The following is a 72,089-nucleotide window of genomic DNA, read 5'->3' as shown; positions in this document are numbered from 1 at the left end:
GAGAAAGATTATATATATATGTTGTTTTCTATTAATTAATTTGATTCAAATATAATTTAACTAACTTACCGGCCTAACATCATGACAGTGGCTTGAGGATTGGTTCCGGGAGAGACACGAAAAGTAGAACCATCCACAACACGAAGCGAGTTAACCCCCATAACTCGAAAATCACCATCAACAACTTTCCCAACTGTGCATCCGCCATGGTAATGCCATATGGTTGTCACACTGCTTCGACAAAATTCTTCCATTGCCGACTCATTTGACTGATTCGTCGGCAAAGAAGGCCCAAAATACATAAAATTTCTCTCTTCATTAGAATCAACCATCTTAAATCGTTCCATGGCATTGGTTTTTAACATCTCGCCAATCTTCCTCACCCCACTAACACACTGGGAAAGGTCTTTAGGGTGAGAGAAGTAGTTGAACCGCACATGTGGAGTGACTCTCACATCATTGGGCGAAGCCAACCATAGAGAGCCACTCGACAAGGGTTGCCTTAGCTTCTCACAAATGACGGTCATACCCAAATGCGCGGTGGAGGACTTAGGGTACACACTGAAAGGTAACGGAGTTAGGGAAGCTGGAAGATTAGCTGAGATGGTTTCGATGAAATAATGGTTTGTAATGCCTACAACTTGAACTGGGGAAGGATCAGTTGGTGATGGGATTATGAGATTGATGTTGTTACGAGGGTTATCAGCAATGAAATCTCCTACATTGGGTTGAGAATGAACTATTGGGATATTAAGTGATGAGAGGTAAGAATGTGGGCCAATTCCACTTAGTAGCAAAAGTTGAGGACTTCCAATTGCACCAGCACTTAATATAACTTCTCCTTTGTGTCTAACTAACACTGTGTGAGATTTTCCTTTTGAATCACTATATATCACTCCAATGGCATAAGGTTCTGTGAAAATATATGTATAAAAACAATCATTTATCTCAAACATTTATGCAAGAATCACATACAAAATAGATACACCTCAAAAACTTTTATAATTTAATTAGCACTCTAATCTTAAAGTTTACTCTGAATATTTTTTTTTCTCCTTTCAATGTACTTTCTTGACTTTTTTTTTTTTTTTAACTCTAAAAATATTTTATATTTTTTCTAGTTTTAATTGTTTATCTTATATTTAAAGTATATATATAAATATTTAGAATGTGATCAAAAGGAAAGAAAATTGTATAAATTAAAAATTGGGATTTTTTATTTTTAAAGTATTTTTTTTTTTGAATTTTGTGGAAATTTTTACACAGCATGCAACTCACATAACAATTAACGGAGCAATTAAATCGCAACTAAAATTGATATTGTAACTCATATAGAAACTATCGGAGCAACCCAAACTATTAATTAAAAAAAATAATATATAAAGTACTTCTCTTTAAAAATATGTATTTTATACAAAATAAAAATAATAAAATTGAATGCCTTTATAATTTTTTTTTTGTTACAAATTACAAATAAAATTCTCCATATTCAATCTATTCATATATTTTCTATCCTATCTTTCTTTCCTTCTATAGGTATAGTAGGGTCACTCAATAATTTTTGTTTTTCTCGAAAAGGTAAAAAAGGTCATCATGACTCATGAGACTTTGTATATTAGAATAATACAAATTGGGATAGAGAATTTAGATATTCCACAATTTCTAGACCACAAATTTATAATTAAATTATATTCGAGGATATACAATAAAAAATTTGAAAAATGTTATTCACCACTGGTCAGAACTCAGAAGAGATATTACATTTCTTTGTAGTTTTTGTCAAAATTTAAATAAATTAATATAAAAAATTTCTTACATACTTGGAGGGTTGTTATCATGATCATTGTCATCGCCAGAATGATAATTTCCTGTGTTTCATAATAAGTCTTGTGTTAGTTTATAATTTATATAGTAAAACAAAAATAATTGTAAAAATAAAATAAAACTACATAATTAAGCAAGATATATAAAAATCATTAAATAAATCAAACCAATTCAATTAAATATCTAGCTATATTATTACTTGATACTTTTGTAGAGAAGATGATTTTTTCCACAGTGGCATGAACAACAACTTTTAAGTTGTTCAAATTTCCTTTATTAAGAAGCTCCACAGCACCATGTCTTCTCCCAACTTCATCAAAAGTTGATCCAGAAATTTTTGTACCAAGTTTGTGATTCAAATCGAATTCATTATCAGGACCCACACCAATTTCTAACAAAGCATCTCTAAAGGAAGATTGCCAAAGGGGCAACTTAGGCCGAAACACTATACTCTCTTCAACCCACTCATACGCCTTCTCTACTCTATCCATCTCCCATTTTACTCCTGATTTCGAGTAGAAACCCTCGTCTCCTCGCGAAAAGAAGCCAGCATTAATCATGCTAGACCCTCCCAAAACCCTACCTCTCACATTCTCAACCCCGTCGTCAGAAGTAAACCTCTGGGCCGGGGTAACCTTATTTTCTTCTTCTTCTTGCATGAGATTGGCGAAAAATCCGTGTAGGTGCAAGACGTTCGGGTTAGCTGTGGGGACACTGCCTCTTTCGAGGACAAGAACTGAGTAGTTTTCGGATAGGGTGGCAGCCAAGGGACACCCGGCTGTGCCACCACCAATTATGATGTAGTCAAAATATTCTTCCTCTAATGACATCTCTGTGGCATCATATACAGATTTCATGTACCTAAAATCTGTAACATTATTTTTTCAAAAGAAGAATAATTGTTAACGACAGCCTTCTAATTATAATTAATTTATTTGATATGTCACATACTTTTTTCTTATTACCAAAATATTTCTTTTCTAGTCATAACATAAATTTTTTTATGCTAAATGTAATTTTTAGACACAACAAAAAATTACTTATAATTAAAACATAGTATTTAGATACAAGTTGACACTAATTTAGTTTTTGTCACAACAAGTATTGTGACTAAAAATATATTTTGTCACAATAAATTGTAATTTTTGTGACTAATAAACGGACTATTTACATAAGAATAATAATTTATAATTAGTCACAACTTTTTTATTTTTAGTTATAAATTTTATTGGGACTAAAAGTAAAAAATTTTGTACTGTGTATACATACCATAATCGGATCCAGAGGTAGCTAACGCCAGAACCTGTTGCTGAGGATGAAAATTAGCACATAAAATTATTAAGTACAGAGATAAAATATAAGCAATGAATGATTCCATTTCTGTATTATTCTAGTTTTTAATTTCTTATAATATATGTGTTATATATATGCTACGATATTGTGTACAGATATGTGAAGTGAAAGCTCTATATTTATATACAGGAAACGAAATGGATGGCATGCATGCAAATTCAATTATTTAATATATTATATAATTTAATAAAAGATTGCTAATCACGTGTGAAAAAACAGCTAGATATATAGATACAAGCACTACTAAAAAATAATTTTTTTTTAAATAGTCGGGTAAGGTATTATCGTCGGCTTATCTTACAACTGTCCCCTATCCTATCAATACAAAATTGAGTAGAATAGGCGTCGATGAAAAAAAATTATTAAGAATATTACCGACCATAAAAATTGACGGCAATAATAGATAAAATTGCCATCAGCTTTAAGCCAATGCCTAACACTATAAACGTCGATTTTGGACAATAAGCTATCAGTAGCCGACTGTTCAAAACCGACACTTACCTATAGTGTTTGAAATTGAATACGGTTGGCCTTTTTTTGGACGATAAGGCCTATACCATAAAATGAGTTAACCAAGGTATAGTGACATTTGAGGACAGGATTATGTTTAGTCCAGACTCAATGGTACCCATTAATTGCTTTTATGGTCAAATGACATTTTGTTGATCCCCACGTTTCTTTTTTAATATCACTTGTTTAAAATGAGTACCTTTAATCATATTTGATCACGACCACACACAGCATATCTACAAAAAGAAAAATGATAGCTTAATGATTCTATATAAATATAGTAGGGGCCTCTCAAAAAGACCCCTTCAGTTGAAGTCTCTAACAGCCTATAAGAAGTTGACACCTCATTTGATAAAGTTGTGTTTTATTTGATAACGAGAAACATCGAATTATTAACCATTTTTATTTTAATATTATTTTTTTAAAAAATACTATTATGAACACAATAAATTTCTCATTAACATCATCTAAATATTTTAACTAGGGTTGGACATCCGATCCAATCTAATATTTTTTTCCTCATCCGATCCAATCTAATTAGTAATTAGATTTAAAAAATCATCATCCGGTCCAATCTAATTAGACCTCAAAATCCAACCCAATCCAATCCAATCCAAATACTAATTGGATTGGATTGGTTTTTTAATTGGATATCCAATTATACACCTAAATTTCAATATTAACTTAAAATTATGAAGAAAAAAAAGTAGTAAAAACTAAGTATCACCTTCTATTTAAATTTAATACTTCATATACATACTATTCTTAGAAGTGTAATGTAACTAAAAATTTTAAATAATTAAAACAATAACATTTCTAAAAAATAAAATAGAACAAAATATCATGAAAATAAATACAGAAAACAATCAAATATTACAAATTTAACATACAAAAAAATCTAATAAATATATATTATATTTTTTAATATTTTTATTGTATAAATAATTTTTTAATATGTATAAATGTAATTGAATTTGATCAGTTTTTAATTGGATTTTGAGATTGACATCCAATAACCGATCCAATCCAATTAGAATCCAACTTTTAGCATCCAATCCAATCCAATTGTAATTGGATTGGATTGGATTGGTTCGATTCAATTGGATTGGATTGGATGATGCCCACCCCTAATTTCAACATCCAAAACTAAATTACACAAATAAATATAAAATATTGAATTAAATCACATAACTATTTTAAGGCTAATTAGGATTTTTGCCCCCTGAACTTTGACGTATACCAAATCATGCCCCCTGAACTTTTAAGATCGTTAAAAATGTCCCCTGAACTATTGAGATTGTTGGATTTAAGGACTTTTTTCCAATTTTAGTAAAAAAGTCTAACATGGATGAAAGTTTAGAGGGAAAAATTTAGTACATGTCAAAGTTCGAGGGGCATGATTTGGTAGATATCAAAGTTTTTGGGAGCATAATTTAATACATAAACAATATTTGAAATAGGAAAATTGAATGAAATTTGACAAAAGTCCTTAAATCCAACAATTTCAATCATTCAGGGGGCATTTTTAACGATCTTAAAAGTTCAAGGGGCATGATTTGGTACATGTCAAAGTTCAGGGGGCAAAAATCCTAACTGAATTGTAGTTGGATTGTTTTTGTTGAGGAAGCATAGAAGAAAAGGCCCTGTCCTGGAGAGTTCTTTAGGTAGTGTAGGATTCTAGTTGCAGCTTGCATGTGTGGGAGTCGTGGGGATTGGAGATACTGACTAAGTTTCTTCACGACAAAACTGATGTCAGGCCGTGTGATTGTCAAGTAAAAGTTTCCCTATGAGACTTCTATATTGAGTTGGGTTGGGAAGTAATTCCCCTGAGTCACTACTGAGTTTGTTGTTGGGCTCCATGGGAGTGGAAACCGGTTTTGAGCCAAGACAACATGAATCCTGCAAGAGTTGTATGGTGAAGGGTCTCTATGAGACAGATATTCCTTTTGAACAACGAGCTATCTCGAGACCTAGGAAAAAATGAAAGAGTCCAAGGTTTTTTAATTTGAACCTGGTATCGAGTGTGGTGATGAATTTTTGTAATTCAGTTGTGTTGTTGGTGGCAACAACGATGTCATCAACGTATATGAGTAAAGCCATAAACATACTTGATTGGTTTCTGATGAACAGAGAATGGTCATTTAGGGATTGAGTGAAATTTTGTTGTCTTAGTATGGAACTCAATTTCGCATACCATTGGTGTGAGGATTGTTTGAGACCATATATGCTTTTCTGCAGTTTGCAGATAGCATTGTGTGGAATGGGGTTTTCGGGTTTGTAACCTTGAGGAAGTTTCATGTAAACTTCTTCATTCAAGTCCCCATGCAGGAACGCATTGTTTATATCCATGTGATGTAAGTGCCATTCATGGATGGCAACTAAGGCGAAGATGAGTTTTAAAGTATTGAATTTAGCCACTGGGGCATAGGTGTCGAAGTAGTCGATACCAGGTAATTGAGTGTAACCTTTGGCGACTAAACGTGCTTTACAACGTTGGACAGAGCCATCGGGGTTGAGTTTCTTTTTATATACCCATTTATTGCCAATCACATGTTGGTTTGGTGGTAATGGAACAACAATCCAAGTATGATTTTTTTTTTATGGTATCTATTTTGGCATCCATAGCATTGTTCCAAACTTTATATTTGGAAGCTTGTTTGTAGGATGTGGGTTCAGGTATTAAGCTTAGTGATAGAATGGCTGCTTGAAATTCTGGTGAAAATTTGTGGTAAAATAAGTAGTTGATGAGAGGATGGTCTGTACTAGTGGTTGTTGTCACTAAGTCACACTAATAGTCATTTAGATAAGTTGGGGTTTGTTGTGCACGGCCTGATCTGGTAGTGCATGATTTTTCATTTTTATTAATTGAATCTGTGTTCTAAGGTTGATGGAGTTCAGTATATTGGGATGGTGAACTTGCCTCAGAGACATTTGTCTGAGAGACTTGTTTGTCTCGATTGTTTATCTGAGATGGACTGGCCTCAGTGTTGATGGGTGGATTTTGATATGCCTAAGATGGATGAGTCTCAGTTATATATGTTGAAGAAAAAATTGTCTATGTGATGTGTTTGAGAGACATTGCCAAAGGGATAAATGTTTTCATAGAAGAGAATATCTTTTGAATGAAATATTTTCTTGGTTTGAAGGTCTAATAGAGTGTAGGCCTTCATGTTGGGAGGGTAACCAATGAAGGCACATGCTCTGGCTCGGCGGGAGAATTTTTGGGCTTTAACCCTTTGTCTCGAGCAAACCAACCAGACCAATTTTCTGGCAAAGAATCAAATTTTTCACTACATTTTGCCTCTGTTGGTTGATTCCTTGAACATTGCAACTTAGGATTCTATCCATTTTGAAGAGGAGGATCTCCTCCCTCCTTTAGTATGTTCTTTTGTGAGTATTTCGTGGCCTCCAACTGTGATTACTTGTGGTTGAATCTCTGTCTTCTCCCCATCACAGTAAGAAGTCCCTGCTTGCTTCAAAAGAGATTGAAAAGGGTTGCTGATAGCAACTTCAGTGACCACCTCTTTCCTTCTCTCCTTTCTACCTTTTATAACTTGTTGAAAGCCATCTGCATCCACTATAGGAGCTACTGCTTCCCTTTGTTCCTGATTATCTTACTCTTTTCTTTCACAACCCATTGCTGAGTTTTTCCTTCCTTCTTCCTGCATTCATCAGTTGCGTGTCCCAGCCCCTTGCAATGTGCACATATATCAATGGTTTCCACTCATAAGTAATCGACAGATTAACATTTACACCATATTCATCTTCAAAGGGTATGTTGGCTAGGAATTCTTGATGGATTGAGACCTCAATGAGAACTCTAGGAAAATTGATTTTATTCCGTTCCTTTGTGGCAGTATCCACTTGGAGAGGATTTCCCAACTGTCCAACAATCTTGAAAAGGGATTTTTTACCCCAGTATTTTAGCTCCAAATCCTTGACCTGGATCCAAATTGGAATCGAGGTAATGTCTTCTTTCTGGAAATTTGGTATATGGATTCCACACCTTCATTATCACATGCCTTTTGTTAAAGAACACATAACCCCCATTGAGAATTTTGTCCCTAGTCTGAATTGAATCAAACCTGACTAGAAACACACCATATGTGAGCATACTAACTCTGTTTACCTCTCCTTTCCATACTCTTCTAACAAATCCATCCAACACAGACAAAGGTGGATTAGCACCCAACACATAGCATACTAATGAGGATTTCTGAAATTCAACTTCATCCTCTATATCCTCCAATGTTAACTTAACCTTTGGTCGATTTTCATGCTCTTCATTTTTAAAAGAGTTTTTTAGATTTCTCACAATGGTACCAGATCTCAATACAGGGGGAGTTGTGATATTACCTTGCGCAATGGAGGCAGAGCACCTGCGATTTGCCCTAAGGAAATATTCAAAATCCACCTACACTTCTTCCTGCAATTTGATTTGCCTCAGAGACGACCTAGGGGTTAATGGCGACTGAAACAAATCCCCTTGCCCCACCTCCGCAGATCTGGGAACAGGGGCATCATCTTCTTCCTCCGAGAACTCCAACGCTTCAACTCCAAGCACTTCCTCCATTGTTTTTGTTTTCCTCACATCAACAGTGGATGTAGGACCTTTCTTCTTAGTTTTCTTAGGTTTTTTGCTTTAGAATTCACCTTCCCCTACAATTTCGCCCTAGTCTTAGCCATGGCCCCAACTTGAGTTCAGGTCGGGAGAAGAGAGAGAGAGAGAGAGAGAGAGAGAGAGAGAGGAGAGAATCCCTGTAATTTTTATCTTAGTTACCCTTTTTGAGTCTTAATTTTATATTTTTATTTCTACACATTGTGAGCCTAAACAAGATAAACCCATTATTATCCAAAATTTGACCATACTTATGTGGATCTTTAGTTTGGGAGAATCTTAATGGGAAGTTTTATATATGTGTGTGGAAATAAGAGTGAATTGACAGAATGTGAAAAAAAATTAATTGATAACAACTTGAAAAAGAAAAAACTGGCAATAAGTGTCAAATTCGAAGGAAAAAGGGAAAAAAAAATAAATAAATAAAAACAAAGTTGTTGTAATATTGTTAAAAAAAAATCTTTCATGTAATTGGAAAAAAATGAGATATCGGTATCATTTTTGAAAGTTATGGGGTGAACTGCTTGGAGAAGCTTATAGGTGAGCCTAAATGATCATTCCATCTACCTGTACATAAGCCTAACATTACAAGCCTAGAAAGACCTTGTGATTCTTGGTTGTGCATTAATTTATATTAGTGGAGAATAGTAAGTATTGCAAAATTATGGAATATTTTGGGTTAGTGGATTGATAGTTGTAATTAGCATGCATAAATTGTTTCAACTATTAGTTATGTGCTAATTATGGTTTCATGAAGTGAATAAAAGATTGAGGTGAATCAAGAGTGTGATTGACTGAAGTTCTAGATTATTATAGGTGAAATTTTTATTCTTAACCATGTTATTTATCTTACTTGAAAGTTGCTCATGTTTTTCTGGATTGACTTGTTTTATTTAGGTTGTGTTGTTTTTAGTTGTTAGTCTTACTCGAGGGTGAGTAAGGATTTAGTTTGAGGAATTTATTAATTAGGATATTTTTAGCCTATTATTTATGTCATTTTTAGAGTTAATTTTCTTCTTCACTGTCACTTTTTTTTTTTTTTGAATAGAATTATGTTTGTTTTCTTTAATTCAAGTTTCAACACTTGAATGTATAAATTGGTCAATTTTTTTTAAAAAAAAATATGACCTATTAAATAGAGAAAATTACCTTTAGGCCAATTCATCAAAAAGTGACTTACTTTGGATGAAATAGGGTCAATAATATTTACCTGAAGAATAATTCCATTTGGTCCTATGATCTCAAGAATGATTCGAGTTGGTACTAGAGGAAATTTTGTCACTTGAGAGACAAATTTGCTAGCACAGAAATCATGAGAGCAAGGGCCAAAGGAAGATTCAGGACAAACTTACTGTATAATAGCAGGCTGCCCCAGGAACAATTTGAGTTCATCAAGAGTATTTGGTGCTCATTAAATATGCCAAAGTATCGGTTTGTTTTTTGGCAAGAAATCAATGCTGAACCGTTAATTCGAGACAAATTCGTGCATCTTCACATTCATTTGGACTGCACCTTAGGCCCGGTTTGTGGTGCAGCAACTGAGTCAAACCAACACCTTTTTTTTTCAAGTGCTGCTTCTCTCAAAGGATCAATGATCTGATCTGTAAGTGGCTGGGATCAAGGGTTTGGCCAAATGATTTCCAGGGGTGGAAGACTTGGTTAGTGCTGAATAAAAAGAGCAGGAAGCAAAGAGTGCATACTGCAATCATGGCAGTCCTGGTGTACAACTTGTGGATCAACAGGAACAATTACATATTCAACAGTTACTCGAGTACAACCTCTAAAATTGTACAGGTTATACAAAAAGTTGTTTATTATAGACTATTAATTGTTAAAAAGAGAAGCCTAAATAGTCATGAGAGGATTTTATATAGAGAAAATATATTGTAAGTAATGTGGTGTCTCGGCTAAGCTTTTTGCTTTACTTTTGGTGTAATTGATTGTGATTAATGAAGCTATTCCTTCTTGATAAAAAAAATATAAAAATAGAGAACGTTGTACAAAAAAATAAAGCTAAAACTTCAAACTTGAATTTGACAATGTTCTTATAAGATTTTGAAAAAAGTTAAAACATAAATATTTTTACCTCTCTTTCCGCTTTTCGAAACATCTTGAATCGTTCAATTTCGAGCAAGATCGAGAGAGTTATGGCCAAAATATTATCAGTTGTTGCAACAGAAAATTTCTTAAAAAAAAGATAAAAAGATAACGAAAAAAATAGATAGCTTTTCAAGTAGAGTTGCGATTTTTATCTTTTTTAATTTAAATTTTAAATCTTTTTAGTATTTTTTAGGTAACTTCGTTAGCCTATAGAAATACATTATTATTAGTGTTTTTAGGAGGTTTTCAGAGCTATTTTTTTTCTTTTTTTCAAAAACTCTTAATTAGCAGACAACTTTGGGAGTATGAAAATTAGAGGCAGAAGGCAGCTCTGGAGACTTTCAACATTATTTCTTCCACGAGCTCTTTCTTCTACTTTATTTTTTATGTTCTTAATTAGTTGTTATCAATTGTTCGCAATGACTATGAGTAGCTAGATATTTAGTAGGGTATTGATGGATACTGTTTGACATCTATTTATGGTTTTAATATGATTTGATTATATTCCCCAATTTTTTATGTATTCTATTTTATTCGTACTTTTTTTTTTAATTTTCTGGCCATCAATTAATTGGTTATGATTTTGAACAAAATTTGAGAAGTGAGTGTCAATTGTGCTATAGTGAAATAGGAACAAATTTCGATATAGGACAAGAGTACCTATGTGGTTTGGCTAGCTTATAGGATTTCTGTGTTTAATGTCTTTTACATGTTTAATTTATCACGAGAGTAGAAAAATTGCATGTAATTGAGGTTTATACATCTGAGAAGACTATAAATTACTTGAGTAAACTATTTTGCAATAGGAATTGAATCATGTTAGACCATAATAGAAAGATACAATTGAAATCATATCCCTAATTTCAGATCCATTGTTAAACCTCTTATTTGTTCATTTTATTTATTTTTGCTTAGTTTATTTAGTTTTAAAATTTATCTATTCGATTACCAAATAGAAACAAAAATTTAATTGATTGGTACTTAGCAAAAGTCCTCGTGAGAATGATCTCACTTACCTGAGTATTACTTGTTAAAACGATACATATATTTGCATACCACAACAACGACAGTGGTGTGCCAAACTAAACACCACTCTCATAAAACAAAGATTCCACCATTCCCAATCTAATCATTCCCTCTTTAATCCACAAAAAATCAAGTGTCTTCTTAGCTTTATAGGTTTATGTTGATGATATAATCATTACATCTAATAATGACCATGCTCTCACCATTTTTAAACATCAATTAAATGCTGAATTTAAACTTAAGGATCTTGGTCCTTTAAGATTTTTTCTTGGGCTTGAAATAGGCAGGTCTCACAAAGGCATTTTTGTCTCTCAGCGACCATTTACTCTAAAATTGCTCAAAGAAACTGTTTGCCTTGGATCACGGGCTGCATCTTGTCCTATGGAGCCTAACTTAAAACTTAGCAAAGATATTGGCTCACCTCTTTCCGATCCCACTTCATATCGAAGTCTTATTGCTAAGCTTTTATATCTCACTATCACAAGACTTGACATCTCTTTTTTAGTCAACAGATTAAGTCAGTTCTTACAAACTCAGCCACATCTAGATGATGCCCATCAAGTTCTCCACTGCCTTAAAGGGACTCCTAGACAAGGTTTATTTTTTCATGCCATATCTCCTCAACCACTACAATTCAAAGTGTTTGCTGATGCTAATTGGGGGTCTTGCATGGACTAGACGATCAATTTTTGGTTACTGTGTCTTCTTCAGCAACTCTTTAATCTCATGGAAGTCCAAAAAGCAATCAACAGTTTCTTGCTCAACCTCGGAGGCTGAATATTGAGCTCTAGGAAATGCCACTTGAGAGGTTGTCTAGCTTACTACCATCCTAAACGATTTCAACAATCACCTACCCGTTGCCATTTTTTGTGACAACACTGTTGTGATTATGTATCCAAAAATCCAGTCTTTTATGAACACACAAAGCACGTTGAGATCGACTATCATGTAGTTCGTGAAAAGATCACCAATGGCCTCATTAAGCTAAACCATGTTTGATCAAAGAACAATCTCGCTGATATTCTGACAAAAGCTCTCTTTCCTTCTCATTTCTTTGATATTGTTACCAAGATGAGTTTACAAAATTTGTACACTAGTCCATCTTAAGGAAGAATATTAAGGTGGCGTTTGGTAACACTTTTTTAATCAGTTTTTCTGTTTTTAAAAGTGGAAAAATGAAAATATTTTTAATTGTTTTTACTTTTCAATTTTATAATTAGAAATCAAAATTTAAAAAAAAAATCACTTTCAATATTTTTTTAAACAGTTTTTTTAATCATTCTTTTGGATTACAACCAGACCCGGACCCAAATCCCCTCCTCACGGCCTTGGCGCTGAACCCGGCTTCTGACCCGCACCCGAATCCAACCTCGGATCTTGACCCGACTTAAATAAAATTAAAAAATAAAAATAAAAATGAACTTTACATAACATACTTTTGTTTTTTGTTTTTAAAATTGGAAAACAAAAGTGGTTATAGAACGCATTTTTGTTTTTTAAAAATAAAAATTTTACTTTCATTTTGTGATTAAAAAATTAAAAAAATAAAGTGTTACCAAACGGCACTTAAGTATATTACTCTAATTAACTATAACTAATTAACATAAATGCCTATATTATATAAGGTCTGAATGGGAATTCTTTTTCCATTAATAAAAAGTTTCCTTTCTGTAATAATTTGAACCCTATAAAATGATAAATACATCTTAATATTTTTAAAAAATTAAGCTTAAAATAATTTTCAAAAATCACTCTTAATATTTTTGAAGAATTTTTTTCACGTTATTTTGTGTTAATTTTAATATTTAGTTTAATTTTATTTTCATAATTTTTTTATATCATGTATAGTTTTTTTTTTTTATTTTTTTTTTCTAATACAATTTCTTAAAATAATTTTTAAAGATCACTCTTAATATTCTTTTAAGAATTTTTTTCACATTATTTCATGTTAATTTTAATTTTATTTTTATAATTTTTTTTACATCATGTATATTTTTTTTTGTTTTTTTTCTAATAAAATTTTATATATATATATATATATTTTAGTTTTTTTTGTTATAATATTTGAAATATAATTTATTTTTATTTAATAGGTATATTTTTTAAGAATATGAGTTAGAAGAAAAAAAAAATTAAAAAAATAATATAATTAAATATCAATATATATTATCTACAAATAAAAATTATTAACATATTTTTTATTTTAATTTTTTTGTTATAATATTTAAAATATACTTTTTTTATTTAATAAATATATTTTTCAAAATATAAGTTAAAAGAATTTTTTTTAAAAAAAAAATCTAATATAATTAAAGATGAATTATATATTATGTACAAATAAAAATTATTAAAATAAGGTACATAAATAGATTTTTGAGATATAAATAAAATTTCCATTATCACTACTTTTTTCTTAGGTTTGGAGTGTATATAATTAGTTGGGCGGTTGGAGTGGGGTATGCCACGTTTAGCTTTGTCTCTAAAACACAATAGACAAGTAGCATGATAAAAGCAAGTTCACAAACATCACAATGATTATTTGTCTTCTTCTTTGGAATTATTTTAGATTTTTGTTTTATCTACTTGTTTTATTTTCTTTACTAAACTATTGAAAAAGTTAACAGAATCAACAATAAATAAACTAGTAGTACTCCATTGGGGGATGATCTTGTGGTATATGTTTTAGGGTAGAGTTTTTTTAATTATTTTTATTATGATCGCATAGGTTTGTAGTTATATAAAATTATCTGTAAATTTTTAAAAAATTCTAACTAATTTACAAAGTTAAAAGTAAGATTTAAGTATTTTGTTGCACACTCGACTATTTTTTATACACGTAGTAAGTGATTGTTTAAACTTTATTTTTGACAATGTAAAGTATTTGAATTTTTTTAAAAATTTATAAATGACCTTAACCTATCTGATCATTTAAAAAATAGACTTAAAAATTAATCTAAATACGGAGATAAAAAATAAAAAAAAAAACTACCAAAATGACCCATAATTATTACAGAAATTTCCTATATTTTATATAGATGTTTTTTATGTAATAAAAAAAACAACTAAGCGCAATTATGTTTTAAGTTTTTATCCTCTATGATTAAATCAAGAAAACCAATTCTAAAATTTAGGATATTATTACATTTGATTTGTAGTACTTAATTTACTCATGTTTTTTTTTTCCAAGCAAAATTACCTTGTATCCATATTTTAGAGTAGTAATCCATTTTTAAGTATGTTTGCCACATGTAATTGTGACAATTTGGATGAAATAGTGGCACCGACTGGTTCACATTATTACCTGTATTAGAAGGCATATATGCATATCACTAACTATTTATTGAGTCTTTTTTTTCATAGATCAAATTTTTGACTGAACTCTCAACCAATACTAATTACTGATTTTTTTTTTTTTTTTTTGTGAAAAAATCATAGCGCTCCCTGGAGTTAAACTTCCTTTGGAAGAGTATGGAAGCTAAAGTCCTTATTCATTAGCTTACCATTGTTCTAGTTTTATCTTTGTGGATCTGTTGGGCAAGACTGTTTTGTTTTTTATAGTTGTTGTGAAGTTCTGTCTGCAGTGCGATAGGGTAGAATGGTTGACTCCTAATTAAATGAGTTATTTGAAGATTAAGTTTAGGTTAGGGTGAACGACATCACCTGGGATCTCCACCTAGGCGAAGTCGACTCCCCTAACGAACCATATAAGATTATTCTAGGAAAACTATACAGTCACACAAGACTAGGCAAGAAGGCAATACAAGTCCTTGAAGAATGTATGGGCCTCCATTTCTGGCAGGAGTTGGAAAGAACGGGATGATGGGTTGCTTCAGTTTTCCTTCAAAACTAGTTTTGATGCTGAAAATGTCCTTCTTTGGAGACCATGACTAGTGTGCGGATACTTATTGGTTCTTATGCCATGCCCATCATGGCTTACACCAGAAGAGGTCAAATTTGACCACACCCCAATCTGGGTTCAACTAAAAAGCATCCCCTCTTTTTATTGGAACAAAAAAAATCTACAGGAGTTGGCAGGAAAAGTCTCGAGCTTCCCCACTTCATTGAAAAGAATTTTAAAAGAGGCTCTTTTGGAATGGGTACGCTAAGGTTTAGAGCCCTGTGGATTTATCCAAACCACTCTTCTCAAGCTTCTTTCTAAGACGATCGGGTATAAAGGATCTCTATTTACAATATCAATACGAGAAGCTACCGATGACACATGAACAAAGATTCTGCTTTAAGACACCATCGGTGATTAAAGCTGATAAAGGAGGCTTCTTCCCAATGTTCGGGAATTGGATGGCCGAAGATGCTAGTGAAAAATTTCCATTTCATTCCCCTCTCCTAAAATGGATCAATGACTGGATCATTAATCAGAAGGCAGCGAAGGAGGAGAAAGTGCGGCATCTTCTAAGTAATCAGAGAATAAACTTGTAGATTGAAGCCGCAAATTTGAGAGAACTTCAGACATAATACCCAGGAAAGAGACGAAAAGTTGAGACGGTGGTGGAAACCGGAGGAAACTAGCGAGGTGGTGTTGAACCGGTATCCAGCGCACCATTTGCCAGGGATTGGTGAAGTTGCTCCATTTGAGAACACTGCAAATCTGATAGTTGAAAAGGTAATTTCAGAGTTTCCTACTTTGAAGATGATGGGAACTAGGCAGCAGAAAGAAGATGTACCAAGCAGTAGTGCTACGAAGCCCATGCATGCGAAGGCTGGGAGCAAGCTTGCTATCTCAAATTTCCCTTTTGTGACTAAAGACAACGAGCTCTTGGTGGACGACACTAGAAATGGAACAAAAATAGATGAGCCAACTAATATAGCCGTTGGAATACAGATGGCTTATGTAGACAATTCCACTCCACATGGGTAAAAGGGGGTGAAGACCCACGAGACATCTAGCCCTAGTTTGAGAGGCCCAGGTGTGAGAATTAAATCAAATAAATTGAGCCCTGGTCATCAAAGCCTTCTTGGATCCCAGGCCCACCTTATTGAATGGCCATCAAAAGAGTGTTGGGAATTAGCCTTTGATCAATTGCTGGGGGCAAGAAGAATTGATAAATGAATATCACCGTGAACCTACTCTGTTCAACCCCATACTTGACATTGAAGAGATTAGGTGCTATGAGGCTGAGCATGGTCCGAGGAAAAGGAAATCGACTGATGGTTTCTACATGCTACCCAAGAAGAGGGAACACAATGGTTTCTCTTCAAAAGAACAAACTTTCTGAAAAACCGTGTTTTTGCAAATGTCAGTTGTATATAAGAAAATATAAAAACTGTAAGCGTTTGCAGCAGCAGAGAGTAATTCTGCTATAGCAAAACTGAACAGGCAGAATATAAAATATTTTGCAGAAAAATAAATAACTTGACACAAGCACTACTACAAAAACACCCTTTAGAGGCGGTTTTTAAGCCCTTTAGGCGTCGGTTTTCGCGAAATTCGCAACCGACGCCTATCAGGGCGACGCTAAAGGGTTTATTTGAACCGACGCCATATGTACCCCTATGGCGTCGGGGCGTCGGTTCCTAGCCAATAACCGACGCCATATGTGGCGTAGGAACCGACGCCAAAACCCCTCAGATTTCAGTTTTTTTCATTTTTTTTTAATTTAATTATATTATTTTAATTTTATATTTATTAATTTATATACATATTTATTTAATTTAAATTACATATTTATTTAAATTTTAAATTACATATTTATTTAATTTAATTATATATTAATTACATTTTAAATTAAATAGTAATTAAATTTGGGTAAAAACATAATTTGATTTCATAAAAATAATTAAATATTACACAAACATGTAAAATTAGTTAAAAATATTAATAAGTTAATAAATCTAATTACAAGTTAATCTATAAAAATTACATAATGAAGAAAAATTCTTCGACCTTTGAACCTCAATCGTCACCGTGAATCACCGCCATCAATTGTTCGATCCACTTTCGCTGTAGTGGTAAAATTTCTGTTTTTGGATCGTATTGCTTCTTACCCCCAAACTGTTAAAAAAATTAAAAATTTATATTAGTTTATGTATATGTATATTATATATTTGTTATTATAAAATTTATATACTATGATCAATAATTAAAACTTACAGCTTTTTGATCTTCTATGTAACGGTTGGGGTTGGCACGTGCGACGATGTCAGTCATATATTTCAAAACATAAAAACCGCATTCTTGGCTTTTAGGTTGTCTTGGACAGTTTGCTTGTGCAATTCCTTGCCACGGGCCAAGATACTGATGTGCGTCCCCTATATACATGAATGCCCTGTTTGGAAAAATTATATTAGCATTTCAATTCGTTAGTTAATTTAAATTCGTTACATAAGAAGTCATTAAATAATTACCTTCCGATCATTTGTTCTATTTCTTCGGGAATTGGGCGGCCTTTTAGAGGGTTTAAATGGATAATTTTGTTTGGCGCAACCACCACTAGCGTCCAATGCATCCTAGAAAATTATATTGGAATATAAGTAAGATAGTATAAAAATAATTTGAAGACATAATATAGAAATGAACAATTAGCACTAAAGAATTTAATAAAGTTTACCCGATATTCCAAGGAATAAAGAACATTTGGTGGTTGCTGTTCATTAATGATAACCAATTAGCCAATCGTCTTGCCGCATCGTCAAAAGATCGACTCGTTCTTCATCGCTGATCCCATGCACTGTGAGAAGCTCTGGGTCGTAAAACTTGAAAATTTTTCTCAGACCGTTGATGCTCTCCCATATGTGCCTGCCAAAAAAAGTGTTAGTGTCTTATAATAATTTAACTATAATTTGAGATAAGGTTAATTAGATTAAAGAAGAGTATACATCATTCCAAAATAATATCAAATTTGACTAAGCTCATCTCTATCAGATCAGCGCTTAACTCTCTACCATCTATCCTGATCGGCATAGACCTAATCCACCTATTGGAGATAACCAATTCTCCGCTGTGTAATGTGGTTCCAAACCCTGATTCATATCTATCAAAGGGTCTACCCAACTTACTAAAGACTCTGGCCGCCACATAGGAATGTGTAGCCCCAGAATCAAACAGCACTGAATAAAGTGAGTCGTTAATAAAAAGCTGACCTGTGACAACTGATGGGCTGGCATCTGCATCAGCCTGCGTGATGGCGAATACCCTGGCTGGAGTGGGTATCGCTGGAGCTCTCGGTGCCTCTGGCCGGAGCTGGGGACATTCCCTCTTGAAGTGCCCGGGCATGCCACAATGAAAGCATCCCTGTCCCCGCACTCACCCCGATGGTGCCTCTTGCGGCTAGGGCACTCGGGATAGGAGAATCGGGTCTCATTACCACCAGGACGACTCCCTCTCGTTCGGTTCCCCCGAACCTCTTGTTCGACTCGAGCCGCCGAAGCGTGGGTGCCCTCTTCCTCCGATCAATGGCCGAACCACTACTCCCCCTGCCGAAGCCCGATGCAGAGGGGTAGGAGCTCCGCCACTAACCGGAGTACTGGCTGATTCTGACATGCACCCCACTGCGCCCTCAGCTCGCAGTGCCTTCTCCACCATCTGAGCATAGGTGGTGCTGTCGTCTGTGGTAATCATCAGGTCATGCCTGATCTTGGGACTCAACCCGTCCAGATACTTCTCCTTCCCCGCCGAAGTCGGTCGGCACAATTCCCGAGGCTAACCTCGCCAACCGGTCAAACTGAGTAGTATACTCAGTGACGCTCATGTTCTCCCGCTGGGTCAGGTGAACGAACTCTTTCCTTTTGGCGCTTCTGACCGCCTCATTATAGTACTTCGCGTTGAAGAGTTCTTGGAACCTTTCCCAAGACATGGTGGTGACATCGTGAATCTGAGACACCATGTCCCACCATACCAGGGCATCCTCCTGGAACTGAAATGTGGCGCACACCACTCTGTCGTTACCGGTGACACCCATGAAGTTCAAGATTCTCGGTGATCACCGTCGCCCACTGTTCGGCTTTCGATACATCCGGACCTCCCGGGAATACGGAGGTGCTTGCCCGAACCGCTCATACAATGGTTCCAATCTATGGGCCGCCACCACTATCTCGGCCCGGGCGGCAGGGGCGTGCCGCCGGAACTACCGGCACCGGAACCGGCAGAGCACCCCGCCGTCTCAACCTCTCGAATCTCGAGGTCTTGTTCTTCGATCCGGCTTGCATCTCCGCAAACCGCAACTCCCGATTCCGGGCTCCCCGATCGGCCGGGGAGCTCAGGCGTCCGTGGCGGGTCCTCAACACCCCGACCACGAGCCCCCGCCTCGGGACCTCTACCTCGGCCCCTAGCAGGTGGGGGAAACCGAGCTCCCTCTCCCTGATTCGACCCCACGGAGTTGCCCCGACTCCTGGTAGTCCGCCTTGCGTCCATCTAGTTAGAACCGCCTGCGAAACCAAGAGTTGGCATATCAGGTCGTATTCAAGGCGAGCTTATTAATGCCGCTTAATTTGGAAATTAGAAATGAAACATGCGCCTATTCTACTATCAGGCTACTAACATGCTTCCTAACAGGCTTTTCTTTTTCATAACTGAATAAAATAAACTACTAAAGCAATAAAGGCTTACTGAACCGTGAACCGAGCTAACCGCCGATGATGATTGTACATGTCGTGACGATCTTCTAAGACAACTCAGCGCTTACGATACCAAATTGTAACACCCTAACTATTTTAGGCGTATTACGTGATTTTTAAACGTACTGTGCAGCTCGTTGCTAATCAACGAGGTTTATGGAAAAACGTGATTAATTAAAAATTTTGCTTTTTCATTAACTTATAAACCATTTTACAAAAGTCTCGGGATCCCGATTTATAAAAATATTTACAAACATTTTAACTGTTCAACTTTTACATCAAAATGAAAGTCGTCTAACGACAAGCTTACAAAAATCTCACCCCGTCGTCCCGAGGATCGTACGCTCCAGTGCCTAACCGCCCCGACATGTACAATCTCATATGCTCGGTCACGGTCCATCACCATGCCTTGCCTTTACCTACACATGAACGTAAACCGTGAGTCGACGGACTCGCAAGAAAAGCATACTAATATCATACATAAAACTGACTGCCGTGTCCAACACGATACTGAGTCCCGCTACTGCCATGTCCAACATGGTACTGAGCACTACTGCCATGTCCAACATGGTACTGAGTTTTGAACGTTCAGGGGACGGTACTATTGACAAGTATCCTCCCGATCGGCCGAACCGGCCATACTCCGCCGTCGGTCATACTCCACTCGTACCGACGGGATAGGTCAATGGCACCGAACCACCAACCAAGTGTCGACTGATCGGCCGAACCTGGTCATACTCCGCCGTCGGTCATACTCCACTCGTACCGACGTGACAGGTTGGATGGTTCGAAGCCTAAATACATATCTAATGTAATCTAGCAGGCTTCCTACATGCACGCTAAACATGTAATCTACATATGCATACTGTTATACTAATCTTACCTGGATTCCGATTTCGTGTGCGTCAACCCGACCGGAACCGAAGCCGAACGGCGGATTGACATCGGCTCCTAAACCATAAAAATCACAACGCTATAAGTGACACGCTAAATCACTTCCCGGGGACTAAAACTTGAAACTAAAAGTTTCCCTATCGATAAAAAGCATGGCAATACCCTAAAAACCCAAAAACGAGGAAAACTAGGGTTCTGAAAAATCCCCAACCGGCAGACCGGTTGCCCAACCTAATTCCTCGGGAAATTCGAACCCCCATCCGGAATTCCGGATGCTCAACCGAATTCCGGTTCCTCGCGAGCAAGAACCATAAAATCTCATAACTTGACCAATTCGACCCCAATTGGTCCCAAACTTTCCAGACCTGTTCTAAATACCCTAAAGAACAAATCCAAGGCAACAAACCTACCCAGAAACCACAAATACAAAATTTGCCATTGGAGCTCAAGCTTTGAGTTCCAAACTCAAGCTTGAGCAAACCACCTAAACAAGCATGCAAACCAACTTAATTCAACATAACTAAGCATAATATCACCTCTGCAAACTAACAAGAACAACAGCAACAACACAGAAAATAATCACAACATTTTCCTTCCAAAATTCATACTTTTTCACATAAAAACTAAAAGCTTAACAATCTAACCTACATGCTTCAACATAGCTTAATTCCTATCAATTTAACATGCTTGAATCACACAAAATAATCACAAAACACAGCAGCCAACAACATCCAAAACTACATGCATTTTCATCCATTTTCATCATTTTTTTCAAGAAAAACAAGTAAGAGATTAAAGCCAAGAATTACCTTAAAGAAAATTCACTTTGATCTTGCTAAAATGACTTGAATTCACAACCAAAAATCCCAGCTTTGAACCCCCAAGCTCAGCCGAAAAGAGAGGAAAAGAAAGAGAGAGAGTTTTTTCTATTTTTGGAATTTTCTTTTCAAAATGACTAAGTGTTGGAAAAAAGAAAGAAATGAAGAATAATGCCATTTTATTAAACCCATTTCAGCCAAAAGCAATTAAATAAATAAACATTTATTTCATTTAATAAACTCATATAAGACAAAAACACTAATGGGGCAAAAAGACCATTTTGCCCCGCCACCATAAAATCACAAAAATCATACCAAAGGGGTATTTTTGGGACATTCTAAATTCCCGGCCATTCCCGACATTCCCAATGTCTAAAACCCGTCCCCAAAATACTAACATACTAAGTTGTGATTTCTACTGAGCCAAACGCCGCGTTCCAAAATACCGGACACCGGAAATGCGAAACATAAAAGCTACTGATAACATACTCATGCATATCTGAATTCCATAAATATCAATACTAAATTATTTAAATAGCTATAAATAATTTCATGATTAACATAAATAACTGCTAATTTCCAAATTAACTAAGCGGGCTTTACAGCCGCAATCCTTTGTAATCCACTTTATGAATCTGACTTCTTGAAACACCTTCAAGCCCGAACTCCCTTCGTCTTTGAAGTGTGAGTGCTTACTTCCTCCCGAAGTAAGGCTTTAGCAAGTCTTCTCCCGAAGACCAAGTGCTTACTTCCTCCCGAAGTAAGGCTTAATCAAGTCTTCTCCCGAAGACCAATCTCTTGTTCAGTCAAGTAGTTCTTCACAACCTCTAAGATAGAGTAAGAACAGAAATAGAACAACTAGAACCTAGGTGAACAACTAGGCTCTCACAAAACAAAGAAACACTCTCTTCTCACAAAAGATAAATGCAAAAAATGAATAATGGAAGAGGTAATTCGAATGGTTGCTCTCTAGGCTCTATTTATAGATCATAGAAACCAAAGAGGCAACCACAAGTTCGAATTAGCAGCTGTACAAAGACTTTCCAAAAACAAACACGATCTGCTACATCAGATTCGGTAGCTGACGAAGCAGATCCGCCTTAAACGGGAAACTTACTAAAATCGGGTCCGATCTTCTTTCAAAGCTTGATTCCTGCCAAAAACAGATTAGATATTCTGATTGTATCAAGATACAATCGAAATTAATAAGGAAAAGGCAATAATCAAAGTTTCCCTTAAAAGGACAACTTTCCAAAAGAGAATTCCTTCTCTTTTGAGAAGTTTTCAACAAAGGAAAGTTCAGCTGAAAGTGCAACTTTCCAAACAAGGAAAATGGCAACTAAAAACCGAATAAAAGAGGTAAGATTTCGAAAATGAATGCATAGCAATCTTACCATAAAAAGGAAAAATTATTTTGTCACCTAACTTGCCAAAAAAGGACTTTACAATCTCCCCCTTTGGCACTTTAGATGAACAAAATAATTTTTACCATAAAGTACCTGCAATGCAAAGTTAGCAAGAGCAAACGATACTACTCCCCCTGAGTAATACAATCGAATATCACAATAAAAACAAAGAACATGCTAACTTTAAACAATAAGTTCACAAGTACTAACAAACCACAACTCCCCCTGAAAAAAGGGTCCAGAGTTGGGCAACAAACCAAAAAATAAATATCTCTCCCCCTTTTTGTTTATCGGAGGGCCAAAGTAAACAAAGAACAGAAATAGACCAAAGTTTAAGTAAAAAGAAACAAACTATAACACTTTAATTTTTGGAGAGTTTAATCAAGGTGGTCAGTTGCCTGGACATGTCAAGCTGGACATCAGCCATTGCTTCAAGACGAGTGTACACATTCTGAAGTTCAGACTTGACTTCCAGAGCTCGCCAGCCAGAGTTCGAACTTGCACCGGCCAGGAGCAAAGAAGAAGACCAGCCTTTGGCCGTTTTTGGAACACACCATCAAAATATTCGAAGGTTGGAATGTAGGGCCGGTTGATGGGAGGCTCAAGAGTTTCATGTTCTTGGGCCACATTCTTCTGAGAAGATAAAACCTTATAGATGAGATTTGGAAATACAAGTTTGAAGGTTGGCTTTTTACCTCTTCGAAAGGAGACAATCTGGTTGAGAATATGAGAAGCTAGATCAATGGAAGTTCCAGAGGTGATGCGGTATAGGAGTGTAGCCACTTCTTGAGACACACGGTCTTGTTCGAATTTGGAACCCAATTGCTTAGTGCAAACCGCATAAGGGAAGCATGAGCAAAAGTGAGGTGAGTAATTCGAAGACTCTCCCCTGGTTTCAATTCTGAACGAGCTCCAGTGAGTTCGCAGTGCATCAAGTCACGATCCATGGACATCACAAGATTGGAAACATTCTCGTGCAATTGCAGCCTGAGCAATGTCCTTTTCAGAAAATGAGAACCAGTGACCTCTAACATACACTCTTCTATACAGTCTAGAGTTCTCATCAAGGAAATCATCAGTAAGATTAGCATAAAATTCTTTAACAATGTTAGCAATGAATCCAATAAAACCAGTAAGAGTGTGTTCCCATTGATGAAATTGAATGAACTTTACAATACCATACACACGATGGGCATGCAAATCATAATTCCTCTCACTTTCAAACTTACGAGTTGCATAAAGATTCCAGTCACGCTCATTGTCTCGATAGTAAAAAGTTGGACAGCCAGAGATAGAGGAAGGGATATTACCAGATGGAGGATCTTCCATGGGCTGCTTGCCTTTGGCAGCAGCAGAGGCCTTTGCCGCGTGCGCTTTTGAACGAGGAGGCTCTGGCTCGAGTTCTGTGTCTTCACTGTCCTTCTCAGTATGCAGAGATACTGATTTGTCTGAAGAGACTTCCATTGGATCCTCTTCTTCTGAACTGGAACTTGAGGAAGCCGAGGGAGGATTAGTCTTGAGTTTCTTCTTGGCTGGAGGAGCAGTCTTCTCTCGAGATTGAGAGGCTTGAAGTTCTTTCTCAGCCGAGGCTTGCTGGGCTCGAGTTCGAGTGGAAGGGCTGTTGGAGTGGTGCCGCCCATTGATGCAGCAGGAGGAGGAACAGCCAATGGAGGAGGAGATTCCTTCGAGGATTCAGAAGAGGAAGTCCAGGTGCGATAGGGCCTTACAGATTTGCGAGCAACTTGCTTGGGTGGACGTTTTGGCTTCACGGCTTGAGATTCACGCTGGGGAAGCGATGAATCTCCAGGCTTTGCAACAGCAGGAGGAGGAACTGAGGCAGCAGGGGGGGTGCACTAGAAAGAGTTGGAACGGTTTCTTCTAATTTTTTAGAGTGCCCTAGATTCTTGGTTCTCACCATTTTGAAACTGAAGGAGAAGATGAATAGTGTTTGACAGAGAAACAAGAAAGGGGGTTCGGGTAGGTGGTGAAATAAGTGACAAAATTTGGTTTATATAACCTTGGAATCAAAACAAGAAAAAGGAAACCAATTTTGAAAATTCAAAAGGAAACCGCCAGCCCATGAACCAAAAGAGGAAACCGCCCACTTCTCAACTCTTTTCCCCTTTCTTTTTTTTTTTTTTTTTTTTAAAAAAAAAAAATAAAAGGAAACTAGAAATGCCAACAAATTTTTCCAAAAATAAAGCAATCTTTCAAGAATAAAGACACATTACCATATAAAGATTAATCTTTACTTGGAAAAAATCATAATAAATCAAAGAAAGAATGAATGTTGATACTTACCATTTATGCACAAGATTTTCCTTGACCCATGAAGCAAGTCACACGCCTCCCTCTTTTTTTTTTTTTTTTATTTTAAAATAAAACCGAAACTAAAAAAATAATGTGTACAGTGAGTATATGTGATTCGAATCAAGCAGAGAAATCAAATATCATTGACAATTGACAAAGTAGATTACATGTTATGCTTTCAAGGAAAATAACTAATTAGAATCTCATGAGATGATCATACTTAATTGATGTTGAGGAAAAAGATATGCATGTTACTGAGGATTGTGAACCAGGATTATTAATTTAATTTTAATAGAGGAGACTTACAGAGTTGAACACACTTGTCAGACATAAGTGTGTGCAGTGAAAATAGGATCATTGTCCTTGGCATGATTTTTCATTTTCGCCTTTTTCAAATTGATCCCGCAACTGGATGCTTTCACACCATACTGAAGGTAGCCCTTTTCTATGGTAGTGCATCCTCATCATAGTTGCTAATTACAATGTTCCAGCTTACTCATCAGATGGCTTTCACACTTCCATGGGTAGCTCTATTCCAGCAAGGGGCCTGACAAGCATGAAACAAGAATTGCTCAACTCTGTATAAGAACATTATTTAATCCCAGACACAAATAAAGAGTAACATGAATCTTTTAACACAACATCACAAAGTATGATCAGACAGAGATCCTAACTAATTATATTCCAAAAGCATAAACATGATTTGTCAAAAACAATGATAGAAGATTTAGAGCTAGAGAAGAATCACACAACACTATTGTACACGAATGATGAACAGATAAAATTAAACAATGCAAACTCCCAAAGACTTTCTGAGGGAGTCAAAGCGACTTGCATCTAGGGCCTTTGTGAAAATATCAGCTAATTGTTTTTCAGTATCAACATATTCTAATTGCAATGATTTATTTTCAACAAGTTCCCTAATAAAGTGGTGTCTTATATCAATGTGCTTTGTTCTAGAGTGTTGAACAGGATTTTTGGAAATATTTATGGCACTAGTATTGTCACAAAAAATAGTCAAAACACCCAAATCAAACCCATAATCAATCAACATTTGTTTCAACCACAATAGTTGAGTGCAACAACTGCCAAGCCTATGTACTCACTTCGGCAAAGGATAAGGAGATGGAATTTCGTTTCTTGCTATGCCAAGATACTAGGTTATTCCCAAGAAAGAAGCACCCTCCACTTGTGCTCTTTCGATCATCAGCATTTCCTGCCCAATCTGCATCACTAAAACAAGCAAGATTTGAATTGGTATCTTTCGAGTACCAAATTCCATAATCAGGAGTGCTATTAACATATCTAATAATCCTTTTTACAGCTGATACATGAGATTCCATAGGATTACTTTGATATCTAGCACACACTCCCACACTGTAACATATATCAGGACGACTAGCAGTTAAATACAAGAGACTTCCAATCATGCTACGATAGAGTGTAGTGTCTACCTTTACTCCATTCTCATCTTTTGTTAATTTCAGAGTGGTGCTCATAGGAGTACTTACCTGCTTAGCCGATTCAAGGCCAAATTTCTTGACAAGGTTCTTAGCATACTTGCTTTGAGATACAAATGTACCTCCTTCCATTTGACTCACTTGAAGACCCAGAAAGAAATTAAGCTCACCAACCATGCTCATTTCAAATTCACTTTTCATTTGATCAACAAATACCTGCACTTCATGGTTAGATGTAGAACCAAAAACTATATCATCAACATAAATTTGAGCAATGATAAAATCAGATTTTATATGTTTGATGAAAAGAGTTTTATCCACACTACCTCTGTGATAACCATGAGAAAGTAAAAATTGAGTCAACCTTTCATACCAAGCTCGAGGAGCTTGTTTCAGACCATACAAAGCTTTTTCAAGTTTGTATACATGGTCTGGAAATTGAGGATCTTCGAATCCTTTTGGTTGCTCAACATAAACTTCCTCATTCAAAATACCATTTAGGAAGGCAGATTTCACATCCATTTGAAACAGTTTAATATTGAGAATACAAGCAATACATAAAAGTAAACGTATTGATTCTAATCTTGCAACAGGAGCAAAAGTTTCATCAAAATCAATACCTTCTACCTGAGTGTACCCTTGTGCCACCAAACGAGCCTTGTTTCTCACAATTGTACCGAACTCATCACTTTTATTTTTAAATAACCACTTTGTTCCAATAACATTTATACCTTTTGGTCTTCGGACCAAAATCCATACCTTGTTGCGAACAAATTGGTTGAGTTCCTCTTGCATTGCATTGAGCCATTCCTCAAAGGTCATGGCTTCCTTCACATTTTTCGGTTCATATTGAGAAACAAAGCAAAGAAAGCTGATTAAATTAATGTACCTTCGCGAGTTACCATGCTTTCTTCGGGATTTCCAAGGATGAGATCTTTTGGATGATTCTTTTGACTGCGGTGCTTGGTTCTTTCGAATAGAGTCGTTGATGATGTTTGGATGAGTCAAGATAGACGGTTCGGTTTTCCGGTTTCGGTTGCGCACAGATTCGTCATTTGCGCATCGAAATGGGTTCTCCGCATCAGATCCGTTGTTACAACTTTTGGAGGAATATCCATGAGACTATCTATCTTGGCTTCGTGGAAAACTCGAAAAATCTCTAAAATCATCAACAACCACATTAGCCGATTCCAAAACAAGCTTTGAGTTCTCATGTTATAAACACGATAAGCTCTACCGTTTAAGGAATATCCAATAAACACAAAGAACATCACTTTTAGCATCAAATTTACCAATATGCTCACGATCTCTATAGACATAACACACACATCCAAAAACATGAAAATGACTTACATTGGGGCGCTTACCTTTCCGCATTTCATAAGATGTTTTTGAGGTACTGGACGAATAAACACTCGTTTATTATGTAGCAAGCCGTGTTAATAGCTTCAGCCCATAATCGCTTTGTCAACTTCTTGCTATTTAACATCACTCTTGCCATTTCCCGCAAAGTTCGATTCTTCCTCTCAACAACTCCATTTTGTTGAGGAGTTTTGGGAGCCGAAAATTCATGAGTTATACCCGTAGACTTGCAAAAATCATCATACACGTAATTTTCAAACTCCTTACCATGATCACTTCGAATTCGAACAATTTTCCCAATATTACAACCTTTCTCAACTCTTAATCTCGTACACGCAGTTTTAAAGGCATCAAAAGTGTCGATTTTTCTCTTAAGAAATCTACCCAAGTAAAACGAGAGAAATCATCAACACACACAAAAATATATCGTTTACCATTCAAACTTTCAACTTGGATTGGACCCATAAGATCCATGTGAAGCAATTCCAATACCTTTCGAGGTATTGATATCGTACATGTGCTTGTGAGTTGATTTTTAATTGCTTCCCAAGTTGACACGGCTCACACTTACCTTCACTTTCCTTACCAAGCTTGGGAAGACCTCGAACAATACCTCGCATTTGACAGCTTTTTTCAGGTTTTTAAAATTAATATGCCCAAGCTTGGCATGCCACGTATCCGTGGTGTTGTTGATAGCCGAGTGACAAGTAAACACAGGGGTTAGAGTGTAACAGCTTATCATTGGATCGAAATCCTTGCAAGATACATTCATTGTCATCATTCATAACATAACAATGATCACTATCAAAAGAAACAAGAAACCCTTGATCACAGCATTTGATCCGATGCTAAGTAAATTAGCCCTCGGTCCTTCAACTAACATCACATTTTTCGCCTAGGTAACCCTTCAAAATTTAGAGTTCCCATACCAACAACTTTTCCTGATAAGCCCTTACCAAAAGTGACTTCTCCACATTGCATAGGCCGTATGTTAGTCAAAAAATCCTTGTCACTCGTCATATGTCTAGAGCAACCACCGTCAAAATACCACATTTGAGATGCAAATAGCTTTATCGAAAACCACTAGACACTTCTTTTTCACCCATATTTGTTTCAAACCTTTATGTTTCTTTTGAGATTTTTTCAAATTATCAAAATAATTTGTTTTAAACAAAGGTTGTTCAATGTGAAACATTTAGGTCCGATATGTCCTTTTCTACCACAAAAATGACAAATGGGAACAAATCTTTTTACCTGAGATCTTACCCTTTTCGAAAATCCTGGAGATTTTGCAAAGCATCGAAGTCGTTCTCGTCGCCACAGCCGTGAAACCGTTACGGCAGAGTTTGTAGCCTCATGGTGATTCGTTGGAACACTAGCTTTTACAAACTTCGTGACTTAGAACTTTCCATTCCATTAGAACCAAGGCCTGCAAAACCTCTCCGACTCCGCATTCTGAGCTTTTTCAAAAATAGAAGATCCAGGATTAAGCATTTGAACATTTTTCTTAAAGTTTTCAAGTTCCTTCTTGAATAGAGAGATTTTTTCATCTTTATCACAAACACTTGTCTCATATTCTTTTATTTTCAACTCACACATTTCAATCTGATGAGACAATTTTTTATTCAATTTATTCAACTCTCTATTTTCAGAAGCAACTCGAATCCATTTTTCATACATGACTTTGTATGATTCAAGAAGAGATTCTTCATGCATTTCGTACTCATCCGAATCTGATTCCTCTTGTTTGGTGGTATTATTCAGACATACCAATCTATCTTTCACCTGTGAATCACATAACACATTAGTCATAACAGAGGTTAGGGCAACATTTTCAGTAATATCTTCATCACTTTCGGTTTCATCATCACTCCAAGTGACATTGAAACTTTTCTTATTCTTTTTCAAAGTGTTTGCACACTCAGATTGAATATGCCCAAAACCTTCACATTCCCTGCACTGAATTCCCTTTTTGTTAGAGACAGAAGGTTTAATAAAAGTATTACCTTTTGAACCTTTCGAAATATTCTTTTTATTTCCCATCTTTTTCATATATTTCTGAAAATTCTTAGTTAATAAAGCAATCTCATCATCACATTCACTATCAGAATTTTCATTATCAGCAACTTTCAAAGCAATACTTTTACCTTTATCAGCAATGGATTTGGGTTTGTCCTTTTGTTTAATCTGTTGATTTAATTCAAAAGTACGCAAGGAACCCATCAATTCTTCCACTTTCATAGTGCTAAAATCTTTAGCTTCCTCCATTGCCAAAAGTTTCGTATCAAATCTTTCAGGAAGAACTCTAACAATTTTTCTCACAAGAACAGAGTCATCAAGCTTTTCTCCAAGAGCAAAATATTCATTAGCAATGTCAGATAATTTTTCATAGAATTCAGTTAAAGTTTCATTATCAGACATTCTAAGTTCATCAAATTTAGTTTGAAGCATGATAAATCTAGATCTTTTCACATCAGAAGTTCCTTCAAACTGAGTTTGAAGAATCTCCCAAGCTTCCTTAGCAGAAACACAAGATGATATAAGTTTAATGTAACCTTCACCTACACCATTAAAGATAGCATGCAAGGCTTTGCTATTGTAGGCAGATAGTTTATCATCTTCAATAGACCATTCCAGTTCAGATTTTATAATAGTATTACCTGAAGAATCTGTCTCAACTGGAGGAGACCAACCTGATAGAACCATTCTCCACGCCTTCTCATCTTGAGATTTGATGAAGGCTCTTATTCTAACTTTCCAGTAAGGATAGTTAGAGTCATTAAGCAATGGTGGTCTAGAAATAGAACTTCCTTCTGCAAAAAATGACATTCTAACAAAAACGTTATAGGACCACACTAAGAGTTTAGTGTCCCGCTCTGATACCAAATGAAAAACCGTGTTTTTGCAAATGTCAGTTGTATATACGAAAATATAAAACCGTAAGCGTTTGCAAAGAAATAGAGAGTAATTCTGCTACAAGAAAACCGAACAAAGCGTAATATAAAATATTTTGCGTAAAAATAAATAACTTGACACAAGAGATTTATACGTGGTATCGTTGTTCTCACGAACACTCCTAGTCCACGGGGCCACGCCAGCAGAATGAAATCAATTAATAAAGTATCAAAATTACAAAGACAATTGACTTAAACAAGTTTAGACTCCCTCTAAAGTATTGCCGCAATCCTTTGTAATCCACTTTATGAATCTGACTTCTTGAAACACCTTCAAGCCCGAACTCCCTTCGTCTTTGAAGTGTGAGTGCTTACTTCCTCCCGAAGTAAGGCTTTAGCAAGTCTTCTCCCGAAGACCAATCTCTTGTTCAGTCAAGTAGTTCTTCACAACCTCTAAGATAGAGTAAGAACAGAAATAGAACAACTAGAACCTAGGTGAACAACTAGGCTCTCACAAAACAAAGAAACACTCTCTTCTCACAAAAGATAAATGCAAAAAATGAATAATGGAAGAGGTAATTCGAATGGTTGCTCTCTAGGCTCTATTTATAGATCATAGAAACCAAAGAGGCAACCACAAGTTCGAATTAGCAGCTGTACAAAGACTTTCCAAAAACAAACACGATCTGCTACATCAGATTCGGTAGCTGACGAAGCAGACCGCCGTAAACGGAAACTTACTAAAATCGGGTCCGATCTTCTTTCAAAGCTTGATTCCTGCCAAAAACAGATTAGATATTCTGATTGTATCAAGATACAATCGAAATTAATAAGGAAAAGGCAATAATCAAAGTTTCCCTTAAAAGGACAACTTTCCAAAAGAGAATTCCTTCTCTTTTGAGAAGTTTTCAACAAAGGAAAGTTCAGCTGAAAGTGCAACTTTCCAAACAAGGAAAATGGCAACTAAAAACCGAATAAAAGAGGTAAGATTTCGAAAATGAATGCATAGCAATCTTACCATAAAAAGGAAAAATTATTTTGTCACCTAACTTGCCAAAAAAGGACTTTACACTGTCCATCCTAACATTGAAGGAAATTTGGACTCTCCCATGTCGGAGATTGAGGGAGGATTTTTGCCAGGATCTTATGAAAAGTGACAGAGTAATCGAAAGAGAGGAATACTGAGAAAGTATACAAGTCCTGCTACGAAGCCTAAGGAGACAACATCAAGGAAAATAGGAAGACCGGTGAAGGACCCATCCCCACTTGCAACAAAAACACTGAGTCTGAAAAGGGAAGGAAGCAATAGAAAATCGAAAAAGGTTGGTAAACACTACTGTAACATCTGGAATACTGCTTCAGTGGAGCTAGCAATTGATCTTCAAAATCACTTTGTGGTTATTGAGAAAAATACAAATGCACCAAGTAAGTGTGTGATTGAGGAGATCTCGGAGAATGAAAATCAACACCTACAGATGAATAATGGCATTTACCAATGATCGAATGGAGACTACCAAGCATTATTTTTTCTTTGGGGCTATGGAGACTTACCCACAAAAGTCTTCAAATACCTAATGAAGATCTTAGCTTGAAATTGTCGTGGACTCGGGAATTCTGTGGCAGTTCGACAACTGACGGCACTGATCCGTCAATCAAATCCCGACGTGATTATTCTGTTTGAAACAAGATTGGCCGAGGAGAAATTTCATAGAATTTTCCTGAAAGCTGCATTTCATTGAAGGAACTTACATTCCTCCTATTGGAATGGTAGGGGGATTTGGTCTCTATTGGAGAAGTGGGGTTAAATGTAGGGTCCTAAGTGATGACAAGAATTTAATAAATGTGATCATTGAATCTGACCCGCCAGGTACTCTGTGGAATTTACTTGGGGTTTACGACCCTCCAAGTTGTTCTGGCAAAGAGGCTTTTTGGAATAGAATTGGTAATTTTTTTTCTAAACACTACGAATCCATACGTGCTTATTGGTGACCTCAATGACACCCTTGCGGATCACAAAAATCTCAACTATTCTAACTAGAGGAATACGACTCGATACTCCTTCGATCTCAGCCGAATGGTTGCAAGAACTGAAGTAATTGATTTGGGGTCCCATGGTTTCAAAAATCCAATATCGTAGGGGGAGGATGCAGACTGAAAAGAGCCCGCTTTGACACAGCGTTGGCTTCGATACATTGGAGGATGATGTACCCGAGTGCCATAACACAAGTCCTTAGCGCTGCTACTTCTGATCATCGGCCTATTCTCCTCGACACGAAGGGTGGTGTTAATTATAGAAAAACGTAGTTCAAGTACGAATTAATGTGGGGAAGAGACCTGAAATTTTTTTGGGTCATCAAAAATGCTTGGAAGGATAAGCTCCACCAAAATCCAATGGTCAACTTCTATCTTAAACTGAAGAAAACAAGGGATCAACTATCCAAGTGGAACATAGTCCATTTCAAAATGATTGGACACCAAGTGAGTGACGCTAGATTTTCGCTGCAGCAATTAGAAAATACAGACAATGTGAATACAGAGGAGCTGACTGGAGCTAGAAACAAATTGAGTGAGGCTCTTGCCAGAGAAGAGATTTTCTGCATGCACTAAATTTTTCATGGCAACAACTGTTATCAGAAGAAGAAGAAACTTCATTCAAGAGCTACGAATGGATGATGGTACTTGGGAAAGAGATCCTAAAAACATTGCTAAAATGTTCATTATGAAATTTAACAACATCTTCGTCGACAAGAGAACGTCTGTTCTCCTTACACTGAAATGCCTCGATGGATGTCATATCTCACCCCAAGATAATGAACGTCTGAAAACTATCCCTACGGAGAGGGAAATTGAAATGTGTATTCGATCTATGGGGCAAGAAAGAGCTCCTGGACCTGATGGAATATCCACGGGTACTTTCTACCTGCAGCATTGGCCTACGGTTAAAAGAGATTCGACATGGCCACACACTTTTCCAGAAATTTTGAGCTTCCACAGTTCATAAGCAACACGATCATTGTGTTAATACCAAAGAAGGAGTGCCCAAGCGGTGTTAATGATTACAGACCAATCGCACTATGTAATGTTGCCTACAAATGCATCTCCAAAATATGAGCGCTAGATGATGACTCTAATAAAGATTTTGTTGAACCAACAACGAAACCCATCATGGTTCTTTGAAGAAAAAATTACAAAGGAAAGAGTTAGATTCCTGAAGTTAAGATGGGGAAGAAGCATGTGGATCAAATTCCTAAGGTTTGGTTTCAATTTCTTTTCAATTTTGCCCTAATTTTGAAATGTTGTCTTTGTTTTATTTAGTGTTTTTTCTTATAATTTTGGGTATAGGGTTTTATATATTTTATTTATCTTGTTATTTTCTTAGTGATAGGCTTTATAATTTAGAATATTGTTAGATTTAGGTTATTTTTAGTTTTGTTTGGCATAAATAGTTGTTTATTGATATATTTATTTCTATTCAATTTAGACTTTATTTTGTAATGAATATTTGTACTGTTTTTTTTTTTTTTATAGATATTTTTTTTAGTATTCTTTGGCCGATTGTTTACCATTTTTTGGGTTTTGGTATGGTTTTATTTTTAAACAGTTTGCTAAATGTTGTATTGTAGTTTGTTGACACCGTTTTTTTTTTTTTTTTTTTTTCATTTTTGCTTTCATTTTGACCTTTTTTTGTTGGATTTTAGGGATGGAAACCCTGATTCTGATCACTATAGATCGAAAGTGGCCTCCACCTAGAGTAACAATATCATTTAGAAGCTTAATTCCACTTTTTCGGGAAATGTTAAGAATATTTGTTCCGTGCAACCCAATTTTATAAAATTTTAGAATATTCCTCTGTTCAAATTGTTTCCTCAAGTTGTTCATGGTATTCTCTTAAGAGAGATATAGCAGTCCAATTCGAATGAATTTTGGGAAAACATTGCTGGTCCATGCGTTCATTTTAGCGTTGAAGAGTTCACCTTGATTATGGGTTTGGATATATTGTATAGTTCTGTATTTTGTTTTCATGCTCATGTTTACATGTTTCTGAATTATGTCAATATATATAATATTTAATTCAATGATGAAATAACTTTTATGCAACCTATCTACTTAGTAAACCAAGGAATATAGTTACAAAAATTATTTGAATCTTTGAATTATTGTATTATGTATAACACATTTTTACAACTATCAATCAATGATTGGACAACTTTTAAAGATTCAACAAAATAGTATGTGTAATAAGAAAAATTTTAGAACTTCACGTTAATATTTTAAATATATGATGTTGATAATGCTTTATGTTTCTGTAAATATTTTGGATATGGCATACACCCTTAAAACAATAGTTATGCAACTATGAGTTTCTCATGTAAAGAAGGAGGTGTTGTTAGTTGTTGTGTTACTGACCACGTTCACACACAATGAATATCTTGTGAAGTCATGTTCTTTTAGTTTTAGTTGTATATGTATAAGAATAGGCTTTGGATCTTCTTTTATCCTCAAGGGTTGGTATCCTTCTTTCACCTCGTGTTTCACTTGTAGTTCACTGTGCTCTTGGTTGTATTCCAGCACTTGTTTCAACTTGTGTACTAGTTCTTCATATTTGCAATTAATAGATGAATTGACCACAAACTTCGTGATTTGCATAATTCACTCCTTGATTAAATTGTCTATTAATAAATATGAAAAACGGAATTGTGTTTTTTTCCTGACAGTTAAAAATTTAAGCATTGTAAGTCAACTATGGGATAACTGTCATAAAACTGTAATGCAACAGTTATATTTGTTGTGAGGCAACTAATATTAAACCTTAAGACAACTAATAATGCCCCTATGTAATACAAATAAAACTTACCACAATCGAGTTTTCTCTGTATGAGTCGTGTATTGCTAATTTCGATATATTGTAGTAGCACTACAAGAAATATCCCTATTGCCAGCACATTTTTATGTTGGCAAAATTTTGGTATTGCGCTGGTAAAATGAAATTTACTTTTGATGTGTTAGTAAAAGGGGTTGGCAAATCAACGTTGATATTAGAACTTTTGTCAGCACAAAATGAAAAGTGCTAGCAAAAATGACTCTTCCCAACACGTAAATACGATGGTAAAAGTTAGATTTTGGCCACTAGAAATGTGCGCTGGTAAAATTTGACCGTTTTGCCAGTGCAGTTTGCAAAATGCGTTAGTAAAAGTTACTTTTACTAGCGCAGTAGCGAATTGTGTTGATAAAAGTGATATTTCTTGTAGTGTAGCACACTATTGTTCAACTAATATACAACTTAATTAGAACTAGAAATAGAAAATTTTAATGGGCATCGTCATGAAAAAATTTGTTAGTATTTTTTTTCGCTGATTAACAATCAATTATACCATAATAATATTATGTGGAGAAATAATTGTTAGAATTCTGTAAACCAACTTTATAACAACCAAATGAATATATATTAATAAACTAATCATGTTATATTTTTTTTAAAGAGATTTCTGTTGAATTGTTGATATAAAACACCTGCAAATATCGTAAAAACTATTATCTCGTTATCAGTTTGTAATCATTTATATATCAAGTTTCAGGCATTAGTAAAATGTAAATGCAACTCTATACGTAAAAACTTAAAAATCGAAACAATATTTCTATGTACGTGACTCTAAATAAATTCAATTTTTTTTTGTTATTCGTGATTTGATATGAATAAACCTACCATTAAAAATCTTGAAAACAGCGTTAATGCATCGTAATAAACATTAGCTATAGTGTACTTGATATATATATATATATATATATTTTTCAGTTTATACCTGATTTGGATTGATGGAGAACTCTAGATCTATTTTAAACAGATCTACATTTTATGATTCTGAAAAATGAAATTAGGAGAATTAATTTTCTAGAATTTGAATTATAATTCACATTTGAATTTTTATTTCAAACAGTTTTTTTTTTTAAGCAAAATTTTGCATCAATTAGTAATTGTAAATAGTTGGATTGATTAGAGTACTCTTCTTCTCAGGTGATGTCACTGGAATTATTACAAAAAATCTTATTTTTAGTCACAACAAAATTTGTGATTAAAAATAAAAAAGTTTGATTAATTATAAATCATCATTCATATGTTCGGACTAAAAAGTCTGTAGCTAAAGGTATTAGTCACAAAAAACACAATTTATTGTACTTATTGTGACTAAAACTAAATTAGTGACAACTTGTTTCTAAATACTATGTTTTAGTCACAAGTAAGCTTTTGCTGTGACTAAAAGTCACATTTAATCACAAAAAAATTATGCTGTAACTAAAAGTAAGAGTTTTTTTTTATAGTAAATTAATAATTGATCTTCGACTGGCTAGATTGTTTTGCTGTTGCCGTCCTTGTTTAAAGTTTTATAATTTTTTTTTATCTTGGGCCAAGCCTTGATTCATTTCTGCAGAAAAAGTTAATTTACCAGGTAATATAATATATTTATATAAATTTAGAAATATATATATATACTGTATAAGGGTCGTGGAAAAAGTTAATTTATAATTATATATATAAAAACAGTCTCACAATCAAGGAACGTTGTATCTGCGCTATGCTCATATAATTGTAATATTATATAAATATACATAATACATTTATTGTAACGTAATTAATTTGCTCATAATATATGTGGCCAATTGGCTTTAAAATACATATTAACTGCGGCATTTAATTTAATAATGTTAATATAATCTTTGGTTTACCAATAAATTGTACTAATTATACTATAATGAGTACTGTATATACCATTAATTCAGAAACAATGGATAATATTCACGGTATATTATGAACGAGTCGACTGGCACAGTAAATACATATATAATTCAATTTTTTATTAATTTTTTTAAAATAAGAAAATCAGAGATGAAAGATTATTAAATTATCCAATTGTCGTAGCTAGAAGATTTATAGTTAGCTCCAAGAAAAGAATATAATAAAATAATTAACTTTGTAGTTTTAGGCGGACACCATTGTAAACTCATAACCATTATTGATTGGCTTAATCAATTCTCTCTATAAAATGGGAGCAAAACTTTCGAGTTAGAGAAAAACATATAAGAATTAAAAACACATACATATATATTATATTAAATTATAGTGCTTTAATTTTCTTATTATATATTTAATAAAATATGGGAATAATGATCAGAGTAATAATGATTTTTGTAGGCATGCTCTTATTCCAGTTCTTAGTCGCTTTTGCAGACAAGGGAACCGCAACTTTCTACACACCTCCATATACCCGTAAGTTAAAAGAGATGTATTGATACATCTTTATCTGTTTTTTACCACCCGAAATACAAATTTTTTCTCATGCTCATGTAAATTATAGGTATTTAAGATATTCCTTAAAAAAATTTCTCGTGTAAACAGTGTGTTACACACTTGACTATTCTATTTCGAATGAATATATATATAGGACTTTAGTTCACACCCAATTAAGTAAAAGTTTTGTATATAATACAGCGTCTGCATGCAATGGATTCGAAGAGGAAGGAGTTATGATAGCAGCAGCAAGCGAAGCCATATGGGATGATAAGGGCGCATGTGGAAGAATGTATAAGGTGAGATGCATCGGCGGCACCAACCAAGGTGTTTCGAACCCATGCAGGGGTGGAGGCTCTATCGTCGTCAAAATCGTCGACCTTTGTCCCTCTCCTGGTTGTCGCGGAACCATTGATCTCTCTCAAGAAGCTTTTGCTATGATTGCTGATCCTAATGAAGGAAAAATAAACATCAAGTTCACTCAGTAAGTAATAACTTTGCTAATAATTAATTAATTTATAATAATAACTTTGAAGTTTAATATTCTTATGTTTAATTATATCATGTGTGAATTTCGTAGGGTTTGAAGAAACTTACGTACGTATACGATCAAGATCTTATGTATTACAAGGGATTTAATTATTTGTAGTTTAATTTAAGCTATTAATTAAGAAATATATATAACTCTCCATGATGTTATAATGAAGTGCTATCGATTGTATAATTAATTAGAGCAAATCTCCATTTATATTTTATTTGTAACTCTCCACCAAACTTTCTAAAATAAATAATAATAAAAAAACTCTGGCTTCTTTTTAATTTATTGTACATTCACTTATTAATTTGTCTTGTCAGTGGACAATATTATTATTATTATTATTATTATTATTATTATTATTATTAGGGTAAATATATAGAGCTATAAATAATGGGTAAAGACTCTGATCTGTTATTTTTAATTATTGGGTGTAGACAGAAACGTGTAGTATGAGTTATTTTTAATAATGTTCTTTTAACAAATTCAAAACAGAATTTGAACTGACGAAATTAGAGGAAAATCACAGTTTCACAAACATTGAGTACTTATACCGCTAAAGATGAACATTGAATATATGCTACTTACAAACTTAAAACTTTGTGTACTTATGTCGCTATTTACCATTTTTAATAATAACAACTAAAAACTCAAATGTTGAAAAATACCATAATGCTCCCTTTTATTCGAAATTAAATAGCTAGCTTAAATAGGTGCCCGATTTTAAAACAAAAGTTACATACTAAAAGAAAATGTGCTTCTACAATGCACCTCCTAAAAGGGGTCCATCAATACGCTTCCTATTTATATTTCAGCATTTAGAAAGTTTTTTTTTTTGTTAATTTCTTTTATAATCGTGTATATTATAGTTATTTAAGACATCTTACAATTTACAATATAAAAAATAATGTTCAAATAATTTATTTTACACGAGTATAATAAAAAAAAAACTATAAAAAAATTGAAATAAAAGACTCATGAATACTGAAATAATTAAACAGAATTACATTTTTTAAATTTACCTAAACTATTTAATATAAGCAACCATTAATTTTATAATCTACGTACCAAGTTCATCTATGTATATGAGTCTCATGCATGGATACACACACCGTTGATTTGGCTTAATTCATTACCAAATAATCATGGGCCGGATTTACCTATAATTAATACTATATAGCACAAAGAAGAGAAGAGAATTTGTTTGCGTAAATCTGTCCATATAATTAATTAGCATAAATATGAATTATATATATGATATTCCACACATAAATCTACTCCCATCCATGTACATTCATGCATGCACTAATATATTACTCATAAAATAATACACGCCAAACATATATATATATATATATATATACATTAAGAGCTTATTTACTACACCATATTTATATATGTATAAACTTCATAGAATATTGTATTTAGTATTAATTATTACGAGACTATAAATTTTTATACATAATAAATAATTAATTATAATATTTTAGAAAAGGTTTGAGGGTCTTGCCCCTGACAATAGACCACACACTCCAGACCCTAGGCCCCAGAGACCCAGACCCCGAACGCCGACCTAAACTTGGACCTTGACTCAGATCCAAACCTCGGGCGCACAAACTTGAACCTTGGTCTGAGGTCTGGGGATGGATCGAGTCCAAGTTCGGCCCACGTCGTTCGGGCTGAATGGGATCTAGGTCGAGGGCTGGGATCGAGTTTTATGATAAAGATACTGAGATAGTATAGTTTTACACAACCTACTAATACTGAGATACTGAGACATTATAATTTTAATTTATAAATACAAGTCAATATAGAATATAATAATATTGTATTAAATAATACCAATATAATCTACCATAATACTATACAATACAATAAAATATGGTGTACCAGTGAGCCCTAATTTTTTAATACCTTCAGTACTAGTGGCTTTTTCTTAACTGCATATTAGAAATAGAACGGTCATATAGCATAATTAATCTAAGAACTATACTTAATTTTTTTATCTTGAGAGTGGAGAGAAGAAAGAGAATGCAATACTAGCTTTTAAAACCAATTTAAATAGGTAACTAGTTCACACTACAAGAAATGTCACTTTTGCCAGCACATTTTTATGCTGGCAAAAGTTTGTATTGCGCTGGTAAAATAGAATTTACTTGTGATGTGTTGGCAAAAGAGGGTTGGCAAATCAATATTAGTATTAGAACTTTTGCCAGCATAAAATGAAAAGCGCTGACAAAAATGACTTTTTCCAACGCGTAAATGCACTGGTAAAAGTTAGATTTTAACCACTGCAAATGTACGCTGGTAAAACTTTGATAGAATTATGAGTAAATAAAGTAAATAAGTAAATATATGGAGGTTAATAAATTGATATCCTCATTGCAAATTGGGTTCGTAGTAGGTCTCTCTGAAACAAAAATAAAGTCATTTTAAGCTAGGAGCTATGTATGTTGCTATGTTTTCGGGTTGGTGCCTCTCCACAAAAAAACATGTGACATCAACGGGGGAGAATCATTATAAGCTGGAATGTTTTAATGTTTTTCAGTTAACATTTTCTTATGTACAAGCAAATTGATGCATCTCGAAGTGGAATCAAGAGTAGGGAAGGAAAAGTTTTTTTTCACATTTGTATATGCTTTCAATGATGAAGCTAGCAGAGAGATTCTTTGGAAGGATTTGAAGCCTCTGGATCAAGGAATTTCATCTCCTTAGCTAGTGCTAGGAGACTTTAATGATATCCTTGGTGTGGAAGAGAAAGTTGGTGATCGGGTAAACATCACAAGATTAACAAATTTTAAAGATTGCATTAATAAGTGCCAATTAGAATATGTGAAGTTCTCAGGATCTTTCTTTACTTGGAATAACAAGCAAGGGAGTTGAAACAGAATTTACTCGAAATTTGATCGAGTGATGGCTAATCGAGATTAGTTGGACAAATATACTTCAACCGAAGCAGTATTCCTTGTGGATGGTCAATTTGATCATTGTCCAACAATTTTGGCTATCTATCCAGAGCTAAAATCAGGGAAGAAACCTTTCAAGTATTTTAGATTTTGGCAAAATTCTATTGAATTACCTAAAATTTTAATTGATAGTTAGAGTGTTCAGCAACAAGGTACACCAATGTTCTCCTTAGTCAACAAACTGAAAAGACTAAAAGGGGCGTTGAGAACTTTGAATAATAAGGTTAGAATTGATGGCATTCAAGCATAGGAAGTGAGGGCCTTTAATGTGCTCAAAGGTTGTCAGGAGGAACTTCATAGGTTGGAACAAGGATTTATTTGATAAAGAATTAGCTAGCAGCCAATGAGGAGTATAAATAGGTGCATCAAAATTATTTGTCTTTCTTAGCTCAAAAGGCTAAGATGCAATATTGGATAAAAAAGGAGATGCAAACACCACAATTTTTCATGCCATTAGTAGAGCTCGAAGGCAAGATAATCACATTTTCTCAATAAAAGACATGGAAGGACTGTGGGTGAATGATTCAAGTAAAGTAAATTATGCTTTCCTACAGTTCTACACTGAACTCTTAGGAGCCAAAATGGCTAATAGAAGATTATTTTTGACAAGTGTCAATGTGTTGGGCCCATTCTTCCACCTTGTAAGATCGTTACCTTACATTGATTTCCACATTAGTATGATATTGTCCGCTTTAGGCCTAAGCCCTCATGGTTTTGTTTTTGGGCACCTTCTCAAAATGCCTCCTACTAATGAAGTAGGTGAAACACTTATATCCAAGATAACTCTTACCTATTCTTCCAATGTGGGATTTAGATTGATACCCCAACACAATGAGGTTGGCCCAGTGGTGAGTAGTGAACAAAATTAAATGTTGGTCAAACCATACACAAAAAAAGAAGTGAAAGCTACTGTATTTGATATTCCAAGTCAAAAGGATTTGGGACCGGATGATGTGAGTGATGTTGTTCTTTCTTTCTTACATTCATGGAGAATTCTTAAGAAAATAAACTCCACAACAATCACTTCGATTCCTAAGATTTCTTGTCCTGATTCTGTAAATAATTTCAAACCTATCTCTTGTTGTAATATAATATACAAAGTGGCAACAAAATTGGTTTTTGCACGACTAGGGAAGATATATATTTCCGAATCTAATAATCCAAAATCAAGGTGGATTCATTACCTATAATATAATAGTATGTCATTATTTAGTGAAGCATTATGAGATGAAGAATGCTAAGGCTAACTATATGCTCAAACTTGACTTACAAAAGGCCTATGAGAGATTTCTTAGAGAAAATGATGCTTGCTCTTCAGTTCTAAAAAATGATTTGTATTCGTATCGCAAAATTTAGTTTTCTTTTTAATGAGTCCTTGCATGAATTTTTGGGCAAAGAGAGGTGAAAACATGTCACCACTCTTGTTTGTTATGAGAAATAAAAAAAATTGTGAAAAACCGAACAATTATATAATTTCTTCTATGTATGTAACGCATTGAGATTATGTAGCTATATATTATGTTCACCAAAGTAATAACTGTAATAACTGTAACTATATTAGATCAAAAGTCGAATGGTATGGCTTCTCATCTGTTATGGCTGAGTCCACAAAATGGAATACCTGTAGAGGATAATGGTTTTTTTCTATTCTCTAACCAAAAACCCTAAAATACAATGGCAGAGAAAGTCGAAGTCTTTGTTACCACGATAGGGTGGGGGCAAGGGATAGTCTCTGTCCTCATCAGCTGTCTATGCCATTGATTTGCCAATGGCCTTGCACAAGTACGAATTGATGAAGCATTGAACACGAAGAACACGATAGACTGACTTGCTAGATTTGACCCAAAAGGAGGCTACTGCGCTGGAAACATTGGGGCCGCGATATATCATTTGATGGATTTTGGGGATGGAAATATGAAGGTATTGCTGAATGGGTCTAAGTTGAAGGGGATGGTTGGTTTAGAATAACCCCCAAATTTACGGCTGTTGATTGAGAATAGATTGAGTAAGTTAGATGCTTGTGCAAGTTCAGGGTTATTGGATCCAAAGGACATTGAGTTTGATAGCTTGTTGATCAAAGTGAAGGAGATTGTGGAAAGCCATGAAACTAGAAGACTTCTCAAGCTTGAAATTTTAATCATTTACTATATATTATTAATGGTGTTCTTGGTTGTAGGACATTTAGTTAACAGATAAATAAAATTGACATTTCTGACTTGGATATTTGTTACATTTCAGGGTACTCGGGATTTCTCAAAAGAACAAATGGCTATAAGAAAGAAAGCCTTTTTAATTATAGAAGATGTTTTTGAGAGGCATGGTGCTACAGCTTGGATACTCTGGTATTTGAACTAAGAGAGATTTTTACAAAAAAAAAATATGGGGAAGAAGTTGATATTTGATTTATGACATTAACTTTCTATATGTTTTTTAAAATTTTTATGAATTAATTGCTTCTAATTTGTCACAACTAAGGTTTTGTGATGGTCTAATTGGTTGTTAGGGTGGGGAACTTTGTGACTTAATTGTTCCTTTTGCTAGATTTGTGGCTATGAATGGCATAACATCCTTCATAGCAAAGGTTTGCAGAAGAGACAACCCATCTAAAGGAAGATATCATGAATTTTATCAATGTGATTTTGATATTGCTGGTCAATTGAAAGAATGGGGCCAGATTTTGACCGAATTACTGGATGAACTGGAAATCGGAAAATATGAGGTAACTTCTCTTTCCGATCTTCATGTTCATCGGCAATTTTGTTTTCTCTATGAATTGCACTACTTGATATTTAAAGGCATGAATTTTGCTATCTTACTCAAGGTTCTTGTGTAGTTGTTGGTTCCGTTTGGCCTAGTTTATGGAAAAAGCCTTTTTATTTTTAACCAAAACACTTCCAAGAGTGCTTCTTTGATATTCAGCATAAAAAAAAAAATCTTACCCAAACATGTCAGAGTAGGTTTTATCTTGGTAAATTATCAATGTTAACTGTAGTACTTGTGCAATTCTGTTAAATATTCTTTTACTTAGAATGTTTGTTATTGCTTTCTTAATGATCACAGATAAAATTGAATCATTTGAAGTTACCAGATGGAATGTTAGAAATTTGTGGAGTTCCCCCCGGCAAGTTTAGAACTATTTGTTCAAGCATTGACAAGTTAGACAAGCAACCTTTTGACCAGTTTAAGACAGAAATAGTAAGGATTTCTGCACATATTTTTGTGTTGCAATTTGGTTTTTTGCACTTGTTTAGAGGATCATCATGCCATTTTTCTCACATGGGTTTTCTCATATGTTGTTACTTTCATTTATACTGCTTTCGGTTTGATCTGTTGATTGGTTGATTGGTTTTTACAGTTCATATATGATGTTACGATCGGAAAGTCATTGTTCAGGCTTAAGTTTGATTTTATAGATGTGTTAGTCACTTCGTGTTTTCATGTTTTGTCAAAAAATGTTAGTAATTGTTTTCCCTTTAGAAAACAACATTTTTTAATAATTAATAATTCAAAAATTGTAATATTTTATAGTGAAATTGGGACATCTCAATTGTATAATTATCTAGTTAAAGAAACACACCAAAAATTATTTTACATAGTTTTATATTTCTTTTTCTTTACTTGCAATTGATTTTGAGTGCTTTTTAAATGTCACTGATATATATGTATATATATATATAAATATATATATATATATGTCTCGTGTACACATGAACAAAAGGCATTAGTTTATCAATTATAGCTTTATTATACAATTTGACTAAGTTGGCACAACATTATTCCCACAACTTTCTGAAACTATATGTGAATTAATCGTACAAGTATAGTATTATAATATATCTTGTTAATTAATGTCTTTTAGTCACTTATTACATGCATAATTTATTACATTCTGAAGCATGGTCACTTTTATTTCTCAGACTTTAAACAAAATTACATTCATGGTTTATTACATTTTTTGCTGTTATTTATTTATTTGTCTGTAGAGCATTTTGAAAAGATATGGTGAGGGTGGCGAGATTGTCACTTTAAATAAGGTATAACATGACAACTTTACTTTTCTTTCAAAGAGTGTAATACTACAATGTTTGTAATTAATTTCTTTGACACCTTTTCTTTACTTAGTTGAGTTTCTGTATTATGTAGGTTACTGCAATTTTCGGTTTTTCTAGCAAGGATCATATTGTGAAGATTAGCTTCTTCTTCGGGATCCTCTTCTTCAGGATTCTTCGGGATCTTCCTCTGGGTCTTCTTCGGGATCTTCTTCAGGGTCTTCTTCAGGGTCTTCTACAGAGTCTTCTTCGGGATCTTCTTCAGGGTCTTCTTCAGAGTCTTCTTTCGGATCTTCTTCAGGGTCTTCTTCGAGATCTTCTTCAGGGTCTTCTTTAGGATCCTCTTCTTTGGGATCTGGATCTTCTTCAGGATCTTCCTCTGGGTCTTCTTCAGGATCTTCCTCTGGGTCTTCTTCAGGATCTTCCTCTGGGTCTTCTTCGGGATCTTCTTCAGGGTCTTCTTTAGGATTCTCTTCTTTGGGATCTTCTTCTGGGTCTTCGTCAGGATCTTCCTCTGGGTCTTCTTCAGGATCTTCCTCTTCTTCGGGATCTTTTACTGGGTCGTCTTCGGGATCTTCTTTTGGGTCTTCTTCTTCAGAATCCTCTTCTTCTGGGTCTTCTTCTTCGGAATCCTCTTCCCATTTCATAGCAAACGAATGATTCAACAACATCTGAGCAGAAGGTCTCTGATTGGGGTCTCTGGTGAAGCACTCAAGTAAAAAATCTTGAGCAGTGGAAGTAAGGTAAGATGGTAGAGAAGGTGTTTCAGTAGAAATCTTGCTGAACAGCTCTTCCTGCCCCAAATTTACATCCCATGGCATACTTCCAGTCAACATCTCAAGAACAACACACCCAAGAGCCCAAATGTCAGAGGCCTGGTCTTGAGTTTCTTCGCAAACACTCTCAGGAGACAGATACAACGAAGTACCTCTCACTCGTTTCTCAAAATCATCATTACTTCTCTTAGAGAGACCAAAATCAGCAATTTTGGCAACCAAACCATCCACACCATGAGGATTATCATCATCACAATGAACCATCAAAATGTTGGATGGTTTTATATCGCAGTGGACAAAACCCTTATGGTGTATCAACTCCAATCCTTTAAGAATAGAGCGAGTGTGTACTCTTGCTTGAGACTCAAGCAACCCAACCTTTGTTCTCTCAATCAAACCACTCAATGATCCACCCAAGGCATTCTCCAAAAACAGGTTATAAATGATTCCGCCATAGTTTCCATCATGTTCTTCAGAAAATGTATGATCGTGGACGTAGAACTTGAGGATGTGAGGACTGGACCCCAAAGACGTATAAACAACCTTTTCCATTATGAGGTCGGCATAAGAAGAACCTGGATGAGCAAATTTTACAGCCAAAAGTGACGGGAAGTCTTTAAATTGTGGTGGTCTGGAACGAGCTTCGCCAGGGATAATCGCTTCGGAAACAGAGCCATAACCTCCAACTCCCAACAATTTACCCCTCATCCATCCCCATTCTTCATCTCTTCTATATATGCTTCTTTGTTTCTTTCCTAACGAATTCTTTTCTTTTTCTTCTTCTCTTCCTCTCTTCTTCATGATAATCATTTTCTATAATTCACTATGTTCTTAGAACACTAACGTTATTATTTTCTCTTGTTATCAGCTACAGTAATAAGTTTATATATATATATAGTTAGAACACTATCCTAAGTGGGAGAGGAAACCTACAATTTAAATTATAAATATATATTTCTTGACATATACGTATATACGTATATAATTTTATACTAGCGCTTAACGGTAAAAAGTTTGAATAAACCTATTAGTATTAGGTTTATATATACATTTTTAACTAAAAATAAATCACTTTCGTATTAGGGTTTGTTTGAGATTTTTTTTATTGTAATTTATCAGTTACCAGATTTATTTATTTTTTTTTTTTTGTCGGTTTTTGGTTTAATTATATAATTATTAGTTTATGTATAATTTGTTATACAGATTTTTTTGGTAATTATTTAATGAGTGTTTGCTGTCAATTAATTATCGTTAGTTAGAATAAATAGTAATTATTTTAATTAAGATTTGAGATTTTATATGCATAATTTTTTATTATAAATATATTTATTGATATTTATGCGTGTTCATAATTATTATTATTATTGTTCTACATGTTATACTTATCAATATACGTATGAATTCACTAACGTGGAAATTAAGGAAACGACATCGTTATGGGTTGCTTCCGTTGTTCTGGAAATTAAGTTCAGTAATATTACGATGGTCGTTCTCTATTCTTTTTATTGACTAATTAATATTAATTACTGTGATATGGTTTTAGTAATATTAATTTGTCTGTATGTTTTTTTCTCTTTTTATAGATATATTTGATTAAAATTACATATATTGTTTTTCTCTTTCCCTGAATGTTTGTTTCATCGTGAAGCTTTTTGCTAATCGATAATTTCAATAATTTTGAAGTAATTTTTCTTCCAATCATATATTTGAAAAGTTTTTTTCCCATCAAACAATTATTTTTCTTCAGCCATCGTGAAACATGTTTCTTTTCTGGTCATACATTAATTAGTTACAAATATAAAATATCAATTTATTTAATTTTATCAATATGTTATTTTTTTTACCTTTAATTTAAAACGTGCAGTAATATATCATTAAATATTTTCATATAAAGTAGTTAAATTAGATTATTACAATATAATTTAAGATTTAATTTTAAGTTATCGATTACTTGAGTTATAAAGTTATTGATATTTTTTTTAAGTTATAATAGTTATTTTAATGATTGAATTAGTGCTCGTGGATCTACTTCAGACACTAATTGTATTTGACAAGATAAGTTATTTTCCATTTTTTTTATAATTTTTCGGTTGGAAATATTTTCTTTATATAGTGACTATTGTTAGTATTTTTTATAATTTTTTTTTTCTATTAATGCTTATTTTGTTTATTTGTAGTAAAAATAAAATATAAATTTGCAATAATATCTAATTACTCATTATTTTAAATTTCATCACACTAATATATTGTTTGTTTATGTGCAGTTAAAACATTATTGTCCCTTCAAGCTTTCAGAAAAATGATTTCATCACACTAATATCTAATTACTCATTATTTTAAATTTCATCACACTAATAAATTTCATCACACTAATATATTACAACTATGATTGCTTTTACTATCAGAGTTTCCGCTCAAATGATTTTAAGATCATTATTAAAAAATTTTACAGGTTTGTTATTTAGATTTCGAGGAGTGTCCCTAATCTGTGTTGCTCATGGATTAGTTGTGCATTCGGATGAATAATTATCTTGTTTGGCTAGATATGAATATCCTTTATTTTTGTTGGGTGTATAGTATTATTTTAATTATCCTGACAAGAATAGTATTTATTTGATGAACATAAGATGTATAGTATTCATAACTAATCTGTATGACGTTGTTATATTTTTAATGAATTTATTCATTGCAAAAATATATATATACGTATGAAATTTCTATTATATAAGCTATTGTTTATTTAAAAAAAAAATGGTAGATTTAATCATCATTCTTACATAAAAATCACTTGTACAAAAAAGGAGAAAAACTATTCCACAATGCATCCCCTTAAAATGGATACATTAATGCACTCTTATCTGTTTTAGCACCCGAAATAATTTTTTAGTCAATTTTTTTCTCATGGTCATGTACGTTATAATTATCTAAGACATCCTGCAAAATTTTAAGAAATTTGAAAAAGTTTAACACGCAAAATACGTTCAAACAATGTGTTGCACGCGTGACTATTTTATTTTATACTCGTGTAAAATAAACTATTTGAACATTATTTTCTATATTGTAAATTATTCTGAATTTCTCAAAATTTTGTAGGTTATCTTATATAGCTATAATGTACATGAACATGAAAAAAAATTAGACTAAAAAGTTCTTCTAGATACCGAAACAAGTCAAGGGTGCATCAGTACATTCGTTTTAAGGGGGTACATTGTAGAATTACCCTATAGTTTTAATTTTTTTTTAAAAAAAAAGGATTATTTCACAAAAACATAAAAAAAAAATTTACAAAAATACGGTTTCACGGAATTTTAAATATTTTTACGATTTTTTTGATTTTATTTACAGAAAATACAGTCTTTTATGTTGTAATCTTGTTAATTTGTTGTTGATTTTATGTTATCTGTATGTTATTTTTTGTTGTTATTTTGATGTTATTTTCATGTTACTTTTATGTAGTTTTCTTGTTGATTTTATGTTATTTTTCGTGTTATTTTTTGGGTATGGCCATCATTTGCGAAAAGCTAAGGCATCCCTTGTCGAGTGGCTCTCTATGGTTGGCTTCATCCAACGATGTGAGAGTCACTCCACATGTGCAATTAAATTACTTCTCTCACCCTAAAGACCTCTCCCAGTGTGTCAGCGCAGTGAAGAAGATCGGTGAGGTGTTAAGCAGCAAATCTATGGAACGATTTAAGATGGTTGATTCTAATGAAGAGAGAAATTTTATGTATTTTGGGCCTTCTTTGCCGACGAATCAGTCAAACGAGTCGGCAATGGAAGAATTTTGTCGAAGCAGTGTGACAACCATATGGCATTACCATGGTGGATGCACGGTTGGGAAAGTTGTCGATGGTGATTTTCGAGTTATGGGGGTTAATTCGCTTCGCGTAGTGGATGGTTCTACTTTTCGTGTCTGTCCCAGGACCAATCCTCAAGCCACTACCATGATGTTAGGCCGGTAAGTTAAATTATATTGTCCTTGAAAAAATTTATAGAGCTAATTAATGAGAAAAAGAGAGAGTTAATGAAATTTATTTTACAAATAAATAATTTTTATTGGTTATGTATTCAGGATTATATTTCTGTTTTTTATAAATTTAAAATATTTCACTAATAAGTAAAGATTTATAATGTATGCATGTAGCATAATTGTTGAGTATTTATACCCTTGATTATAAAAAAAGTTGAGTTCTAATAATTATTATGATTTTCCAATAACCGATTTTATCATCAAAAGGTTTGATTTTTGTTTATATATAAATCCAAAATATGAATTTATAGTTTTTTTTCAACCTTTTTACGAATTTAAATATTTTTTATAAAGATACGGAATGTTGTTTTTATGTTGTTTTTAAAATAATATTATTTTATATTACTTTCAAGTTACTTTATATTTATATTGTATTATGTTGTTTATACGTTATTTTTGTACGTAAAAATAATTAAAAATATATATATATATATATATAAAAAGTAACATATAATTCGTTTAAATTATATAAAAGATACAATTTTAAATACTTTGTGTAAATATTTACAATTTACATTATGATATTTATATTTAAATGGAAAACATTAATATATAAAAACAACATATAAAATGGTAATAATAATTCAATTATATCTATTATTTGGGCCTCATAAGAAATCTCATAAGTGTTTTGTGTTCGTGTTTGATTAATTTGAGCAGGTATGTTGGGCTTAAGATGTTGCAGGAAAGGGAAGTCAAAGCAAAGGCAGAATAATATCATTACATCATAAAATAATGTTATCAATATTAATGTTCTATAAAATATAATTTGTTAAAATGTAACATTTATTTGAAAAGTATACATCTAGTTTTTATTCCGTAACTTTTGTAACTCCAACAATATTAAGTGTGTCAATATTAAGAGTTACATTTTATCTTAAATTTCATGAAGTTATAAATTGGAGATTTTTTTTCTTTTTTTGAATTTCTACAAGCGTTTAATACATGTTACATCAAAATGACATGGAAAAAGATTTACAAAAAAATACTACTTTTAGTAATAACTTTTTGGTCACAACATATTTTTTTGTGACTAAATGTGACTTTTAGTCACAATAAAAACTTACTTGTGACTAAAACATAGCATTTAGCTAAAAGTTGTAACTAATTTAGCTGTAATCACAATAAGTATTGTGACTAAAAACACATTTAGTCACAACAAATTGTAATTTTTGTAACTAATACTTTTAGCCACGGACCTTTTAGTCACAACATAGGAATGATAATTTATAATTAGTCACAACTTTTTTATTTTTAGTCACAAATTTTGTTGTGACTAAAAATAAAAATTTTTGTAGTATTAGTGTATTTTGGCGACTTATAACCAAAGCTAAAAAATACCACATGAGACATGCCCCGTGGTGAAATGTTGGTAGGTAGCACTTGGAAAACATTGGTTTTATTGGAGCATTTTGTGAGTGATTCGAGGGGTGCTAGAAATTTGAGAAGATAGTGAATTCATGAATTCACTATAGAAAGAGTCACTACTACAAAGTAGACTTTTGGTATCAGTTCAAGGGACTTTTTTTTAAAAAAAACTGACACCAAAGACAATCCTAACTCTTTGGTCTCGATTTATAACTGGTACCTATAATGTCTTTAAGTATCGGTTAGTAGACCGACACTAAAAGTATAATTGAGATCAAAAAAATTAAAAAAATCTACATACATATAGATTGAGTATAGGTGTTCGGTTCATAACCGAGAATAAAAGATCATTTGGTCTCGGTTATAAACCGACATTTACAAACACATTTAAGAAAATCAGAATAAAAAAATAAAGAAAGAAGGTATAAATAGAAAGTTTCTCCCCCTCATTTTGAAAACCCTAAAAAATCCTAACTCTCTCCCCCACCCTCTTGTGCGACGTTGAAACCCCAACCCCAGCTCTCTCCCTCACCCTCTCGTGCGGTGTCGAAGGCCAACTCAAACCTCAAAAACTGAGACCATCTCTCTCTCGCCAGCGATTGAGTCCTAACCCTAAAAAACCCAAGCCCGAAACCCCTTCTTCTTTGTGCAAAACCCATTACTGATACCTCAGGCGAGCCTCTCTCTCTCTCTCTCTCTCTCTCTCTCTCTCTCTCTCTCTCTCTCTCTCTCTCTCTCTCTCTCTCTCTCTCTCTCTCTCTCTCTCTCGTCTGACACCGGAGCTCAGGCAAGCCACTCCAAAAAAACCCACGAGTTAAGAACCCCGAAGCCCATCTCTTCTCTGCCTCTAACTTGATGCAACCACGGCCAAGTCCACGATGGTGGTCCATGCGGACCATAGAATCGAGATTCTAAATTTATTTTTATATTTCAGTATAATTTTTAGTTCAATTTTTATTGATTTTTTTTTATAATTGTTTGTATTTAGCAACTATATTTTTGGGATTTGTTTGTATATTGAGTTTAATGCATGTATTTTTTATTTTGTATTGGTTGTAAAATTAATAAATTCTTATGAGCATTGTATATTTTTTATGTATTTTAACAGATTTTTAAAAATGGGAAACGTTCATTTCACAGTCGTTATAATGCTAAAAATTTTATGTTAATGAGTTTGATAGGTTTGGTGTTTTGGGAATTACTATTGTTTATATTTAATAGTTATTTTTTTTCGAAAATACTCAGTGTCGGTTAAATATCAACACTCATACCAATTACTCTCGGTTTTAAACCGACACTAAAGGAAAAAATATATATGTACATTTTAAGTGTCGGTTTTAAAACGACACCAAAACTCATTCGTCTCGGTTTATAACCGACACTTAAATTTTGATTTTTTGTCATCGTGAAATAACTGTCGGTTCTATGAACTAACACTAAAAGTACAAGTGTTAGTTTAAAAGTGACACTGAAAATACAGTTTGTAATAGTGAGTGAAAAAAAAAAGTATACTTGAAAGTGTGATTTAAAATATGTAATAGTACACTAGTATTTATAATGAAAAGTGTTAAAATATAGATGTTGGATAAAAACAAAGTTGAGTGAGAGGATATATTAAAAATAACAATATATAATATATTATGTATAATTTTTTTTTTGAAGTTATATATTATACATAGTTTGAAACTTGATTTTAGTATTTTTTATTTTATTTTAATCTAACGAATATAGATTATGGTGTTATAAGTTTATAACTTGTATGCTTAATTTAATATATAGAAAAAATTATATAAAATTTTATTTAAAAAAAAAAAATTAACGAGTTGATCAAGTCAACCCGTTGACCCGGTCAATCCGAACCCGCATACCCGTGAGCCCAAAACCCGCAAACCCAAATCATTTTTCGGGTCGGGTGCGGTTACAATTTTTTGAATCCAAAACTCGCTCAACCCGCCCGATGTTCAGCCCTACGTTGTAGAACATAAAGATCATATTTTGGCAGGTGGATATATATTCTTCGACAAAAAGCCCATCATTATGAAAACATGGAATGCTCAAGCTGATTTTAAAAAGGAAAATATCTCAACAATTCCTACTTGGATTCAACTTCACGGGTTGGACATTAACTATTGGGGAGAAAAGACATTGTTTAAGATTGTGAGCCAACTTGGGAAGCCACTACATATTGATCAAATAACTCAACTAAAGGAGAGGTTATCCTATCCTTGAATTCTAATTGAGGTTAAGGTTGATCAAAGTTTCCATGATGTGATTTTATTTACTAATGAAGTGGATATGGATATGGATGGTTATGTACACTATGAATGGAGCCCTGTTCAATGTTCTCATTGTCATGGAATTGGACATTCGTTGATGGACTGCGTAAAGAAAGGAAAATAGAAGTAAGAATGGTGATTGAGAATGCGAAGAAAGAATGTGGGGAGGGGGGGAGCAGGGGCGGACCCACATATAACCGAGGTGGGGCAGTCACCCCCTGAAAAAAAAAATCGGGAAAAAAATATATATGCAATTTAGTTAGTTACAACATATATTTGTATATATTTGTAATAAAAGATGATATTTATGAGCATAATATTAACTTTGGTGTAGTGGTTAAGCTACTTAGAATATAAATTAGAGTACAAGAGTTCTAATCCTATTAAATGCATTTTTTTTTCTTTTTAAATTTACTTTTTTGCCCCCCTCATTTACCAAAAAAATTTACGCCCCCTCTCACTTTAAATCATAGGTCCGCCACTCGGGGGAGCCCCTACAAGTCATGGATAGAATTATGAGTAAATAAAGTGAATATGTAAATGGAGGTTAATAAATTAATATCTCATTGCAAATTGGGTTAGTAGTAGGTCTCTCTGAAACAAAAATAAAGTCATTTTAAGCTAGGAGCTATGTATGTTGCTATGTTTTTGGGTTGGTGCCTCTCCATAAAAAAAACATGTGACATCAACGGGGGAGAATCATTATAAGTTGGAATCTTTTAATGTTTATCAGTTAACATTTTCTTATGTACAAGCAAATTGATATGCATCTCGAAGTGGAATCAAGAGTAGGGAAGGAAAAGTTTTTTGTCACATTTGTATATGCTTTCAATGATGAAGCTAGTAGAGAGGTTCTTTGGAAGGATTTGAAGGCTCTGGCTAAAGGAATTTCATCTCCTTAGCTAGTGCTAGGAGACTTTAATGATATCCTTTGTGTTGAAGAGAAAGTTGGTGATCGGGTAAACATCACAAGATTAAAAAAAATTTAAAGATTGCATTAATAAGTGCCAATTAGAATATGTGAAGTTCTCAGGATCTTTCTTTACTTGGAATAACAAGCAAGGGAGTTGAAACAGAATTTACTCCAAATTTGATCGAGTGGTGGCTAATCGAGATTGGTTGGACAAATATACTTCAACCGAAGCAGTATTCCTTGCGGATGGTCAATTTGATCATTGTCCAATAATTTTGGCTATCTATCCAAAGCTAAAATCAGGGAAGAAACCTTTCAAGTATTATAGATTTTGGCAAAATTCTATTGAATTACCTAAAATTCTAATTGATAGTTAGAGTGTTCAGCAACAAGGTACACCAATGTTCTCCTTAGTCAACAAATTGAAAAGATTAAAAGGGGCGTTGAGAACTTTGAATAATAAGGTTAGAATTGGTGGCATTCAAGCATAGGAAGTGAGGGCCTTTAATGTGCTCAAAGGTTGTCAGGAGGAACTTCATAGGTTTCCAACCAACAAGGATTTATTTGATAAAGAATTAGCTAGCAGCCAATGAGGAGTATAAATAGGTGCATCAAAATTATTTGTCTTTCTTAACTTAAAAGGCTAAGATGCAATATTGGATAAAAAAGAAGATGCAAATACCACAATTTTTCATGCCATTAGTAGAGCTCGAAGGCAAGAAAATCACATTTACTCAATAAAAGACATGGAAGGACTGTGGGTGAATGATTCAAGTAAAGTAAATTATGCTTTCCTACAGTTCTACACTGAACTCTTAGGAGCCAAAATGGCTAATAGAAGATTATATATTTTTGACAAGTGTCAATGTGTTGGGTCCATTCTTCCACCTTGGAAGATCGCTACCTTACATTGATTTCCACATTAGTATGATATTGTTCGCTTTAGGCTTAAGCCCTCACGGTTTTGTTTTTGGGCACCTTCTCAAAATGCCTCCTACTAATGAAGTAGGTGAAACACTTATATCCAAGATAATTTTTGCCTATTCTTCCAATGTCAGATTTAGATTGATACCCCAACAGAATGAGGTTGGCCCAGTGGTGAGTAGTGAACAAAATTAAATGTTGGTCAAACCATACACAAAAAAAGAAGTGAAAGCTACTGTATTTGATATTCCAAGTCAAAAGGATTTGGGACCGAATGATGTGTGTGATGTTGTTCTTTCTTTCTTACATTCATGGAGAATTCTTAAGAAAATAAACTCCACAACAATCACTTCAATTCCTAAGATTTCTTGTTCTGATTCTGTAAATAATTTCAAATTTATTTCTTAATGTATTATAATATACAAAGTTGCAACAAAATTGGTTTTTGCACGACTAGGGAAGATATATATTTCCAATCTAATAATCCAAAATCAAGGTGGATTCATTAAGGAAGATTCATTACCTATAATATAATAGTATGTCATTATTTAGTGAAGCATTATGAGATGAAGAATGCTAAGGCTAACTATATGCTCAAACTTGACTTACAAAAGGCCTATGAGAGATTTCTTAGAGAAAATGATACTTGCTCTTCAGTTCTAAAAAATGATTTGTATTCGTATCGCAAAATTTAGATTTCTGTTTGATGAGTCCTTGCATGAATTTTTGGGCAAAGTATGAGAAGTGAAGAACTTTAGAGAAGGAAGGAGAAAATGCAGAGAAAAATGCAGAGTGAATCCTCTGCTCTCTATTTTGTATTATTGCAATTAAGGAATGAATGATACAACAAGTTGTTTATAGTTAGGGTTAGTCTTGAATAAGAAGACTAAATATCAAGAAGCCTAGTGGACAAGTGGTAACAACCTACAACTTGTCTTAACAGAATTATTACTAACAATTAACTAACATCTTATTCCTAATAGCCCCCTTCAAGATGGATTGTATATAGTAGATATTCCCATCTTGGATACAATATAGTTAAAAGATGAGGGGAGGAGAGCTTTGGTGAAGATGTCGGCCAAATTGTTATTTGAATGGACGTGAAGTAACTTGAGTGTTCCTTGCTGAATCTTCTTGCGGATAAAATGGCAATCAATTTCTACATGTTTGGTGCGTTCATGATATACCGGGTTTTCGCTGATGTGGATGGCAGCAGTACTGTCACAGTATAGAGACGCAGGTTTGTTGAGTGATATGCCAAAATCTTTGAGGAGAGCTACAATCCAAGTTACTTCGGAAGTGGCATTGGCCATGGCGCGGTATTCGGCTTTAGCAGATGATCGAGAAACAACTTGTTGCTTTTTTGATTTCCAAGAGACAAGAGCTTGGCCAAGGAAGACACAGTATCCTGATATGGATCGACGTGTGTCTTGACATGCTCCCCAATCAGCGTCTGCAAAGAAAGAAAGTTGAACATTTGTTGAAGATAAGCTAGTTTCAGCAAAAGCTGAAACATGTGGGGTGGTGTTTGATGGATGAAAAAGACCTTGTCCGGGAGTGCGTTTGAGATATTGTAAGATTCGATGGGTAGCTTGTAGATGGGGCACTCTCGGACATGTTAGGAATTGACTTAGATGGTTAACAGCATAAGAAATATCGGGCCTCGTGATGGTGAGGTATATTAATTTTCCGATTAAGCTTCGATAGATAGTAGGGTCGGGAAGGAGGTTCCCTTTGTCTTTGCTGAGTTTAAGGTTTATTTCCATTGGAGTGGAAGCCAGTTTAGCACCAAGATAACCTGTGTCAGCAAGAAGTTGTAAGGTGAAGGGTCTTTGGGAAATAGAAATCCCATGTTTTGTTCTTCCAATTTTCAAGCTGAGAAAGAACTTGAGTGGCCCTATATCTTTAAGGGTGAACTTGTTGTCCAAGAATTGTTTGAAATGAGTTATGGCTAGTTTGTTATTGCTAGCCACTATTATGTCATTGACGTAAATTAGGACAGCAAGAGTGAGGGTAGGTGTTTGTTTGATGAATAGAGAGTTATCTGAAAGGGATTGATGAAATCCTTCAGCTTTCAATGTGGTACTTAGTTTTTCGTACCATTGTCTAGAGGCTTGTTTAAGGCCATATATGCTCTTATTGAGTTTGCAAACTGAGTCGGGAGGAGATTTGTATCCCGGAGGGAGTTTCATGTAGACCTCTTCATGGAGGTCGCCATGTAAGAAAGCGTTATTGATGTCAATTTGGTGGACATCCCAATTATGCATTGCAACTAGTGCAAGGAAAATTTTGAGTGTATTGAACTTAGCCACGGGAGCATAGGTTTGATCATAGTCTATGCCTTGTTTTTGATTGAATCCTTTAGCTACAAGTCAAGCTTTGAAGCGAACAACTTCACCGAATTCATTGTATTTGACTTTGTATACCCATTTGCAACCAATGGCCTTGTGGCTAGGAGGTAACTTGGTGACAGTCCATGTATTGTTTTTTTCCAAAGCATTGGTTTCAGTATCCATTGCTTGAAGCCAATGTTTAAATTGTGAAGCTTCAGAGTATGATTGAGGCTCAACATGAGAATAAGCTGCAAGGACAGTAGCTCGAAAATGAGGGCTGAGCTTAGCATAGGAAATGAATTTTTCAATTGGAAAAGCAGTTGAGGTTGTATGACAGATATAATCTGTTAAATATTTTGGTTTAACCACGGGTCTGCCAGCTTTGGATTGAAGCAAAGGTTGTGGAATTGAATTGGTAGGGGAAATGTTTGTAGCAGTAGCATCAGTTATAGGAGCAGAAACTGATGTTGGTTTTGGATTAATATCCGTTTGTGGGGCTGTTTGTGAAGAAAAACCAGGTTGTGAACTGGTTTGTTGTGATGTTGCTGGGGTGATGGCTGCATCAGTTTGTGAGTTATGGTCCTTGGAGGGGACAAGTGGAATGGGGAGTGATATGTTATCACTGGTGTGAGGTATTGGTGTGGGATTGACACCAGAATGTGTTGATAAATGGTCAACACGATGTGGCTGCTGTGAAGTTGCAGCAGTATGATGTTGTTTGGTTGTGTTGATAGGATCAAACACAGGTTTGATAAATGAATTAAAAAAATTATTTATCTTGTGAGAAGATGTATAACCTGTGAAGGGAAATATGTCTTCATGAAATATTACATCTCGAGAGTAATTAGCGAATCATTAATAATTTGCATATCTGCCACCCCTAATATACAATCTAACACTGCTTTAGAAACTAGAGGGCCAACAATATCTCAGTATTCTTGATAAAACAAGGCACTCATTCCATCTGGACCAGGGCTTTTATCCGCATGCATACTGAAAACTGCTCGTTCAACTTCTTCCATTGTAAAGGTCTTCGTCAATGTTTCATTCATGTCATCTGTAACCACTTGCTCGACAGCTTGTAACAACTCCTCAATGCTTTGATTTGTAGGCATAATCGACGTAAAGAGTGCAGAATAGTAATTTTTTGTGATATCACCTATGGCATCGTTACTTGTACACCATATATAATCTTCATTAAATAAACCTAAAATGTACAACCAAAATAACCTTAATCATTCGATTTATAAAATACTTATGGGCTAACAACTCATATTCCTTTATACGTCATTTTCTCTATATATACTTTACCTCAATGATGTAACTTGTATCCATCAAACCTAATCTATTTAAGTTAATTCATAACACCTTTAAGAACATAACCTATATTTAAAAGTATATTAGCATAATTATTATTACATAACCTTAACCTTAATGATTTGAGTTTGAAACACCTTTCCTCAACCTATTCTAAGCCACTCATGAAAGATCACTAGTTAAACTATTCAATCTATTTATTGCCCTAATTAAAACACATGTAAATCACATCCAATGGCAATTATATTAAAATTCTTATCCAAACTATACTTTACTCTATATTTAATTTACAATAAAAATTACCTCGAATTATATTATTCTTCCTTCGTGCATTTGCCTTCTTGTGGAAAAATTTGGTATTCTGATCACTAGCCTGTAACCATTGGACCCTTGCCCTTTGCTGCCAGAAGACCTCCTCCTTTAATAGCAGATCATTGAGTTTATTTTCCAATTGCTGAGATCCTTCGCTGGAACATCCTTTACTTTGCAAATTGTGCATTTGAACTACTTTTTTATGCGCATCTTTAATTTCTCGAAATAAAGATCCATACTTATTCTGATGCAAAGTATCCAGGTTTGAAGCACAATGAAATTACATTTAAATATACAAAGAACAAAAAACTCTTTAATTAATCATTATATTTCTTCTTAATTTTTGAAAAATTAGAATAAACTAAAGAATCACCACATTTAATAAAACTAATGATTTAAAGATTTCTACAATAATTTAAATTGTTGGATCAACATTATATATAACATAAAAATTGCTAAATATATAAAAATAAAACAAATATATATAAAATTAAAAATATATATAAATTAATTGTTACCTCGATCAATGAAAACTATGAGAGCTTTAAAGGAAGGAGCATTATCAGTGAGGAGTCAATATCTGGGATATCTTGATCAATAGGCTCTTCAGCTCCAAGATAAGCAAATATTGGACCTAATTTGTTAATATTGTTATTCCAATATTTGGAATTCACTAAATACCTTTGTTCAAAACTTGAGTAACTTTCTGGCCTATAATTGAAATGATCCAATGTTTGGTTGTAGGAAAACGTTTCGAAATCATCGAAAATTGAAGCCCCCGAAATTAGGGTTTCGGGGTTGTGGAGGAACAACCTATCTCCGGTGGGACTTAGTCTCGGAAATTTTGTGAAGAAATTGTTGTTTTTTGGAGAAGAAGAAGAAGTAATAGTAATAGTATTTTAGACCTTGAAATGTTGGAGAACTTCATGATATGATTTTTGGTATTGATATTTTGGTACAATAATAGTTTATATATGTAATTGTAATTTATATTGGGAAGAAAGGTAGGAATAATTCTCTTGCCATTTTTAGATAATAATTTTGGATAATTCTTGAGTAGAGGTATTCAAAATTACTTTAGGTAAAATTATTTTTTTTAATATGTGTCATTATTTTATTTTATGCCCATTAAATATTATTTTCTTATTTTTTTACATATATAATTATTTATTAAAAACACTATATATTTTTTTTTAACAAAAAAAAAAAACTATCATTCACTTCTATCTTCTTCTCCTCCATTTTTTTCTCTAAAAAGTTCTTAAAAGTTACTTATCAAACAACCTAAACTATAATCAAAAATAAGAACTTTGATTTTTTTTTTTAAAGAAAAATAGAAGTTGAGACTCAAAAATTCTCTAATGGCAAAGTCAAAGAAGAATGTAAAAAAAAAAAAAAAAAAAAATGGGAGAATATGAGTATTTTTGATAAATAATTATAAAAAAATAAATTAGGAAATAAAATTAAATATGGACATAAAATGAAACAATGACACCTATTTAAATAAAATGACTCTATATAAAGTTATTTTTAATACCTCTCTCCACTGAAGCATTAAATCTATCTTATATCGTGTTAAATTAATTTAAATTTGACATATCAATTAATTTTTTATTTATTAGAAAATAAACACTCAACAAAAAAAGAAGAAACCCAATGCTATTCAATATAGGTGTCAGTTTTAAACCGTCGGTCAGGTTACAAATAAAATATAAATACATTATAGAGAAAAACTAGAATAATACAGAAATGGTATCATTCATTGCTGCTTATATTTTATCTCTATTCTTAATAATTTTATGTGTTAATAATTTTCATCACCAGCAGCAGGTTCTGGCGTTGGCTTCCTCTGGATCCGATCATGGTATGTATACATATTAATTAATATTCTAATTAATATGCAGAAAATATTTTGGTAATAATAAAAAAAGTACTTGACACATATATCATATAAATTATGTCATTAACAATTATTCTTTTTTTGAAAAAATAATGTTACAGATTTTAGGTACATGAAATCTGTGCATGATGCTACAGAGATGTCATTAGAGGAAGAATATTATGACTACATCATAATTGGTGGTGGCACAGCCGGGTGTCCCTTGGCTGCCACCCTATCCGAAAACTACTCAGTTCTTGTCCTCGAAAGAGGCAGTGTCCCCACAGCTAACCCGAACGTCTTGCACCTACACGGATTTTTCGCCAATCTCATGCAAGAAGAAGAAGAAACTAGAGTTACCCCGGCCCAGAGGTTCACTTCTGAGGACGGGGTTGAGAATGCGAGAGGTAGGGTTTTGGGAGGGACGAGCATGATTAATGCTGGGTTCTTTTCGCGAGGCAATGAGGGTTTCTTTTCGAAGCCTGGAGTAAAATGGGAGATGGATAGAGTAGAGAAGGCGTATGAGTGGGTTGAAGAGAGTATAGTGTTTCGGCCTAAGTTGCCCCTTTGGCAATCTTCCTTTAGAGATGCTTTGTTAGAAATTGGTGTGGGTCCTGATAATGAATTCGATTTGAATCACAAACTTGGTACTAAAATTTCTGGATCAACTTTTGATGAAGTTGGGAGAAGACATGGTGCTGTGGAGCTTCTTAATAAAGGAAATTTGCAGAACTTAAAAGTTGTTGTTCATGCCTATTATGATTGTTAGTTCTTCTGCTCATAGCTTAACACCAGAGAGAAAACAATGGAGAAAGATAGAGAAAGAAGAAGAAACAGAGAAGAGAGAAAAAGAGACTGAAAGGCAGAGAAAGAGATTGAAAGTGTTTGTTGTATTCATCAACTGTTCTGAGTACAAGAGCTGTTATATTTATACACATCAGAGTAGTAGAAAAGAAGGAAAAGAGAAGGAGCTGATAACAACTTATAACAACTTTCTAACTACCCTGAAACAGACAGTAACAACCTAATAACAACCCAGAACAGTGTCCCTAATACCTCCCCGCAAACTCACAATTGGAAGGGCTTGCAATTGTGAGTTTGGTACAAAATGCTGGAAAACTATGACTGGAAATGGACTTTGTAAGACCATCAGCAAGTTGATCTGTAGCAGGGACATGTTTGACTTGAACTTGTTTACGAAGAACCTTCTCACGAACAAAGTAAAGGTCAAGTTCGATGTGTTTGGTGCGCGCGTGAAGAACCGGATTGGCAGCAAGCAGAACAGTGCTAAGATTGTCGCACCAAACAGTGGGAGGTGTTGTTTGAGGTATCTGAAGCTCAGTAAAGAGTGAGTGCAGCCATGTGAGTTCAGAAACACAATTAGCCAAGCTCCGGTATTCAGCTTCTGTACTGTATCGGCTTATTGTCTGTTGCTTCTTACACTGCCAAGTGATGAGATTGCCACCTAGAAAAATTGCAAAACCAGAGGTAGATCGCCGATCATCAGGATCGGAAGCCCAATCGGCATCACAGAAAGCAGTGAGATCAGTCGAGGGTGACTTATGTAGATGCAGGCCATGGTCAATTGTGCCACTAAGATAACGGAGAATCCGTTTCACAGCTTGCCAATGTGGTTGGAGAGGAGTTTTCATGAATTGACAAACTTTGTTAACACTAAATGCAAGCTCGGGGCGAGTGATTAGAAGATATTGTAAAGCACCTACAATTGACCTGTAGAGTTGGGGATTATCAAACGGTTCATGACCATGTGCCGAGAGCTTTAAACCACTCACCATAGGGTGGGAAGAGGTTTTGCATCCTGCATTTGAGCCTTGAGTAGAAGATCTCTAATGTATTTGGATTGGGATAAGTGCAGCCCTTGGGGAGTAGATTGTACTTCAATACCAAGAAAATAACTCAAATCCCCGAGGTCTTTTAGAGAGAACTGAGAGTTTAAGGATTGCACAATGGTGGTAATGAGATTAGAGTCACTTCCAGTGATGATAATGTCATCTACATATACTAGGATGAGAGTAGTAGAAGTAGATGTGTGAAGAGTGAACAAGGACCTGTCAGACTTTGAAGAGGAGAACCCAAGAGTAAGGAGGCTAGTGTGCAATTTGTCAAACCAAGCCCGAGGGGCTTGTTTGAGGCCATACAAGGCTTTGTGTAATTTGCACACTAGATGAGGAGCATTGGGGAGAACGAACCCGGGGGGTTGTTGCATGTAAACTTCCGCTTGCAAATCACCATTAAGAAACGCATTGTTCACATCTAATTGTTTGATATCCCAACCCCTTGAAATAGCCATAGAGAGAACAACTCTTATGGTAACCGGTTTCACAACAGGACTAAACGTTTCGGTGAAGTCGAAACCGGGTTGTTGATGGAACCCTTTAGCAACAAGGCGAGCCTTGAACTTGGATGTAGTGCCATCAGGATTTTCCTTCTTTCGATAAACCCACTTGCACCCAATAGCCTCTCTTCCTTCGGGTAAGACCACATAGGTCCATGTTTTATTTTTCTTGAGGGCAACCATTTCAGTAGACATGGCACGGTTCCAGTGAGCACTTTGGAGAGCTTGCTTGACACTTGAAGGCTCTTGAGAAACTAAGTATGCTTTTAATTTTCTGATGCCAGACTTGGCACGAGTCTGCATCTGGTGTGAGTTCACTGGAATGGTTGATGTAGACTCAGTAGGTGCAGTAGGGTCTGTAGGCATGGCACTTGTGGTGGTATTCCTCACACCAGCAGTATTAGAGACATCCGCAATACTAGGCACAGCAGTAGATTGATCAGTAGCAGCAACCCGATCACTGGAACCTGGTGTTGAGTGTGTTGTTTGAGGTGCAGGGTCTGTAGCAGCTGTGGTGGATGGTAAAGATTGAGTATCAGACATTGGAGTTGGTTCCTGCACAGTGGGAAATGAACTACACAAGTTGTGAGAGTTAGAAATAAGTGAGTTGTGATGTTGTGTATGAGCAGTGGGAATTATTGCAGAGGGATAAAATGAAGCCATAACCTCAGTAGTAATTGGAGGATGTTTGTGTAAAGCATGAGGAAAATGACACTCATCAAAAATAACATCCCTTGAAATGTACACCCTACCCGATTGGTCTAGACATTTATACCCTTTGTGATTGAGACTATACCCAATAAAAGTACAAGGAGAGGATCTAAATTGTAGTTTGTGCCTATTGTAAGGTCTTATATTGGGATAGCAAGAGCAACCAAAGGTTTTGAGTTGAGTATAATCAGGTGGGATGTGAAAGAGAGTTTCTATAGGTGATTTGTAATTAAGAACAGGTGTAGGCAGCCTATTATGAATGTACACAGCTGTTCGAAAAGCTTCATCCCAATATTGCAAAGGCATGGAAGCTTGGGCAAGTAAGGTGAGGCCATTCTCAACTATATGTCTATGTTTTCGTTCAGCTAAGCCATTTTGCTCATGGGTGGTGGGACATGGATGTCTATGAACTATACCAGCCGCTTGTAGAGTACTAGTAAAGGACCTATATTCCCCTCCCCAATCCGTTTGAAGAACTTTTATTTTGGTGCCAAGTTGCAATTCAGATTCGGCTTTGAAATGGTGAAAGGTTTTGAGTGCCTCATCTTTGGTTTTAAGCATATAAATCCATGTAAACCTCGAATATGCATCAACAAAGTGGATATAATATTTATAGCCATTAGTTGAAGGAATATAGGAGGGTCCCCATAAATCCGAGACAACCAACTCAAGAGGGGTAGTGTAAGTAGTGTGAGAAGCCTTGGGAAAAGGTAATTTATGAATTTTACCCAAGCAACAAGCTGCACAAACAGAATTGGACACTTTATTTGCATTTTGAACATTACAAGCATGAAGCACAGACTTGACAACCTTTTCAGAAGGATGTCCAAGTCTATTGTGCCAAATATCAAAAGGAGACATAGTATGCATGGAGTGTACATGAGTGGAATCTATGTTTAAAGTGGGAATACTGGCTGTAGCAGTGAGTGTTTGTGGCTGTATAGATTGAAGAGGGACGGGGCTGCTTGGAACAGGTGGTGAGGAGACTGAATTCAGCAGGTGTAACTGAGAAGAATCAAAGGAATACAGGCCATTCCGGTATGTCCCAGTCAGCAGTACATTGCGAGAAACCTGATCTTTGACAAAACAAACATCGGGGTGAAACTCAAAATATACATTGTTATCTCTAGTGAACTTGGAAACACTTAAGAGATTTTTGGTTAGTGCAGGAACATGAAGTAAATTACTCAAAATAAGAGGAGAAGGAATTGAAGCATTTGAAAGAAAAGAATAACCAATGTGTTTGATAGGCAAACCTGTACCATCACCAACAAAAAGCTGTTCAGACCCTTCATAGTTGGAACTGGCAGCCAAGTTTTGAGCATCGGGCGTACAGTGATTGGTAGCTCCGGAATCGGGGTACCAGTTGCTGTCACTTTGAGTATTGGTGTGCATTAGATTTGCTTGAGGAGTAGGGGAAGCATTGTTGGTTTGCACACCAGTAAAACTCTTGTCGAATCTATAGAAGCAATCGACCACAGTATGGCCTATTTTGTGACATAGCTGGCATTGGGGGCGGCCAGAACTTGTGACAACACGGCCTCCTCTATTGCTGCTGCTACGATGAGCCTGGGGATTTGGAGAGTGGTTATACTGAGTGAACGGATACTGATATCCCCGTGGAACAAAGCCAGTTGGATGGTAAGGTGAAGCTCCTCGAGAGTTGCCTCTGGAATGTGAAAAATTTGGGGAAAAAGTACCAAATTGCAGCGGAGGTCTGGGAGGGAAACCAGGTGGAAAACCAGCTTTGAATCGATTTTGATACACAACATTGGCTTCAGATTGTTGGTCAGTATCAGAAACAGCCACATTGACATGGAATTCCGATTCTTGATCTGTCTTTTCGATTCTCGATTCCGAAGCAAGAAGCAATGCTTCAATCTCTCCAACAGTATACCCTTCGATTCTTGTATTGGTAGATATGACAAAAGTGTCATAGGCACTCGGAAGACCTTTGAAGATGGCTGCGATGTGATCACGGTCACTTAAAACTTCACCAACTGAGGCGAGTAAGTCGACATGTTGCTTAACTTTGAGTAAGTAATCGTTCAACGGTTGAGTGCCTTTCTTGAGATTTTGCAACTTAGTTCGGAATTCAAGAATTTTGGAAGAAACTTGAAGTGTGAAATGTTTCTCAAGAGTGGACCAGATCTGGCGAGCTGTATGACAACCAACCATTCTTGTTAATAGGCTTTCGGACATTGAAGAGAGAATCCATGAAACCAGCAGCTGGTCCTGGACATCCCAATCAAGAAACTCCGGATTATAGGTCTTTGATGCCCGATCTTCATCCGACAGAAATTGTGGAGGAGGAGCTACATCTTGAATGAATTTAAGCAGCCGATTGCCACGGATGGCCGCAAGAACCCGTCGTTTCCGGAAGCAAGAAGTTGTGATCGTTGAGTTTAACAGAGAGATTATGAGAAAAATATACAGGAGAGAACTCATCTGTCGCACGGGTGCGATTTCCTCGAGAAGCAGGGTAGGAGTTGGCTGTATTTCCCAGATTCGGTGGATTGGAGTGATTCGAAGCTCCAACAGTCGCCATGTTTGCGTTGAGGGGGGGGAATTCGAGCTCTGATACCATATTATGATTGTTAGTTCTTCTGCTCATAGTTTAACACCAGAGAGAAAACAATGGAGAAAGATAGAGAAAGAAGAAGAAACAGAGAAGAGAGAAAAAGAGACTGAAAGGCAGAGAAAGAGATTGAAAGTGTTTGTTGTATTCATCAACTGTTCTGAGTACAAGAGCTGTTATATTTATACACATCAGAGTAGTAGAAAAGAAGGAAAAGAGAAGGAGCTGATAACAACTTATAACAACTTTCTAACTACCCTGAAACAGACAGTAACAACCTAATAACAACCCAGAACAGTGTCCCTAATAATGCCACTGTGGAAAAAATCATCTTCTCTACAAAAGTATCAAGTAATAATAATATAGATATTTAATTAAATTGCTTTGATTTATTTAATAATGATTTTCATGTATCTTGCTTAATTATGTAGTTTTATTTATTTTTACAACTATTTTTGTTTTACTAAATTATAAACTAACACATGACTTGTTATGAAACACAGGAAATTATCATTCTGGCGATGACAATGATCATGATAACAACCCTCCAAGTATGTAAGAAATTTTTTATATTAATTAATTTATTTAAATTTTGACAAAAACTACAAAGAAATGTAATATCTCTGACCAGTGGTGAATAACATTTTTCAAATTTTTTATTGTATATCCTCGAATATAATTTAATTATAAATTTGTGGTGTAGAAATTGTGGATCTAAATTCTCATCCCAATTTGTATTATTTTAATATACAAAGTCTCATGAGTCATGATGACCTTATTTTACCTTTTCGAGAAAAACAAAAATTATTGAGTAACCGGCCTACTACCTGTGGAAGGAAAGAAAGATAGGATAGAAATTAAATATATGAATAGATTGAATATGGAGAATTTTATTTGTAATTTGTAACAAAAACAAAATTATAAAGGCATTCAATTTTATTATTTTTTTTTTGGTATAAAATACATATTTTTAAAGAGAAATACTTTATATATTATTTTTTTTAATTTATAGTTTGAGTTACTCCGATAATTTCTATATGAGTTGCAATATAAATTTCAGTTGCGATTTAGTTGCTCCGTTAATTGTTATGTGAGTTGCTGTGTAAATTTCCACAAAATTCAAAATAATAATACTTTAAAAGTTAAAGATCCCTATTTTTAATTTATACAATTTTCTTTCCTTTTGATCACATTCTAAATATTTATATATTTATATATATATATAATAAAATATACTTTAAATATAAGATAAACAATTAAAACTAGAAAAAAATATAAAATATTTTTAGAGTTAAAAAAAAAAGTCAAGAAAGTACATTGAAAAGAAAAAAAAAAATATTCAGAGTAAACTTCAAGATTAGAGTGCTAATTAAATTATAAAAGTTTTTGAGGTGTATCTATTTTGTATGTGATTCTTGCATAAATGTTTGAGATAAATGATTGTTTTTATACATATATTTTCACAGAACCTTATGCCATTGGAGTGATATATAGTGATTCAAAAGGAAAGTCTCACACAGTGTTAATTAAACGCAAAGGAGAAGTCATATTAAGTGCTGGTGCAATTGGAAGTCCTCAACTTTTGCTACTAAGTGGAATTGGCCCACATTCTTACCTCTCATCACTTAATATCCCAATAGTTCATTCTCAACCCAATGTAGGAGATTTCATTGCTGATAACCCTCGTAACAACATTAATCTCATAATCCCATCACCAACTGATCCTTCCCCAGTTCAAGTTGTAGGCATTACAAACCATTATTTCATCGAAACCATCTCGGCTAATCTTCCAGCTTCCCTAACTCCGTTACCTTTCAGCGTGTACCCTAAGTCCTCCACCGCGCATTTGGGTATGACCGTCATTTGTGAGAAGCTAAGGCAACCCTTGTCAAGTGGCTCTCTATGGTTGGCTTTGCCCAACGATGTGAGAGTCACTCCACATGTGCGGTTCAACTACTTCTCTCACCCTAAAGACCTCTCCCAGTGTGTCAATGGGGTCAGGAAGATTGGGGAGATGTTAGAAACCAATGCCATGGAACGATTTAAGATGGTTGATTCTAATGAAGAGAGAAATTTTATGTATTTTGGGCCTTCTTTGCCGACGAATCAATCAGATGAGTCGGCAATGGAAGAATTTTGTCGAAGCAGTGTGACAACCATATGGCATTACCATGGTGATGCACGGTCGGGAAAGTTGTGGATGGTGATTTTCGAGTTATGGGGGTTAACTCGCTTCGTGTTGTGGATGGTTCTACTTTTCGTGTCTCTCCCGGAACCAATCCTCAAGCCACTGTCATGATGTTAGGCCGGTAAGTTAGTTAAATTATATTTGAATCAAATTAATTAATAGAAAACAACATATATAATCTTTCTCATAACTCTTTTTGTGTTTGTGTTTGATTAATTTGAGCAGGTATGTTGGGCTTAAGATGTTGCAAGAAAGAGAAGCCGAAGCAAATGTAGAGTAATATTATTAGATCATAATAAAATTCTTGCATGCATATGGAATATATTTTAGTAATAATTATCTATATAATAAGTTTTATGAATATGGATTAAATAAAATGTAACAGATATATTAATGTGTGAAAATATTATTATTTGTCAAAATGTAACATTTCTTTGAAAAGTATAAATCTAGATATTTTTAATTCTTGTAACTCCTATAAAATTAAATATTTTTAATGTGTGTAAATGATAGAGTTACACATCTTAATCTTGAATTTGCTGATAAAATTGGAGATATTTTTGTGTAAGAATATTAGAGGTAGAAGATGAAGCATATATGATCGATATGAAATGTGAAATAATACCAAAAATCAAACATATACACGTACAAAGAAATAAATTGAAATACCTCCAGTTATTGATCCTTTCAGCTTCAATCGCACATGAGCTTTAGATGTACAAAAAAAAAAACTTAGTTAGTGTGGATATTTGGGTTTTTAATGCTCTCTCTAACTCTCTTAGATGAATTTATTATTTTTCACAGAATGAGTAGTGAGTTTAGAGACCGGAACCCTATATTTATAAGTGAGATACTCCATCAATATCTGCGACACATTTAATTATCAAAATATTTTGACAATTAATTTAAAAAAGCAAACCAAAACTATTTGGTGAATAAAAAGATGAGCATAATTAGAATATTCAAAATTGGCAAATAATTAATTTGTAAATCAAATAAAATATTATCTGATTCTTATACATGTATAAAATTAATCAGATTGATTTTATACATACATAAAATATTTTAATATTCTTCCAATTGGTCAATATATTAAATTTATCACTTAAAATAACGATCATCGTTGCATTATAAACAGATGAATTATAACGATAGGTCCTCAATATATGAGAAGTATATATCGCGATATATTTATTACATAACAATATACTTTATGTGGCAATGTACTTATGCGGATAAACCTTAAACTTTATGTTTATTCGGATCTTCTAAAATTTTCTCAAATAAAAAATTAAGATGTGCATAAATATGAGAAAATATTAAAATAATAGTTTATTAATAATAATTTTATTTGTACAAAATTACATAAGGGAGCTAATTAATCCCATGTCTTTACATGATTCTTGAATTATGAGGTGACAAGTCTTTTTTCATAGAATCGATAATCATCAATTCAATGCTAATGTGTAGAAATGATCACTTTATCTTCTTTAACATGTTCTCTCTCATCTAAATACTTAATGTCAATGTGCTTGCTTCGACATCTACTTTAGTTTTTCTTAGCCATGAAAATAACAGTTGAATTGTCACAGAATATTCTTAATGGCATTTATATGTAATCAACAATTTTAAAGCCTGAAATGAAACTCTTTAGTCATACACCATATAATGTAGCCTCAAAATACACTACTACAAAAAAGGCTTTCTTGTTCGGTTTTTAAGTGACAGATAAAAAATTTGTGTCAGTTGATATAATTGATGTTGTAGTAGTAGACATAAATACTATTATTTTTTTGCTTCATTTTTTAACCGCAAAAAGTTTTTCGCTTCATTAATAACTGAAGCCAAAGATAATGAACAGGTGCAAATTGATTTTTTTTTTCTTCTGAACCGACACCAACAAATAAAAAAATAGTAAAAAAATTGAACCAGAAATCTCACTTGGGCACCCGATAGATTTATCAAAAATCTAAAAATCTAGATCTAACAAAAAAAAAACATAAACTAATTTATACAAAAATATACACAAATTAATCTTTTTTTTTTTGAGAAATTTCACTGTTATTAAAACTGCATATCGTTTACAACAACAGAGAAAATAGAATTTGGGATTTCACCCATCCAACAGACATCTTCATCCAACTCGA

At 34.3% G+C, this 72,089-nt stretch overlaps 7 protein-coding genes across 7 annotated transcripts in view; 4 read left to right on the top strand and 3 right to left on the bottom strand.

The window, feature by feature from the left end:
• LOC115724435 ((R)-mandelonitrile lyase 1) overlaps positions 1–3,315 on the bottom strand; it is a 3,588-nt gene extending 273 nt beyond the window's left edge. The window contains exons 1-4 of the mRNA XM_061116940.1: positions 3,094–3,315; positions 2,024–2,692; positions 1,821–1,868; positions 70–913 (exon numbers count right to left, since the gene is read on the bottom strand). Coding sequence (XP_060972923.1) covers positions 70–913; positions 1,821–1,868; positions 2,024–2,692; positions 3,094–3,202 — 1,670 coding nt within the window. The 5' untranslated portion in view covers positions 3,203–3,315. The remainder of the gene's footprint in view (positions 1–69; positions 914–1,820; positions 1,869–2,023; positions 2,693–3,093) is intronic.
• A 13,878-nt stretch (positions 3,316–17,193) lies between these two features.
• Positions 17,194–18,080, bottom strand: LOC133039049 (uncharacterized). Its single transcript, XM_061117862.1, has 4 exons — positions 17,998–18,080; positions 17,795–17,896; positions 17,541–17,715; positions 17,194–17,441 (listed from the first exon to the last, which is right to left on the bottom strand). The coding sequence occupies exons 1-4, from the start codon at positions 18,039–18,041 to the stop codon at positions 17,343–17,345; spliced, it is 420 nt and encodes a 139-aa protein (XP_060973845.1). The 5' UTR covers positions 18,042–18,080; the 3' UTR covers positions 17,194–17,342.
• Positions 18,081–38,115: 20,035 nt separating this feature from the next.
• Positions 38,116–39,204, top strand: LOC115694892 (EG45-like domain containing protein). Its single transcript, XM_061117861.1, has 2 exons — positions 38,116–38,410; positions 38,633–39,204. The coding sequence occupies exons 1-2, from the start codon at positions 38,299–38,301 to the stop codon at positions 38,917–38,919; spliced, it is 399 nt and encodes a 132-aa protein (XP_060973844.1). The 5' UTR covers positions 38,116–38,298; the 3' UTR covers positions 38,920–39,204.
• A 6,944-nt stretch (positions 39,205–46,148) lies between these two features.
• Positions 46,149–47,558, bottom strand: LOC115694880 (mitogen-activated protein kinase kinase kinase 20-like). Its single transcript, XM_061117926.1, has one exon. It carries the CDS (start codon positions 47,556–47,558, stop codon positions 46,149–46,151), a length of 1,410 nt encoding a protein of 469 aa, XP_060973909.1.
• A 2,699-nt stretch (positions 47,559–50,257) lies between these two features.
• LOC115694883 ((R)-mandelonitrile lyase-like) lies at positions 50,258–51,502 on the top strand. The gene is made up of 2 exons (XM_030621986.2): positions 50,258–50,715; positions 51,448–51,502. Exons 1-2 carry the CDS (start codon positions 50,258–50,260, stop codon positions 51,500–51,502), a joined length of 513 nt encoding a protein of 170 aa, XP_030477846.2.
• A 10,423-nt stretch (positions 51,503–61,925) lies between these two features.
• On the top strand, positions 61,926–62,878 carry LOC133039112 ((R)-mandelonitrile lyase 1-like). The gene is made up of 2 exons (XM_061117925.1): positions 61,926–62,094; positions 62,232–62,878. Exons 1-2 carry the CDS (start codon positions 61,980–61,982, stop codon positions 62,876–62,878), a joined length of 762 nt encoding a protein of 253 aa, XP_060973908.1. The 5' UTR covers positions 61,926–61,979.
• A 4,888-nt stretch (positions 62,879–67,766) lies between these two features.
• On the top strand, positions 67,767–70,053 carry LOC133039111 ((R)-mandelonitrile lyase 1-like). Its single transcript, XM_061117924.1, has 4 exons — positions 67,767–67,929; positions 68,022–68,105; positions 68,258–68,305; positions 69,221–70,053. Exons 1-4 carry the CDS (start codon positions 67,767–67,769, stop codon positions 70,051–70,053), a joined length of 1,128 nt encoding a protein of 375 aa, XP_060973907.1.
• The last annotated feature ends 2,036 nt before the right edge of the window (positions 70,054–72,089 follow it).

Source organism: Cannabis sativa, chromosome 6, assembly GCF_029168945.1.
Source record: "Cannabis sativa cultivar Pink pepper isolate KNU-18-1 chromosome 6, ASM2916894v1, whole genome shotgun sequence".
NCBI lineage: Eukaryota > Viridiplantae > Streptophyta > Magnoliopsida > Rosales > Cannabaceae > Cannabis > Cannabis sativa.
The sequence above is the reverse complement of the archived record's forward strand: the minus strand, read 5'-3'. Positions and strand labels throughout refer to the sequence as shown.

Bases quoted from the DNA above. Each gene is read 5' to 3' on its own strand.
- LOC115694883 (XM_030621986.2), top strand. From the start codon at position 50,258: ATGGCCATCATTTGCGAAAAGCTAAGGCATCCCTTGTCGAGTGGCTCT. The intron at 50,716-51,447 runs GTAAGTTAAATT...TAATTTGAGCAG, and splicing joins ACTACCATGATGTTAGGCCG to GTATGTTGGGCTTAAGATGT.
- LOC133039049 (XM_061117862.1), bottom strand. From the start codon at position 18,041: ATGAACAGCAACCACCAAATGTTCTTTATTCCTTGGAATATCGG. The intron at 17,897-17,997 runs GTAAACTTTATT...ATAATTTTCTAG, and splicing joins TTTATTCCTTGGAATATCGG to GATGCATTGGACGCTAGTGG. The intron at 17,716-17,794 runs GTAATTATTTAA...TTTTCCAAACAG, and splicing joins ATAGAACAAATGATCGGAAG to GGCATTCATGTATATAGGGG.
- LOC133039111 (XM_061117924.1), top strand. From the start codon at position 67,767: ATGATTGTTAGTTCTTCTGCTCATAGTTTAACACCAGAGAGAAAACAA. The intron at 67,930-68,021 runs GTTATATTTATA...ACCCTGAAACAG, and splicing joins CTGTTCTGAGTACAAGAGCT to ACAGTAACAACCTAATAACA. The intron at 68,306-69,220 runs GTATGTAAGAAA...ATATTTTCACAG, and splicing joins TCATGATAACAACCCTCCAA to AACCTTATGCCATTGGAGTG.
- LOC115694880 (XM_061117926.1), bottom strand. From the start codon at position 47,558: ATGAAGAAGAGAGGAAGAGAAGAAGAAAAAGAAAAGAATTCGTTAGGA.
- LOC115694892 (XM_061117861.1), top strand. From the start codon at position 38,299: ATGGGAATAATGATCAGAGTAATAATGATTTTTGTAGGCATGCTCTTA. The intron at 38,411-38,632 runs GTAAGTTAAAAG...TATATAATACAG, and splicing joins CTACACACCTCCATATACCC to CGTCTGCATGCAATGGATTC.
- LOC133039112 (XM_061117925.1), top strand. From the start codon at position 61,980: ATGGTATCATTCATTGCTGCTTATATTTTATCTCTATTCTTAATAATT. The intron at 62,095-62,231 runs GTATGTATACAT...ATAATGTTACAG, and splicing joins TTCCTCTGGATCCGATCATG to ATTTTAGGTACATGAAATCT.